The sequence below is a fragment of the Molothrus ater genome, chromosome 6 (assembly GCF_012460135.2).
Source record: "Molothrus ater isolate BHLD 08-10-18 breed brown headed cowbird chromosome 6, BPBGC_Mater_1.1, whole genome shotgun sequence".
In the NCBI taxonomy this organism is placed as follows: domain Eukaryota; kingdom Metazoa; phylum Chordata; class Aves; order Passeriformes; family Icteridae; genus Molothrus; species Molothrus ater.
This window is the reverse complement of record NC_050483.2, coordinates 40,498,516-40,569,336: the sequence shown is the minus strand read 5'-3', so window position 1 is coordinate 40,569,336 and position 70,821 is coordinate 40,498,516. Positions and strand designations below refer to the sequence as shown.

Sequence of the window (70,821 nt, the reverse complement as noted above, 5' to 3'; positions counted from 1 at the left end):
CTTTCTGCCAGGAATTAAAGTATATGTTTTATATTCAATTATGCCTTTAAGTATGTAGTCTGGGCTGTGAGGAGGAGGAGGGGACCATGGTTATGATCATTAGTTTGGTTCTGATTTGCAGCATTAACTGATTATCTTTGGAGTCTGACCTTTCTTCTTAACATCTCGACTTGTAGGAAAGAGCCTGGCAGCAGCTACTGAGCATAGAGGAATCGGCACCCGGGGACAGCAAGGGCTGGTGGCCCCCTGGGGATGGGGGTAGAGAGCTTCAGGGAAAGCCACAGGGCAGCAGGGCAGAGCCTGCCAGCCCAGGCTCACCCCACTACCCCAGCCAAGGGCACCAAGGCAGTCCCAGCCCTGGGCATTGGGCACCTCCCTGGGAATGGGGGCAGGCCTAGGCTGGGCTGCCATGTCAGCTCCCCCATGGAAGCTGGAGACCAGTGTCCTGTGATGTTGCTGGTTAGGGTCTGAAATGGGATCCTGGGCTGTGGGCAGGGTGAGGGGAGACCCAGGTGAGGGTATTCCAGCCCTGGCACTCAGGATTGAAACACTGTGAACTGTTTAAAAACAGCATCAGAAATTCCATACCATGTTTCTAGTGTGGGGTCACCAAGTGGCTGAGGCTGGATCTGAACTCCATGAGCATGTTTCCACTCTTTCTTTAGCCTTAGTGAGCTTGGTCTGAGTTAGTTATGTATAATTAAATCTTTTATGCACCATTTTTGTGTGACTTCATTGTCAATCCAAAATGAATAGGGCCTCTTCTTAGTGATTTCCTATTGTAAATAAAATGTGCTCCTGGCACATTTTCTACTGGAAAGTAGAAAGTGCCTGTATAGCACGAAGCAGTATCATACAGAGGTGCCCAAAATTAGTAAGAGACCTAATTTGGGTCAGGAAATAAGTGTATCTATGTGCAGTGCATACATTTAAAATAGAGGCTAAGGAGCCCAGCTGGGCTATGTTAACATGACTTGCATTGCTTTGGGTACTAGGGTTGACTTGGACCTCTCTTAATGACACCATGTGATGGACACCCCACAGACACTCCAGTTTATATTTCTAGCTGCCTGCATCTCTCTGGTGGTTTAAAGTGCTCTTGATGCAGAAGAAAGATTCCCTACTGAGTCACCCCTTTCTCCTTCATGTTTTCACAGCTCTGGTCCTGTGTGAAGACACCAGGGGCTGACAGAGGTTCTTTAGCAGCAGCACCCCAGGGAAACACTGCTATGGAAACAGCCAGGAATTCTGTGGATGACATCTGGGGAGCTTCCAAAGAGGTATCTCAAACTATATTCAGCCCAGGCCATGCACATATCTGTAAGGTTTCCACTATCTTCTGCTCAAGGTGCCATGTATGTGAAATTGTTCAGACTCCTGTTTTGATGAGAGAAGGCCTAACCAGTTGCAAACTAATAATAGCCAAAATTTAACTGTCAGCATTAAAATATATATGTACACATAAAAAAAAAATTAACTGCTAGTAAAAGAATGTAAAAAATGGAGCGTGTCAGTAAAATATTTTGGCATTTCATTGGTATAAATACCCAGACTCCCTAAGCACTTTCAATGCATAATCCAGATTTACTGCCTTTTCGTGATGGCTGAAGTGGTAGATTCTTTAAAGCTTGCAATGACTGACCATAAGAACGAATTGTACAAATCCAGAGTTACAGTTTTATGGTCTGCATGAACACTTTTCACCATGTGCTTTAGAGATTTACTGAGGTCCTCAATGTTTGAAATGTTTTTGTGAAGAAAATTAAAATGTCAGTTTAAAATGTGAAAATGGACAATAAATTCTCATTGGTTTTTGGAGGTCAGAGGAAAAAAATCTGTTGGTTTGCATCTAAAATAAAAACCCTCCCTCAAAGGAAAATCATTTTTCATCTTCTCTTCTATCTTTATAGTTGATTTAACTTGATGAGGGTTACCAGGCCAAGAACTTTAAACATGGGAGATGAAAAATATCAAAGCTTCATTCAGCCAGGAAAATGGAAGTAGTGACAGGACAAACTTCCCCTGTGTGCTCTTCCCCAGCAAACACTTTGGTGCTTTCATTCACACAATTCTCAGCTTCCTAGACTACTGCATAAAATTACCTGGTAATTGGATGGAAACCCTCTACCTCAATTCAAGAGAGCACAACAGCTTTCACAGAGCATAACAGTCATCACCTTTCAGTACCAAGAAGACCTGAACTGGTGACTTACACAGAAACCACATCTATATCCTTCTAGTGCAAGGAACCATATTTCAGACTTGACTCAGCTCATCACCTCCCACCCTCATAGCCTCAGATTCATGCTGAGACTGACTGCAGAATGATGAAAATAGCAAGACAAGGCATTTCATGTTCTATTTCTGATCTGTAAAGAAAAGCAAAGAATGAGAAATGTCAGGAGTAAAGCCAGCCTTGGGAGATAACCTCTTTCCAGACAAAAGAGATTTGAAAGCACAACCATCTTTATTTTAATGCCTTTCTGAATAAAACCTCAGAATCTCTTGATGCATAGGCCACCACTAATGTGATCAAATCATACTCAGACTGTCTGTGGGTTTCTAAAGTACCTATCACTGCCACAGCTAGGTGACAGATTACAAGAATTAGAAGAGACATCGCTGCAGTTCCATTTATACCGTATTCTCTGTCCCCCCTAAGGCATTTTAAGATGGATTCTCTGCTCTCTGCTAAATTTGCTTTGCACTGGTTATAGAGCATAGAGAGAACTCAAACAGGCAGGAGATTCCCACAGGAAAACTCCCTCAGTACAAGAGGTCTGTGCCAGTTGTATAGCTGTGTCTTCTCCACTGCCTGTCCGTCTACTCTCAGCAGGAGCAGGATGAAACAAAATGCTATATTGCAACAGATCTTTCTCTGGTATAAGGTCCATTATCTTGTTTGCACTGGTGGTGTAAACTGGAGTATGTGATTTATTGTTATAGCTTCCAGTTGGATAAGACAGCTAAGATTTGGACATCTGCCTCTCCAGCATGCATTAGTCAAGGGTCAAGGTCTCTCATATTCTCTTTTGCAGGAAAGCAATGGGGAAAGACACCCACTGTCTGTTTGGCAAATGACTTCACAGAAATGGATTACTGCATGCAGACCATTTATTGGTCTCAGCCTGAGGTCAGGCTGAGCTGTTACTTCACTGGAGAACATGACAAGATGTTCTCGTGGCTTAAGGTTTTCTGGCTCAGGAGATCTTTTTGCCTTTGAGGATGGTAAAATAAAATTTAAGGGCTTCCCTACCTCAACTGCTCACAGGAAAACCAATCATTATTATTTTTCTTCTTTTCTCTCGCCTAGGTTTTCACACAAACAAATCACAGATACTTTTTCCTGCCTGTTGTTCGTAATCTCCTCCTGTCCCCGTAAACTTCTCTAAACCAAGCCAGCCAGCCTACTCATTGGAGAGGGGTTAGTTTCAGTTTTCAGTGTTACCTGGATTTATAATCTGCCTGCTTCATAGAATCATCATGGAATCATAGAATTGGTTTGGGTTGGAAGGCACCTTAAAAATCATCTAATTCCAATCCCCCTTTATTAACTAATAAATTTATTAATTTATTTTGCTTTTCACCGCTATGGGCAGTGATGCCTTCCACTAGACCAGGTTGTTCCAACCTGTCCTTGAACTCTGCCAGGGACTGGGCATCCACATCTTCTCTGGGCACCTGTTCCCTTGCCTCACTACTCTCTTTGTAAAAAGTTTCTTCCTTATAGGCAATCTAAACCTACCCTCTTGCACTTTAAAACTGTTGCCGCTTGTCCTGTCACTACATTACTTTGTAAAAAGTCCCCCTCCATTTCTATTGGAGGCCCTTTCAGGGACTGGAAGGCAGTATGAATGCAGTTGAACTTTTTCAGGTTTTATTAGTCTTCTAATAGTTTTTTCCCACCTTGCTCCTACTGGGCCCTGCAGCTGGTTAACCAGAACTCATCCTGTACTTACTGCAGCCCAAAATGCCTCAGGATGTTCCTTCTGGGTTTCCCAAGTCCAGCTCCTTTCCTTGCATAGCCAGCCACTTTGTACAATCAGCTGACGAAATGTGTTTAGCTGCTTCTTAAAACCAGCTTGACTTTTGGCCTTACTAAACCCTTTAATTGGCCTTCACAGAGCATCAATGTGTTCAGCATTAGAAACCTGACAATCCCAGCCTAAATGGCTACTTCATACCCATTTGTTCTTGTGCCAGCATTGTCCTTTATCTTTAAATAGTTTTTTTCTCCTCCCCATGTGTTCATCCCCTCAAGTATTTATTTATAGATTGCAATTATATACCCCTTCACTAGGCTAAACAAGCCAGGCTCCTTAGTTAATTAAGATCTAGTGAATGATGCAAGGCCAAGCATCATGGATGCCCAAAATCTGCCTCGTCAGGGCTACATTAAGATTGTCGGGAACCAAAAAGGACACACCTAATTTTTACCAGAGTTGGTTCTAGCTGCCCTCCTACTTAATGGCAAGTTTCTTACTTCAAACTGTGACCAAGTCTTCAATAGTCAGTCCTCCATTTTATCTGTAAGGTAAGGCAGATGTGAGCTACCTTTGATGAACCCTGTTCCATTCTTCTTGACACGTCCAAGTGGCTGGGTAATCCACACTACCTTAATCACATTGGGGGTTATTTTTAAAGTAGAATTAAGAAGTGAAAAATAAATGAACCTCAGTTGCTTGCTTGTTCTAAACATGTCCAGACAAACACAGGAAGTGTGTGAGAGGCAACAGTACTGCATCAGCTCTGGGAGATGGGCTGGAGGAGTTAACAGGGCTTTTCCATTTCTGTACTGCAGGACTGTTGTAATTCATCATTTCTATAGCCCCATAAATTATATGGCACTTTGCAAGCACAGAGGCAGTTCTTGCTTCCCTGAAGTGGCATGACTCTCAGGACAGGGTGCCTGGCTGAAGTGTGCTCTTCCCCAGAAAGGCTTCCACTATGAATACCATGCCTACAGGACTATGGGACAACACTGCCCCATTGTCCCATCAGGAGTGGGAGTAAAAAAGCTGGGGAAGGCAGAGAGCTTTTTTCCTAACTCCCCCGTATCACAGCTGGATTTCTCGTCTCTCCATGGCCTGTTTTAGCATTGCCCGGATGGAGAATAGGCTTCTTGGGGCTTTGATGCAGTCTGGCTGTCCTCCAGCAATATCCACAGTACTCCCTCCCCTCCCATATGCTCTCCATTAACATCCTCCTGTCTGCTGAATAAGGAAAGAATAACTCTCCCAGCCCCAGCCAGAGCCCCTGAGCCAGGGGAGTTCATCAGTCAGACTGGTTTCTCCTGAACCCAGAATAGGCCTCGTTAATGGGCCAGGAGGGGATTTTTTTTTTGCCTTTCAGCTTGTGGCTGCCCTGAGCCAGAAGTAGAGTCAAGTTACTGTGTCCGGGAATCTCAGCTATTCCAAGAGTAGGAGCAAGTGAGCTGCTGACTCAGGAGGTTTCCTAGTGTTTTCAAGCAGGGCTCAGTCCTGTCAAAGCAAACTGAACTGTTGGCCTTCCCTTCTTCTAGCCCCAGGACAGGCATTAACAAAAGTCACAGTTGACTGGAACAGGCTGGGGAATTGATCTGGAGCTGAGGATCATACTTTTTCCTGGCATGAACACAGGTCCTTGCAAAGACTCATATTAGTCCTTTACCCTTTTTTACCCCTCTCCTTGGGGGCTGTTTAGTATAGTGCAGATATCCACAAGCTATGAGGCGGTTTTGCATTATTTGCATCATTTTCTAAAAGAGAAGATAAAATCAGAGGGAGAAACAGACTTATGAGCCAAAATGTTTAATTGCAAATCAGTGTTAAAGGGTCAAGAATCCCTGCCACCCTGAGCCATGCTGTCACCCAGAGACCACCTTGCTTCTGTGTTATGCAAGGATTCAGGAGGATCCCTCCTGTGTGGCTAAATTGTCCTTTGGTCTTCCCAGAGCCTGGAATGGAGTCACAGGCTGTGTCTGGAACAAGCAATTAGAAGTCATGCTGAGTTCAGGATTCCTGTCCTCATTTCAAGTCTGCCTATGTGCTCTTATCTCTTCTAAAGGAACCAATTTCTAGAGGTTAGCAGAGAAGCTAAGTCTACTACAGCAGTCCCCTGCATTCACCCCTCATGAAGCTGTGCACACTCCTTTGCACAGGCTGAAGTAATTGAAGAGCATATGCTCCCAAGTTTGCACCCCTCTATCTCTCAGCACTTCTGTGACTCCAGCCAGCCTGTTATAACCTGTCCCCTCTCAAGCCCTGCAAAGTTCTGTCAGCAGAGTCTCACTGTTTTCTTTGAGGTCATGTTAGTCTTTACTTCACTGCCTCTGACTCTGGGCTGCATTTTCTTACTGTCCTATTCCCTTCTTCAAGCTCACTTCACCAATGAAAAACCAGCCTAGTATGTAAAAGACAGTTGGGTGGAAGCTGGTATTTATAAAACAGAAGGTTTCTTCTGCCTGCAGCTATTGGCATGTCTATCCCAGACACATGCCCTAAGACTAGGATCTGATACAGGGACAAAGAAAGATAAGAGCTTCTCTTACTTGCCTTCAGTCTTGGTCCCCAGTTTGAACAGCTAAGGAGCTCTTGGCTTATGGCTTAAATGCCACCTGTTTCTGCAGTACAGCCAGATGGGTGGGATGCCTCTCTTGGCTAGCATCTGACAGAGATTTCCCCATGTAAGGAGAATTTTCAGCTACCCTTTTGAAGGACTTACTATCCTTTTAGAGGTGCCCAACACCCCAACAGTGACAAGCTGCAGACTAAGGCTCTGGCCCACTTACCTTTGGCATGCTGTTTGTTTTAGGGCAGGAGCTCTGGCAGAGGTTCACAGATGGTGCCTGGGACTTGTGATGGGTACAGGGAAGCAACCAGGGAGGAAAAGCATGCTCCAGGACATTTTGTTTTCTAGAAAAATGACAAGTGCTGATTTTTCTCCTTAATTTAACACACCATTTGGATTAGGATAGGAGTCCTATCTACAGAATTTGTCCACTAAATAATGACCAAAAGAAATCTAGGCGTCTTCCTCCAAAATTTTTGCATCTTAGGGGAATGAATTGTTTCATGTCAGCTAACCAGGGTATGGTCAGGTATGTAGGACTGGAATACAGTAAAAATGAACTGCAGAAAGCAATACCTGTAAGGACAGATTTCATTTCACCTGCTTGCTACCTATGAGACAGTGATCCCTGTAACAAAAGGCAGGACAAACCTGCTCTGATAAATATGACCAGCTGAAATAACTTATTTCATAGTCTGTCATCTAGTTCAGTGAGTCACATGTGGTATCTCTAGAAAGTTGGTAACACCCTAGAAATCTGTAACTTAATACATATTTAACTGAGGTCTTGTTTCATATTTAATAGCAACTCCAACTGGGCTTGCATAACAATCTAGAGAAGGGTGGGGACCGCCAACATAGGCTTGAATAGAGTACTAATAACCCTTTAGTATCCACGATGCCTAAGAAAAAATCAGCAGAGCATTTGTGTTTGTAGCCAAGGCTTATTTGCAAAGTGATAGAAATGTGATTACCAAGACACTCAGCTACAGTTGTATTGCTAAAAAGCTGGAATGTGGGCTGAGAGCAAAGGATGGACACAAAGTGGTGGTAGGGATACCCTGAGCACTATGGCTTCCATGTGAGGGCAACATTCAGAAGAATCTGTGAGCTCCAAATGACCAGCTCAGAGACAAAGACTGTCTTGAGGGTTTCAGGACAAACACAGCTAAGCTATGAGGATGCTTTATTTTCTCAGAGGGAGAGAGAGAGAGCCCAAATGCTGCAGTGTTTCAGGCAGCCAGAGCAGCATTTGCTGTGTAATGTGAAGTATTTAAGCACACATGGGCTTCATGGTGTTTCCTGCCAATCTGCACAGTATCAGTGTGGTGTCTTGTAGTGCCAGGAGCTGGACTAAGGAGAGGAGTTCCCCAGTGGGCATAACCTAATTGCTGTCCTACCTGGGGCACATGGCTGAAAGGCTATGGGGAAACCCTGAAATGTCACACTGTCCCTTCCAATAAAATAAATGTATCTGCCCCTTCTCTGTCTTTTAGAGAGTACTATACCTTCTTCTCTGGCTATACACCTGAGGAACACATAAATACTCTCCAAGGTTCCCAGCTGGCCTCAGGTCTGCAGACCAGGGGCTGTTGCAGAGTAGTACAGCAAGTAAGGACTGTATCCTGTGGACATGGGCTGCCCTTCCCTCTGGATGGCTTCTCTCCCATGTACAGAGGTGACTCATGGTGAGGCACTCATCCAGCTGCTTCAGGTGATATCCGTGTGCCCACTTGAGTCTCCCCTGGAAAATCACATGCCTTCTTCAGGGTTGTTCACATCCATCCGTATACATACACATGTAAACAGCATGATAGCACATTAACACAGTTATGACCTATGATAATGGCAGGGAAACATGAAAGCTTCTTTCCTCATCCTTGTTTTTCTGGTTTGAAAGATCAGGGTGTGACTCCCTGAGTGGAGGAAAGAGGGGTAGGTGCTTCTGTCAGTTTAGCGGCCCTGCTTCAGCAGTGGCAAGGCAGCTGCACTGCAACTGCTTGTATGCAACTCCAGAACTTCAGGTCACTTCTGACTCGAGGAGGCATTTATTGTCACTGGTAATTGTTACTTCCTTACACAAAGCAAACAAAAATACCTGCTGCACCAGCACAATCACCTGCTGTGGTTTGCCCAGGGGGAAAGGGGTGGGCAGTACGGCCCAGCTGATGCAAGAGAGTGCTCTGTGCTACTCCATGCTGCTTTGTGCCTTTTGGGTGGTTAGGGACATGCAAAATATTTCAGACAGTATCTTAGCCAGTTTTCCTCTGTCGTATGTGTATACCCCACGCTAATCACGGGTACTAACTGAGATAAACTGAAGTGCTTATAGGTATGTGACCTGAAGTGCACACGAGAGGGACATACTTGTGTCCCTTCCCTCCCAGGCCAGCTGGGAAGGTGGATGCAAGGGGCTGGGCAAGTGGTGAGGGGGAATGACAGACTGAAGATGACGGGGATCCAGTGCCCCAAGCGTTTTGCAAATGGCTTCCTTTCGTCTGAGCACAATGAGCTGGTGAAGCGAAAGGAGACAAATGCCGTTTGCAGAAGAGCAGGCATTTTTTTCTCCTTATTGCAGGCAGGACCAGCTGCGTTCCAAACCCGTGACTGCAGCAGCCACGACCCCTCCGAAAGGAAATCTGAGCCCGCGAGCAGTTGTGCCTGGGGAGGGCCGGGCTCTCACGTTTCTCTGTTTTGTTTTGGAGCCTCGGATAAGTAGTGGGCTTGCTTTTTCCCTTCGTTTCTTTTCTTACTTTCTTTTTCTTTTTCTTTTTTATTTTTTTTTTCTCTGAATGTATTTCCACAGCCTCAAGGAAGGAATTTAAAAAAGAAAAAGGAAAAAACAAAAAAAAAAGAAAGAAAGAAAAAATGTTCTGGCATGGGAACAAGTATGTTTCAAATTACAGAAAGGATGTGAAAGGTTCAAGAATTTGAGCCCTGACTCCGCCTGTGTCTGTCTCCACCCCCACCTCCCACCCCCATTCCCCCCGGGGGCAGCTCGCGTTGTGGCTCCTGCGCTGCGCCGCACAATGCGGAGGGCGCGGGTGTGTCCTGCTGGGCGGTGCGGACACCGGGCACGGGCTGCCCTCGGCGGCGCAGCGCCCGCACGTCCCGCACCCTGCCCGCCTCGCCGGCTGCTGCCTGCCTGCCGTCCCGAGGCTTTCAACCGCCCTTTCCCAGCTCGCAGTTTTGAGCTCGGGTTTTTTGTCTCCTAGGGTGTGCATGTGTGCGTGTGGTTTAGCTACATCCCAGGAATGTGCCGAGGTCCCACTTCTGAGGGCGGAGCGCCCTCTGCTCGCTGGGGAGGGGGGAAAGCAGGCAAAGGTGCAGCTCTAGGGCGGAGCAGCAAGTTTCCTGCTGCTGCCGAGGCGCAGCCACTTGCCCGCGGGAGCCTGTGCAGGCACACGTCCGTGCCCCCGCGGTGACTCGAGGGAGGGCCGGTGGCGGCGCTCAGCGCTCTGCAACGCCCTGGACTCGAACTGCGCTCGCTGCTCCAGTCCTCAGCGACCGTAGCCCGTATACTGGCTCCCACTGCAGAGCCACAAAACGATGGGGTGGGGAGAAACCACTGGCAAAGAAGACGGTTGAAATGGCTTGATCTTCCCTTGCAGGGGAAGATCATAGCTAGATCTAGTCTCAATCCCTTATGGAGGATCATATCCTGAAGACCTTCTCCGTTATATGACCACTTTATCCTGTGTCCCCAGATGGAAACACAGACCACCATGAATGCACATACTCTGTTTCCTAAAAGGGCAATCCTGTGAATAAGGTTACATGGCAGAACATTATTTTCTTGTCCTCCTGTAACATGATCAGGTATCCCCTTCCCATAAGGCTGTGAAAGCTGGCATATTTGTCCCTTGAGAGTTGCACAGCTAATTGCATGTCAGTGAGGTAATAACTAAGGTCTTCACAAAACGTCTGGAAGAGAGAGGGCTACCAGAGCAATCTGTCAGGTCTGTAGCATGTATCTGGCTGCCATCTCAGCAGCCTACAAGAAAGAGGGTGGCAAGGCATGAACTATGACTTGATTGAATTTTCTGTTGTGCTAAATTCAGAATGAAATCTTTTTGGTTGAGCTTTCTGGATTAAGAAACTATGGAAGAGCATCAGTATTGTTGACAGATAAGGACTCACCCTCTTAAGAAGAACAACTATAACATAAATCTTCAGGAGCTGAAATGTCTATTATGATCTTGACCTTTACCAGTGTCTTGTAAAAACCATTAGCACCAGTCAATTAACTTGAATCCGCTGCTTCATGCAGAAAAATTAAATTTTGCCCTTGCAAATTTTCACTCCATCATCTCTTCAGATTCTGTGACTTTGCTGTAACAGGTGAGGGGCCTGAAGTATCATAGTTGCACCGACCAGTACCTTGTACATGGCATGCTCCCAGTCCTATGATGCTTGATTTTGTGCATGGCTGCAAGACACCCTTTTGAACAGGGCACATGTCCACTGATGCACACTGAACACTCCCTGTGTGGATGGGAGGCTACTGGAACAAAGAACTATTGATCTAAGTTTAAAAGAGGAAGACTGGGATCAGTGTACCCACTTCGGCCGCCTGTGAGTTTTCTCCTTTGCAACTAAAAGCCAAAAACCCTTAGGCCAGTTCAGCTAGACAGATCAAAGGTCTTCACTGTGAACAAGCTGAGATAGTTTGTCATAAAAGATTAGTCTTTATACTTACTCTGAGATTTCCAAAGATTCTAATTAGTGATGTTGTCCTAAGCATTGTGATGGTGCCTAGGAAATTAGTCTGAATTGGATCTCTTTCTGCTGGATGGGATTCATTACAAAAAGATTGTTTTCCTTGCAAGATAGCCAAAGGTTCATCTAAACTAGCTAACACATTAAATACCCTGGTGTGCACATTGTGTTTTCAAAACATATTACTTAAACAGTGTTATTTTCTTTCTGATATTGAAGAGCTCTGACAATGTCACTTGGCTGTGTCACTCTCAGAAGCTATGGAAGATATGTAGAGTTCAGCCAGCTTTTTACACTGTCTAATTCTGTGCTGGCAGGCTGAATTCCTGAGGTATGTTAGATGAGTCTCAGAGCTGCCTTAATTTATGCTAGCAAACCATTTCCTTGTGCGCCATTTCACAGGTGCAGGATCAGCAGAGCAATTCATGTTCCATTCCCTGACTGCCCCTGCTCAGTGTCTTACCTGAATTCCCAGCAAGGGGACAAATGCTGCCACCAAGCTTAAAAAAGCTTTATTGATCTGAGAATGCTCAGAGATCTGCACAATACAAACTGCAACTACATCCCTCTACCACACTGCTTGCATGTGACCAAAATCTTCACTCTCAATTTTAGTTGCATCAGGCCACATAGTAGGACAGAAGGTTGCATCTCGTTCCTTCCCAGAGGTTCAATCTCTTGATTTTGTGTTTAGCAAAATAAATAATTTTTATTTATCAAGCTCTTCTGGAATGAAAATGTGGTCTCAAACTCTTCAGCTGAAAGAAATCATCCAATCTCCCTGCAGATTTTTCCTGCTATAAAGGTACAATCTAGCTGCCACATTGTTGTTGCTCTGGAGTTTAAGTGCCACTCAGATAAATAAAAGTGACACCTGCCGCAGGCCAGTTCCCATCTCTATTTGATTATGTTGTTTTCTTACAGAAGATTTTTGATGGCTGTAGCTAATCTAGAAACTTAAGTGTGATAATTGAACAAATCAGTTTAGTTGGGCATCTGATTCTGTGCAAACCTAAGTGGAATAGTAATGTGTGACTAATACACAACAGCTCTTTGCATAAGATAAAGATCCAAGTGTAACATATGCAAGCCCAAGACACTGTGGGAAGAAAACACCAAAGATATTGAACAGAGGATGTATGTGCTACTCCTCTACTCCAGAGTTCACCCTTTTCCTATACAACAAACAGTACTGTAAGGACAGTGAAGCAGGACCTTCACTCTCTGACATCAGGTACCATGAGATCCCATTGTTCTCTCTTCCATGTTTTCCACTCTGGAAGCACATGAGAAACTTCTCACTCCTGATCCAGATTAAATGACCTTAGATCATCTGCCTGCTGATAAGCCAGGAGGCTCATTTCAAAGGAAAATCTGGGATGCTGCAAATCTTGTTTTCTGTTATGTAACAATAATTGTGTGTCATGCAAAAAAAAAAAAAAACCAACCAAACCCAAAACACTCTTTTTTTTTTTTTGGTGCAAATATAAAATCATTAGATGTTCACAACTCTCTGGCTTTAATTCTGAGTCTGCATATGTTGGTATTTCATTTTATGCCTCTTAGGCTGGAAAAAAAGATTTAAAAAAGGATTTCTTGGAACTGAGGGGGAGAGAGGTACAGATATTTTTCACCAGCATAGCCAGGGAATGGTGAACAGTTGGTCAACAGACTTGGAGCCACTGAAGAACATCCTCGGACATGACCTGTTTTAAACAATAGCCCCAGAAAGGCAAAGTATCTACACTCAGGTCTGTGAATCAGCTGCAGTAACTTCAGTGGGTCCAAGAGACACTAAGACTGTCTTGCAGCAGTGACACATCACACATGTGGGCCAGCAAGCAATGGCAGAGTTGTCACACTGGTATGGACCAGTTGTCAGGTATCTTTAGTCCCTCAACCACAGCCCCACTGAGTCCAGCACAAAATGAGCCACAGCCACTGCTGACCCACCAGCCTCTGGAGCAGGGTGCTGGAGGAACATGGAACAACAGCCACAGTGATACTCCTGCTGGCAGCTCTTCACAGCACAGCAGCACTGAGGTACTTGGGGGAAGAATGGCTCTGGTGAGACCCCACCTGCATCCAGATTTGGGCTCCACAGCACAGGAAGATCACAGACCTGTTGGAGTGAGTCCAAACGAAGGCCACCAAGTTAATTAGTGGGATGGAGCACCTTTCCTTTGAGAAAAGGCTAAAAGAATTGGGACTGCTCAGCTTGGAAAAGAGGGGGCATTAGGGTGACCCAGTTGTGGCCTTCCATTACCTGAAGGGAACCTACTGGAGAGAGACATCTTGTAAGATTATGTAGTGATGGGACAAGGGGAAATGATGTCAAACAGAGAGAGAATAGGTTCAGATTAGAAATCAGTAAAAAATTCTTTGCTCTGAGGGTGGCGAGACACTGGAATAGGTTGCCCAGAGCAGTTGTGCATGCCCCATCCATGGAAGTGTTTAAGGCCAGGTTGAATGCAGCTCTAAGCAACGTGATCTAGTGGAAGATGTGCCTTTCAGCGACGGGGGAATGGAAGTAGATGATGTTTCAGCTCGTTTCCCACCCAGGCCATTCCATGATTCCATGAGAACGGGCTCTGGGCGAGGCCTCCGTGCCGCGCTGCGCCGGGCCCGCCGGCGGCACGGCCGGGGCTGTGCTGACACCTGGCGGCCGGCGCGGGCATTGCACAGCCCGGGGCCCGAGCGCGGCGCGCCGGGGCCTGCTGGGGGCTGAGGGCTCGGACGGCCCCGGGACGGGCACCGACCGCTCCCGCCCTCCCCGAGCCCCAGTGCAGGGTTGGTGTGCGCTTCTGTGTTCCTTAGGCGTGGGATAGAGTTAATTTTCTTCCAAGGGGCTGTTCTTTGGATTTGTGCTGGATGTAGGGTTGATAATAGAGAGATGTTTTTGTTATTGCTGGGCAGGGCTTGCACAGAGCCAAGGCCTTTTCTGCTTTCCGTACTGCTAAGCTGGTGAGGAAGCTGGGAGGAGACTCAGCAGGGACAGATGACACCAACTGATCAAAGGGATATTCCAGACCACGTGGCATCATGCTCAGCATAGAGAGTGGAGGGAAGCGGGAGGAGGGGAGGGATGTTTGGAGTGATGGAGTTTGTCTTCCCAAGTCACTGTTACATGTGATGGGGCCCTGCTGTCCTGGAGACGCTGAACACCTGCCTGCCATGGGAAGCAGTGAATCTATTCCTTGGTTTGCTTTGCTTACATGTGTGGCATTTGGTTTCCCTATTAAACTGTCTTTATTTCAACCCCCAAGCTTTCTAGCTTTTTACCCTTCTAGTTCTCTCCCTGACTGCACTAGTGGGGGAGTGAGCATGTTGCTGCTTGGGGCTTGATTGCTGGCTGGGGTCCATGCCAACCCTAACCACAACAGCTTCTATGAAAATGTACCTCAGTGTTTAGCAGTGGTCAAGAATCCATAATGACTTTTCAGGAATGATTAGGAAAAGAACAGAAAACCCCCTAATCATATACCCCTGCATGTGCAAACTGGCCAGCATTTCAAATGCTGCTCTGATTCTTCATCAGCTTTATTTTTACATTCATTAACTTAGACTATCACAGATCCTCAGTGTTGGGCCTCCCCAAGCCCAGAGCCACTCTGAGCTTTCTTTCAGTGGTTCTCATACAATCTTGCATTGTCTGACCTGCTTCCTTGCTTCATTTTTATGTCTCTTCCCTTTCTTCCTCCTCTATTTCCCCTGCCACAGGCTTCTGTGCTGCCTCCTGGTCTTTTAAGTGACTGATTGAAAAGAAGTGAATGAGTATTGTATTATTCTAGTAAAGTGAACCTTCTCTGTCAGATATCTTCAAGCTGCTGAGAGGATCTTGAGGAGATGCAAGGTGAATATTACAATTTCACACATGCTACAGTGCTAAAATGCATCCAGAAGCTAGATAAGGGGTATATATACCTATATCCATATCTATTTTCCCCCTTATGTCAACTCTGCCATGTTAAGGACACCAGATGAAGTCTTTTCTGGCCACTGGGTTTCAACATTTTTATCTGCTTAACCACAGTTCTGTAAGTTGTGCCTGAAGTGCTGGGAATCCTATGTAACCTCTGACTGAAGGTTAACCAGGCTAAAGCACATCTAGCATCTGAACATGGATGCTTTTAGTGTGGTACTGCTATTTGTGAAGGAATAAAGACTGGACCCAACAAATTAGTTTGCTTCTCTTTGAAAACATTAGGAGGCTAAGAGTAAAACTGACCCATTGCTTCTAGCTTTAAAACTAGACTACAGCATATATGTGCTGAGGGATGGGAATATTTGGGCATGACCAACAGGGCTTTCAGCTGATGAGTCACGTGTCAGAGCTGACTGAAAATCTAGGGGGGCTTTGGGTCCAATGACAAGTGGTTTAGCCTGCAGCAGCTGACAACCTCATAGGAGTTTGCTGCTGAATGCTCAGCTCTCAGAACTTGGACATGATTGCTACAGGCACTAAAGAAGAGGCACTTTCAAGAGAATGAAAAGTTCTGTAGTGTGAAGGTGGATTTCCAGGGAAAAGTAGGTCTCCTAAGAAGAGAAATCAGAGAGAAGGAAAAAAACCAAGAGTCCCTGAGGATGGAAGAAAAGTTCTGACAGCACAGATATGCTGTCTTTGCAAATCTTACTTTGGCTGCAGGGGGGATAGTGTTGAGCTGATGCTTCTCATCATAGGTTTAGGATGAATGAAAATGCCATTCTGCCCTGAGATTCCTGCAAGATTCTCATGGCAAGTTTATCAAATTGGAAAATAAGACTTGTAGTTTGAGTCAACAGAACTAAGCATACAAGGTGTTTTTTCATTTACCTTTTATTTGCATAAGTAGTGGAGTGGCCAAAAACATAGGTCCCTTCACATCCTCAGATGAATAAGGTTATGTTTATTTGGTGTCAAGCTGAATGAAAGAAAAAAAGACAAACCAGGAGTCATTCACCTGTAATGCACAACTACTGTCTGATTCCAGTCTAGATTGTGCACTAGTTCACCAGTTTGGACTCAGTTCAGTGGGATGCTTTGTTGGTAAGAGGGGAAGTGCTAGGAAACCTGGATAATTTTAAGCAGAACAATTCTCCATATCAGAGTGGGGCCTGGCTGTCTTCTAATAGGTGAGCAGATAGCCTGGTGCATGGAAGAAGAGAGACAGAAAAAATGCAGAATGGTGGCGGGGAGGCAATTTAAGCATTTTGAAAAATCTTTTTTTAAAAATTATTATTATTACTATTGTTGTTGTTGCTGTTGTTGTTGTTTTTGCTAAAGATCATCATGTCTGGCTGACCATTGCTACTGATCCCAAGCACCACAGTGGTTTTGGCAGGAAGACAACTGTCTATTCCAATGTACAGCTGAGGGTTTAGATGCCTATTTTTCACTTGCCTGTAGCAGTAAGACATAAGAATCTATCAATATCCTGTATATCCTATACAAACAGTGGCTGTATGTGATATTCTAAAGTTGGTCTATTATCATTGATGCTATCTACACCATTTATTGGGTGTCATGGCATTTCTGTTGGTGTCATTCTAGGCTCAACATTTGCTATGAGTGAATTTTGCCTTTTAGCCTTAACAATCACAGAATAGTCTGAGTTGGAAGGGACCCAGAAGTGTCCTGATGTCACCAGCAAAGCTGGCTGGTGGCTGTGCTGCAGCAGAGAGGTTTCCCTAGAGCAGTACCCTACCAGAAGAGCATTCTGGCCATGCTTTCAGAAGCACACTTGCATCATGGCTTTCCAGAAGGCTGCCACAGGAATCTTTATATTTCCATCCTTATCAATATTCCCAAAGAAGTTCTCAGAGTTGTAGGTTGTGCTCTTTCAAAGAGTTCTATTGGAAGCAGAGATAAAACATGGGCATGACCATGAAACAGCCACTGATACCTGCCTCCAGCTCTCCTCTTATTCTTCCATCACCCTGCTTTTATTCAGCCCATCACTGAGAGATATGAGTTCTCAACTTCTTGTGCAGTCAGACTTTTGTCAGAACAAAGGACTTTTGTTCAGGTTAATTCCATTCTTCTCAGTTATATCTCCTTCTCCCCCTACCTTGAAACAAGACTCAGTAGTAAACCTGGCTTTTTTTCCTTATAATTGCAAATGCTTATTTGGTCCTCATCCCAGCAGCCCACTGCTTGGCTAGGCTATCTAATCAAGACAGTTCTGTCCCCCAGATCTTTGATCACTTTAGTTACTCTTCTCTGAATTCTGCTTCCGTTTGAATGAGGATACCTGAATACCTGAATGGCTATTAAAAACTGCAAAGCATAGTAGTGCAAGTGTCACTAGCTGTGAAGCACAGCAGCTTTGTTTGATGTGAGCTAACAGCCCAAGCCTTTGCTTAAGTTCATCTGAAGCCTTATCCAGAGCTAATTCTCACCCAATTAGCTGAAAATCTGCACAGCAGTTAAGAAACACAGTGAAGCTGGTAGTGCAAAAGTGTTATTTAGCTCAGCAAGCATCAATTGCTTGTGTTGGCTTCCAGAAAGGAGGACAGCACCATCTCCTGCTATCCATGGAAACTGCAGACCTTGAAAAGCTGAGCAATATCTGTTTCAGATGGAAAATACCTTGTTCTTGTAATGCCATATCCTACTTTTATGAAGCACATTAATTTTGATGCTAAAGCAAAACTGTCAGAGAAGTGTTTTATGAAAGTCAGCTACTGGGATAGGCTTGTAATGAGGATGGACACTCATTTGGATCATACCTGAAATCAATCCATTTGTTTTACACAGCGAGCAGATATCTATTCACGTTCCTTTTTTTCCCCTCAGTGCTCTAAGATCCCGAGGAAATACCTTCTCCAGAAGATCAAAGGCTTTGCTTAGTCAGTCTGTGTGTTCTGAGATGTGTGAACATTGTGATTCTCTTTGTGCATTTACTTTTCTGAAGGAATTTGGCTGAATTTCTCACTTGAAGGAAAACTTACCCCTTTGAACCTCCATCCCTCCAAGTGTCCACAGCGTGTGTACTGTGTACAGGGAGCTAAGAACACAATTCACTAGCTTGCCTGAATCACTTCCATGGGATTTGGATGCTGTTGGGGATCTTGGTGATACAGCCTTTGATCTTACTGTAGATGACAGCTAGTTCAGGATGCATTTGACACATCAAATCCTGCAATTTGATGAAAGTTTCATTCATCAAGTCATTGTGCTACACAGGGCAAGGAAAGTGAAGTCAGTGTGGACACCCAGAGAACAACAAAGCCTATCTTGTGTTCATAAATACATTAGCCAGACTCTCCTAAGGATGGTGCCTTCTGCTATCTCTGCTCTTCACTTTCAGGAAACCCCTGGAGATCCAACCGTAAATAAGTGTTCATCATTCTCTTTTTCCATGGTTGAGACAGAAAAGGATCTACTAATTTGTGTAGAAATTAGCTTAGTGCAAGGTAGGTGTTCATTAGTAAATGTCTTCACCAAAGACGTCTTATTTTTGGCCATTCAAGTGATTCATGTTCATCCCTGAGACAGTCCTAGACAGGTCTCCTCTTCATTGTATTAAGACACAGACTGCAAGTTGAACAGTTTATGGCCACAATGTGCTATAGAGTTCTGAAAAATAAAAATCAGAATCACCCAAGACCTTAAAGGATTAGTATCTCCAGCAATGGAGCTTTATAGCCCACAAGAAAGATGATCCTCTCTGGGAAGGGGCTGGGTGTCTCCAGATGATCAGAACTTTTGGGAAAGCTCTTTGCTTCATTGTGTAATCCTAAGAAGTTCCAGTCAGCAGAAGAAGGCCTGACATTTGTTTTTTCCTAAGAATTTCAAACAGGATAGTGACAGCTCAGCATTTCAGAGTTGATGTTGCAAGTTTTATGCTTTAACATATACTGAATGGGCAGTAGCACAGTGTCCTGATTCAGGGGTTTGGAATGTTAGAAAGTAACCTGTCAATGCAAATATTATTGATGCCACTGTAAATTATTCCTCTAAATTTTACTTTGCATTGATTGAGCTCTTAAAGACATGACTATGATTTTGTTCATACCCATGATGACAGGGGAATTGTTCACGTATTATGTTAGTTATATACATAATTGTTGAAAGTGTCAAGGCAGCTCAGGAAATTTATGAAAGCTTTTGTTTCTGTCGTTGTGAAAGGTTAAAGCACTGTATTTTCCCCTAAAGTTTATTTATAGTTTGCCAATGCATTCTTACAGCTTCTTTTTGGAAACTTAAGACCCACTGTTCTGCAGATCCATCTACAAGCTAATCATCTATTGCGCAATAAGCTCTTGACTGTTACTACTCAAATCCAGTCTTGAACCAGTCAGGGTGCAGCTGGGTTTATTAGCTTTCATTCAGCATGAAGGGTTTGATGGATGTGGGGTGGCTCTCTGATGAAGCCATTCACACATCCTTGCACTATGGACAGCAGCAGAGTGACCTACTCCTGGGAATGCAGTGCAGGAAAGCTCGAGCTGCTTTTAAGGCTGCTGGCTCTCTCTAGGGCTGACAACCCATTTTGAAGCCATTTGGCATGGCTTAAGCCCATGCCAAAGCTGGTGAACTGCCAGTGCAGCCTCAGGAGCAGCACAGCCAAAGCACCATGTCTGGCCTAACAAACAGTGCTGGGGTCAGGCAGCACCTGGAGGGAGCCAGCTTGGGCATTTCTGCATGCTTGACACAGTCAGTCCCGTCCAGAAAAACAACACACAGGCAGCTGAAAGGCACCAGTAGTTTCCAGTGTACTGTGGTGCTGAAGATGAGCATGTGCTGGCTACTTTGATTAATGGTTCCTGAAAATGTTTGATTGTCAGTATCTGCAAGTTGGAAGCCTATAAAGAGTAGATTATAGAAAGAATGTAGGGAACAGTCATGCTTAGAAATCTTGTCAAAAGGACTTAACTGTTGTTAAAAATGTGCCTTTCTATTGCTGCACCATTGCTAGTACCCTCAAATCCATGCAAAGGTTTCTAGATGTCCTTATTCCAAATTCCTCTTATTGACACACTAATTATTCATTCTTTAGAAGTCAAGATAAGCATGCATCACTGAGAAAAGGGGCAGAAAAGGCTTTTATTTATGTCTTCCCTTAAGTTTCCTGTAAAGGATGAACACCTTTACTAATTTCTCAAAGATTTAAGACAATGCAAGGTCTTTGGCACTGTATATTTACAATTACTCAGAATTGAAACGCAAGACTCCCTCCCTACAGTATCCCCCCCACATCACAGGTGGAATGAAATCTGTCAGATAGATTAGATGTTTACCGACAAGCATTTGACTGGGATACTGAAATGTCATTGTAAATTTATGCCATTGACTATTTCTCTTGTGAAATGCCAGGTAATTTAGATTTTTGCAAGAGTGAGGTGAAGAGAACAACTGTTAACCCTAAAAAGCAGATTCATAATGAGATGTAGGTTGAAGATTAATTCCTTGCCTCAAAGTTTCTGAAGTGTTTCCTTTTAAATAAATGCATTTCAATAATCTCTTTTAATTTCTTGGAATTTAGCGAAAATTTATTATTATTTCCAATTTTATTAATTGTTTAGGTTATTAGTAATAAAACTAGCAGGAGCATGTCTATTGCAATGCAGTCCTTTACACCCATACAGCCTGTTTTAGTTTTCCTTTGCAGAATGAGGCCTGATTTCTTGCAGACTTGGAAAATAATTCTCTTTGATCTTAATTTATGCAGGAAAAAATCTTTACCCTAGAGGAATGCTTGTTCTTCAGATTATCTCTGCTGAAAGCTCTTGATACTCTCTGGAATGATTATGGATTAATATTACTTATTCTGCTTATTTTTTAAGTTTCTTTCATTAACATAGTAACAAAGGAACACATGCAAATATAACTTAGGTACAACCCATTACATGAGTGCCCATCAGTTTTATTTTTTGCTTGTTTCAAGTGTTTACATTCCAAGTCCCAAATATTTATGTTCCAAGTCCCAAATCTAGTTTTTGTGAAAACTCTCCTTTAATCATGATGCTCCCAAATGTGGATGGAGGGCCCTGAGGCCCCTGACACCTTCTGTAACTACTGCCATGAAGAACCAGTGGATGGATGGGAAGGCCAGGACTGGACTAATATATACCCAGTATATATCTACGGTATCTACCCCGTGCTGGTCTGCAATATAACCTCTGCTCTCACTCAGGAACTTAGGAGCATTTCTCAGTCTCCTATTTTAGAATCAATAGAGGCAGCACATGAAGTTACAACAATATGTGTCACGCTCCCACCTTCCTACAGAGTATACTAAGATTTGGTGTCTTTGGTTTCTTTTTCCTTCCTACCAGGCTTTTAATGTTTTATTTGCATTTTTAAAAATAGGACTGCTTTGCTTTCAATGCCTTGAAGCATCCATCTTCTATTCCCCAGACATAGTGATGGAGTATCAAAGTACTTCACAGTATCTAGCATCTTAGGCTGCCCTGGAGAAAGACAGCTCAGGGGATGAACAGAATTCATCCTCCAGTGGTATTTCACTCTTTGTTCTAGTTCTGCTGTTAGAAAATGGAAGTGAGTGAAATATGGTAAAACTACAAGCACCTCTCCAGAGCTAGACTAAATCCAGATTCTGCATGGCTTCTGGAAGAGTTGTCAAATACTAGCCTTTTTTCATTAATGACTGTGCATAAATGAAAGATACAGCAAGTGGCAAAACAGTCTCCGAAAGGGGCAGTTCTGTGATCCACCCACTTCCTAAAAATGCATAGTGTATGGTCCTGGAGTCTTGAATTTAGAGGGAGATCTGTTCTTTCTGATGGTTGTGACTAGTGCAGTGGCATCTTCTGTGATCAGGGGATTACTGACCATCTGTAAAAGAAGAGACATAGATCTAGACATGGTAAGAATGAGGATATCATGTCTAGCAGAAGGCATGCTGTAACCTCAAGGATGACCCTTTCTTCCCATTCTTCAGCAGCCATGTGGAAAACTGTAGTCCTTTGAATGGGTTTTTCTATTATCTCATCATATCTTGTCTCTGTCCCACAAAACTCTGCAAGCTTCCAAGTCAAGTGGAGTTACCTTCTTATTTTCTTTCTGTCTCCTAGTGTGAAATTCCATGCATCAGGTCCATATATCTATCTGTCATGTAGAGGGATGTGATGTGCATCATATTCAGTCATGGGATGGGGGAAGGCTGAGGCAATGGGCTGCCTTTGAATGGGTACTTGCTATAGGGCCCCTCTGGATGGGATTGTGCCCCTTGGGACATTTCCCATTCACTTGGCTCCTCTTGGTAGCACAGCAGATCAGAGCTCAGTCTGGTTGTCTGCCTGCTACAAGGTCTGGCTATCTGGCATTACATTGCTGTGTGCCTCTCTGAGTGCATGAACAGCATCTCTCCCCCACCTTGGACCTCATGTGCAGTCCCATTCCTGCAATTAGAAAGAAAAGTTTCTTTGTTAATGTTGGCCAGAAGAAGACACGTTCTTGTTTAGGTCCTTTGTGCTATCAGCTCCTAAGACAATCTGAATGGCTACAGAGAGAGAGGGGAATGCCTCTGGGTGAGCTAGTGACTTTACCTCAAGCCAGGTTAAGAGCAAGGCACACAGACACGTTTTTTTACGTAATCTGAAACAGCAGGCCCAAAGACTGGGGTGGGTGCAGTGATTTACAAAGACAGGGTGTCCAGAGACAGGCGTCCATTACCAGCTTTAATGATGCCTCTCAACCACCATAGTGTCATTTGTGGGCTCTCGGGATGGTGATGCTAGATCTAGCTGAGAATGCAGCTTGTAAGCATTCTGTAAGCAAGCTGGCTTTTCTGAGCTGAATTCCTAGAGTCTCATCTTGGATTGAGAAGGTGTGTTAGCTCTCAATTCTCACCTCTGGAGAAATCTTAGCTGGTTATTCAGTTTTGCCTTTTCAGGGATTATTGACCCCTGTCTTACTAGAAGACAGTTTTGGCTTTCGTTTGCCAGGGCTTGGTAATACTCCTCTATTTTAGGTAGTGCCGTGGCATTGCCCTGCGTGGCAAAGACAGCTTATCCGGTGCTTGAATAAATTCTTAGCAAATCATTTACATTGTGAAGGAGAAAGCTAGAGAGAGGGAGGATTTCTTATATTAATAGACACTGCCTGGGTTTTGTGAAAAATGTCGAGATTCTCCTTGCAACATCTAAAATATCAAGACTCACTCTACTTATATTTGATTATCAGAGGAGAGGAATTCAGCTTCACATGATAGCTGTGCCCAGCTGTACAAGTGCCAGTGCCAATTCACATGCATCACACACCTCAAGGTGTAAGTTCTACTTAGAGCAGGGTATGTGTGAATTCATTTATGTCTGCTGTGACACTGGGAGGGATAGGACTTGCTGCCAACACTTGCTTCGCATTCTCAGGGGGAATTTCTCATCCAAATTTTCCATGTATGGAAGGTTGGATGGAGACAGATGGTGAATTTAGCTGACTTAAAAATATTCCTTTTAGAAACAAAACAGAAAGAAACAGATTCTGCAGTAATCTCTGCTGCTCCTGCTTCAAGTGAGCTGAAGGAGAGAAGAGATGTAAAACCTTGAATTTTGGAGAGGCATTTTTCTGGACTAGGAAGGTCAAAAGTTTTAGTACTGATCTCTGTGTTGCCTGCAGGCTTTTTCAAGGCAGGAGCACATTGCCTTGCCCTCGCTTCAGTTGTAATTGTACCATATTTTAAATATACGGGCTTTTATTAGAAAGAGATAACATATCAGTGGAAATACTGAACCAGGAGAAGGAAGGCGTTCATGAAACAGAAGGCATTGCATTATTGAGATGCTCAGGGAACACTGGATGCTTGTGGCCATCATGGTAGCAGGTGTGTGGAACATACTGAGGGAAGAAGGGCATTCAGATTTTCATGCAAGTCTTTCACAGTGTAGTAACAGCATCTGAGATTACTGAAATACTAATTGGTTTTTTGCTTTTCCTCTGAAGGACTACTAGCACACTCAGCTTCTCTCTCTGAACAGACAGATTAGGCAGCTTTATTTTATTCCTTTCTAGTCTGTGTCTCTTGCTGCTTACTGTGCAATGGCTAAAACCATTATGTTTGGGCTACTTATGAAAAACTGAAGTAGCTCCTGAACTTTGCAATCAAAACAAACAATGGCTCAAATCCTCTGGGATTTTAGTAATTTTCTGCTTTATAAGCTCTGAAAGACTTCTCTTTTAGCTCCTTCCTCTCTGACAGACTGCTCTGTTACTGTGGTTTCTCACGCTGCATGTGTGTTCCCATACACAACTCATAGTTGCTAGAGTCACCTGTGGGGATGAGGGTGAGCCTGTGAGCCAGCTAGAAAGCTCTGGATCTGGATGCCCTGTGTTTTGTACTATCCACCAGGTATTTATGAACACAACTTTAAGAAGTTGTGTTCTCTTACACAACTGAAGGTTCTGAAGATTTGTTTTTCAGCTGTTCTGAAAAAATGTTGATGCAGTTCATCCAACACTGTGTCCTCTCAGCCTCTCTTATTTCTGTACTAAGCACTTAGCAGAATTATGCCAGGAAATCATGTGGGCATTGCCAAGTGAAATCATGCCAAGTGAGGGCTGCAGATGACCTTGGATTTCAGGTAATTCACTATTCATACCTCAGCAAAGTATGGTGCAGTCTCCTCTCCAAAGTTGTTTCTTGGGGAAGAAAAGTATGTTAATAATGCACTGATCTCTCCTGTGGTGCTGTGCTGGGGTCTGCAGAAAGATGTGCTTTTAGGTAAAACCTCCAGTCCATCACAGTCCATATCTGGCTGTAAGAAGTTGTGGTGGGTTGACCTTGGCTGTACATCAGGTGCTCACCAAGCCTGTCACTCCCCTCCTTTGCAGAACGGGGGAGAAAATAAGATAGAAAAAGCCATTTTGAATCAAGATAAAGGCAGTTTAATTAGGCAAAAGAAAAGGTCACACACTAAAGCAAAGGAAAATAAAATATTTATTCTCTATTTCCCATCACTTCCCAGAAAGTCAGGCTTTAGTACATATGGTGTTATATAGTGGTGCATACACATAGTGGTCCAGGAGACAAACATTATAATAACAAATGTGCTGCAGATTCCCATCCTCCGTTCCCTTTACCCCCTGACTTTCTCTTAGCTTTTATTGCTGAGGAGATGTCATATGGTATGGAATATCCCTTTGGTGAGATTGGATCAGCTGTCTTAGCTATGTTCCCTCCTAAGGTCTTGCTTACCACCAGCCAAGTGGTGAAGAGGGGGGATGTTTGAGAGACACTGATTGATGCTTTGGGAGCCAAAATTTTCCTATGTTTATCAACACCTTTCTAGCGACCAATGTAAATCACAGAATATGAGGGCTGCTATGGGGATAATTAACTCTACCTCAGCCAAACCTGATAGGGAAGTTTGTCACTTTACTACTTTGCTCTGTGGAGTGGAATTGCCCAAAGATGTGGGAGATGCTCCAGAAATTAACTAAGTTCCTCTTTAGGGACTGGTTTTCAGAGATGCTGGAAATTGAGCAGGTCAAATATTTAATCATTTAAGTCTAGCTTTCCACTATTAATCTGGGTTCCCATCAGAGACATAGCTGAGAGATTGATTTTGCCCATAGTCTGAGTAGTATTTTCAGGGTGAGAGACTGGAATGAAACACATGTTACTTCACTTCTACTGCCATCAGTGTTTGTGTGCACACAGCCCCCAAGAGCTGAAAAACATTGAGGTAGGACAAATTAACCAAAAGCAAACTGGCAATGGCTTTATCTCCTGATGTGTCTAGGTTCTTATTAGAGATGTTCTGGAAGAAAAGAAGGGAGTATAAGAAGGATGGGTCCAAAGACTGTATTGGTTTTACTGTCTTCTTAGTGCCCAGGATACCAAGGGAATAATATAAGATGAGCAACATAAGAAATGTTAGCCAGACAGTAATTATAATGTGTAGGTTATAGGTGTATTTAACCCTGTATCCTTCCTAACACAAATAAAGCCCTAGAGTCATCAGTTTCACATAGATCTTTGTCTTCAGTGAGCCAAGAGGCATTTTGCCAAGACTCTTTTCTTTCAGTGTAACACAGATCCCATGGCCTAACAAAATGCATTTTGTATATCCCAGTTTCAAACTGAAGGAACATTTCCACCAGTTCATATCTGAACATTTAGCATTATTCCCTTAATCTATTTAGAAAAGTTTCTCCGTGTCATGTTGGAGAATGAAATTTTCTAACAAAAACATGTTTTCTGTTGGCCAAGCATAAACTACAATGACTTAGTTATGGTAATTACTATCACATCTGCTAATGAAGATAACAGTTCCAGACTCACCAGACTGCCACTACATGCATACTTCTGCTTTTCAGAAGCTTGTACATTATAAAAGTATTGCAGCAGAAAATATAATGACTTTCAGGATTCGAATGTTTTTGCCTGGGAAGAACAGTTGTTTGGTTAAAATTTGTTTTCTTTCAGAAGATTGAATTTGATGAGCAATAATTTTGACTACAAAATATGTCAGATCAGGTACAAGTCTTGAAGGGATGAATTCTCTCACAACATCTCTCCTATGCATACAGCTCCTTCTACCAAAATGCAGCTGTCTTCAAACTCTAATTGTGTAATGGTTGTGTTGGACTGGGAAGACAGAAAGATAAACAAAGACATACAGGAGTCCCTCCAGCCCTATCTGTGGCCCTGTAGGGGTTAGAAGCACTGAGGGCTTGTGTTCCATGGAAGAGCATCAGTTGATTTTGGAGGTAACTCCATTAAAGGACATCAGTTGCCACACAAAACTTTCATGTGCAGAGGATGAGAAACATTAGGGATGCCCTGGATTCCTATGTTTTTTTACTCCCACACTGTGTACTCATTGATGACTTCCAGGCCTGAGAGAGGCCTAAAATTCCTATTGTTCTTGAGAACACTGGCCCCACCATTACTGGCTACTCACCACCACTAACAATGTCTTTGACACCTTTAGGTCCTAGACCATGGTGGTTCAGATTTATGTAAGGCTTAGCCAAATTTTGAATCAAGTGTGAGGCAGGCACCACTTCCATCAGCTTGTGTGCTTCCAAGTATATGGGCTCTGTGCCTATAATATTAGCAAAGGCCTTCTCAGGATCTACAGAGAAAAAGCATATTGATGAGTGGTGCATTGTGTCCCCCATCTCTATTAAATAAATTAAACTACTTAATAAAATTAAGTAACACTATGCAACAACAGCACAGTTTTACTCCTTATGCATTATCATCCCCTGGTTCTCCCCATGCCTTTATCCCAGACTTTCAGGAGTAAATGTATCTTTGATTCTTATCCACTTGTCATCCTGTGACTTGCTGCAGCTTCTCACCAGTCTGCAACATGACTGATTTTTTTTTTTTTTTTTGTGTAACTGAGAACTTTTGACATCAGGTAAAAACTTTTTTTCCCCCTTAATTTAAACATGCAGCTGATATTGCCAGCAGAGGTAGGGCAGCTCAGAACGTTCTGGCTTACAACCAGCAGAAAGAATGCCAGCATTTTCATCTTGGTGTTGTTGACACAGCTGCAGTGAGACATATCAGTGCAGCTGGAGGCTGTATTTCCACAAAAACCTCTCATTTGGAATTCCTTCATCAAACCCCATACTTGGAGATCATATTTCTCCATGCTGCTATATGCATTCAGCAGTCTAACCTCAAGACAAATTTCCCTCTCAACAAAGTCATTTTCCAGTTCAGTCTGTAGCCTTCAACAAGATAGTCTTTGTTCTTGTGTTATTATGTTTTTTGACTTTCCTTCCATTTATAACAAGTTAGAAAGTTCTCTTCCTAAATCATGGATAAATCTTACTGTAACAAAAATGATCGCAAGACTTGTTTTATCAGATGACTGATTTCACAAGGCAGAAAATAGAGGAGAGCCACCAGAAAAGACTAGAAGGCTTGTGGCAAACCCATGGTGTGCAGACCGCAAGTGCTAGCTACAGTGTTTCATCAGGAGTGCACAAACAGGGATGCAGTCCCATTCCTGGTTTCAGCTAGCTCCTCCTGCTGCTCTATTAACAACTAGAGGAGACAATAGAGAACAAATAAATAGCCCTGGTGTGTAGAAAGTAGTTGAAGAAAGATGTTTAATGTCAAAGGGAGAGCTCTTAAATGGAAATTCCCATTCTCCCCCTCTCCCCTCCTGCCTTTCTCAATAGCCAGATTACATGTGGCTGTTAGAATTTTGGCAGGATCATGTCCTTGGCTCCTTTTTGGATACATACCAGTTGGTAGGTACAATTCTGACAGTAAGGAAAGGCTAGTGAGTGCAGATGGTCAGAAACCATTCAGTTTCAACTCCTAGGTCAGTGTCAGGAGCTTGCATTGCCTTCTCTGCTGAGGCACCAGCCAGCAAGACAGACTCCTGAGGCTCACTCATTTTGGACATTTCATTCTGGTCTGTCATGAAGCAGATTCAGTTTGTCAATGCAAGCCTAGCAGAGATGTGACTCCCTGGATGTGACAGATCTTCCATTTGTTGTACTGAAGCCCCTCTTCAACATGCTGGAGATGTACTCCTGCAACCCTGCTTTGTGCCTAGCACTCCCTGTGCACTACATGCATGTGGTGCTGGCTCCAGTGTGGGGAAGGGCTAACTCTGGGGCTAAGCTTTCCTCAAGTTCTTCAGGCCATGTGCAGGGAACTCACAGTTCTCCCACATTAGGTTCTTATTCCTTCACAAGCTACCTTTCTCCCCTTTCTCAATTTCTGAGCCCACCAGGCAAAGCAATTTTTTATCTTCATCCCATTTCCCCACAAACATGCAAACCAAAACCATACCAGCTGCTCCTACCTCTCTTGAACTGACTGACAGCTCCCCAGGCACAGGGGCTGACTCTGTGATCAGACTCTGGGAATGCTTTGTAGTATACTTGTCCTGCATGGCAGAAGAAAAAGCATTTGAATGCCATTGTATATTGGGATTGAGTGTAAGCAGACTCACTGGAAGTGATACAGCTTCTCTTGTCCACAATTCATAGTTTATTTTATAGTTATAGAGAAAGAGAATTTGGAAAATTCCCTTTTAAGGGGACTAAATGCATGAAAAAATTATGAAGTGTTATTCTGCCAAAATAATTTCTGGCTAATAGTTTAATACATTTTTTTTTTCTACCATGAATCTTCCTTTTCAGTCCCTGTCACTGCTTTTACTACCTTTTCCCCTTACTCTCTATTGCCCTTTAGAGCTCCAGGTTATTAACCTGTAATTTTGTACCCTTCCTGGGTGTCACCTAGCACTGATGTGGAATGTGGAGCAGTTCAGCTATTCATTCAGATCTATAAGGGGAAAAGACTGGCCAGCTGGCACCCACATCACCGCACTTCAACCAGCTCTGCAGCTGCATCTCCTTTATTAAGACCCTTTCCTTCTGCCAGATTTTATTTGTCAAATGATGGGTTTACTTACATTACTGTAGTGTGAGAAAGACAAAAGAAAGGGTAAAAATAGGCTTAAATCCCATGTAAAAAAGTCATGAGACAAGTCATGTGCCCAGTACATTAGTCAGTCCCACGGAGTGTGGATTGAGCCTTCTGAGGTACATTTAGAAATCATTTTGGCACTTCATAAATTGCATTATGAGCTATTTAAATATAGAAAAAACAAGTCTAGAAGAGTGGTCCCCCATGCCTTACAGTAATTGCATTAAGAAACAATTGCATACATAGCAACAAAGGAAAATAAGAAATTAACATGTAATGACTAAATGACAGGCCAAAGGAGGTTTAGAACTTTGAGGGGAACTGTAATGCTAAATTAGGAAGTCAGGCCAAAGAGCTGTGAGCAGCCCTGGCACCTGACTCTGCTGTGTACAAGCAGAGCCTGAGAGCAGCAGGTTCAGAAAACCCTGCTGCCCCCATGCCCTGCCTGTCCTTCTGGACAATGAAGAGCTCAGACAAGATCTGGTCTCAAAAGATGCTGAGCTCTGACATCTCTTAGAGGCAGTAGGGGCAGCTCGGTGGAGTGTCCTGGAAGCTGGTACTGCCAAGTCCTCTAATGATTCATTTTGCTTTTTTCAAGTGCTCCCAGATGGCAGCTCCCACCTCTGGTCACTGGTACTCTGGATCCCTGTTCGCCACCCTTCTTCTCATTGCTGCCTGGCCTCAGGAGAGAAGCCTTCCCAACTGGTGATCAGCCTGGTGCAACCACAGTCCCTCTTAGCTGCTGCTGATTTTTCTTTGGCAATTTCTGAGAATTTCTGGAGTGAGTTTGCTAGTAAGTAAGCCCTGCACCTGCATCCTTCTCAGACTCATTCTCAGTGTCACCACTAGTGAGTCACAGGTTCATTTGCTTTTTCTCTTCTGTAAATAAAGAGTTCACAGCCACCTCCTAGGTCCTGTATGTTTCTCACACCTACACAGTTAAAGCACAGCTGCTTGGTGTTAAAACATCTCCAGGAGGAATGGTGCCACTTGTAAGACCTGAGTTCTTGATTTATGCTGCTTATAAACAGGAGAATCCTATGTGCTGTTTGCAGGGGCTTTCCCGATGTTGTGAGAAAGCCCTGAAGAGCCTGTGGTTGCTCTGTGCTGCCATATCACCCTTATGTAACCTTGCCTGCACCTTCTGACTCCTAAGGGTGACATTCAGTGCCAGAAACCCCATCATTCTGGGATCTAGTCAGCTCACAATAACTGCGAATAGCTATGGTTTTGGCTGTGGACCTTCCCCGTTTCCTCCCAAATGTATCAAAAAGTCACGTGAGGCCATTGCTAAATGTTCTTGTCTCCTTTAAGTTCGTGTTCCAGTTTGTACAATTTCATGATAAAGTCAGACTGTGGCAGTTATAGTGTTAAATGAGATGAAGATAGGAATGCATTCACCTTTTTAGTCTGGAACAGATTCAGACTTCCCTACTGCCAAATTCCCAGTATGTTCAGTAATAAAGTGTGGCTTGTAAACATGTCAGCAGTTAATGGGGCCTTGAATCAAGTACTCACTCATTCCACCAACTACTGTTGGTGCCAAAAGTGGTTCAGTGCTTATTATTTTACATCTTTTTTACCGAGGACTTTGTGACTTTTCCTAAGGTGATAAAACTAAAACTGTAACAGAAGAGGCTTTCTGATAAAGGTTGAGCAGAAATAATTTATAGACTTAAAAATATTTTTATTTCCCAAATAATAGGACAAATTTTGTGGCTTTATTCCCTTGGGTTCTAGACCTCTCAAACTGTCCAGTCATTAGAGACTGTGGAAGGATTACATTTGGATAAAAACCAAAATACCACAAAGTCCAGTGGAAGGCTTGACCCTGAAGCAGGTGACCATTGTCAGCTTTGTTTGTATTGCCAAAATTTGAAAATATTTTTCTAGTGTAGGCCAAACAACTGTGGCTATTTGGCCATAGCTGCTTGCTTGTTTGTAGCATCAGCTAACATTCTTCTCTGATTTCAGTCTGAGTATTCTGATGTGGGTTGGGTCTGAAGATCTTTTCTTAGATCTTTCCTTTCAAGGAACAAGCTGGTATTAAATGACCCAATCACGAGCTCCTAATGTTGCAGATCCTTCCTCTGGAGAACATCCTACATTCTCTGACTAGAAACCAATGATGGATTGGTTACCGCAACAGGAGATGGGAGACCACAGTCCAGTGCTTTCCCAGAGACATCTGTGGGATTTGAGACAAGTCCCTTCTTTGATGGTCTGTGGTGTTCTGTAAATGGGGATTTGAAAAAGAGTGGTAGGATTATTATTTATATACATTATAACATAATCTCAGATCCTAGCTGTGGACACTCATTGTGCTAATTACTAATGGGAGAAATGGGTCTCAATGTCTTCACAAACAACTCCAGCTGAAAGAACCAATCAAGTTCTGGAAGAATGGCTGTGGGGATTTTACAAGAAACGGGTGTTAATGTCTTAGAAATGGTCCATAATGTCTTAATGAATATTAAGCTGCATTTTTTGAAGAAGCTAGATAATTTGAGTTTCTAAACTTTAAGGCAATATGTAGTACGTGGTTCGGGAAGTCTGTACCTTCCTAGTGCCTCAGCTAATGGGGAAAGGAAGAGGGCAACCTGCAGCCATGAGTTTAGGAGAAAAGGAGGCTGTATCCTCCAAAAATTTGAGAGACCCCATTGGAGTATGGCCAAGTGGACTCCATCCCTTTACTCAAAGTTGCAAGATTCCTCTGTCTCTTTTGTGGACACTGGCTTTTCACAGCGTGATTTTCTGCACATCAGTAAGTGTTTCATTTAATTATGACCCATGAGATGGCAGCTGGTCACCATGAAGGGGGCATTTTGGCAGCACTCATCAGTGCAAAAGGCAGGGATAGTATGAATCTTGACTTCATCGCAGGTACTCAGAGTTTAGAAGAAGGCTACTGAGATTTCAAGTCAGAAATGTGTATTTGGTGTTAAAAAGCTGTAGTGTGCTCAGCTCAATCTGTTTGCCTTCAGATGTTGAAAACATGTGATTGTGGAGTGAAGCAAACATTGAAATTCTGGACTTCAACCAGGACTTCGCTTTTCATATACAACTGCCTGGTTTCAGCACATGATGGATCTCAACTTGCAAATGCCAGAGTACTCATAGCCAGGTGAGGACTGATTTTGCCAGCCTCTGATGACCTCTCAGCAGCACCAAGTGAGGGCACACTCCTGCTCTGCTGTCTCCCCCACCCCATCGCCACTGCCGCATAGAGGTTGTGCTTTGCAAAACCTTAGCAATTATCAGTGCTGTTCTAAAAGCCTGTGCAACATCTGGAGCAAAGGGTGTTTTCCCTGGGGACAAAAAATCATGGAAATTTTCCTGTTTGTATTTCTGGAAACAGGGGGTGAAAATTTTTGTTTGAAACCACAAATTTCAGGGTGGCGGAGCCATAAAGCAACCTTCACTCAGCCCAGGGTCACAGCTTCTGACCCCTCAGGCACAGCACGGCTGCCGGGCCCCTCCGCAGGCTGCGCTCCTGCCCTACAGCGGGGCAGGCAGGGCCCCACCCCGGCCGGGGCCGTCCCACCACGGGCCGCGGCCTCCCGGGAGCGGGCGGCCCTGGAGCGGCGCCCGGGGAGGGCCAGGCCCGAGCCGCTGCGAGCCCCGGGGGCCCGAGGCGGTGAGTGCCTGGGCACGCCAGGCGCCGGCGAGCCCGCGCCGTGAGGCCGTAGCTGAGGCGGGGCCGGCGCGGCGGCGGGGCCGGGCTGGGGGCGGTGGAGGCCGGGCCGGGCGGCATGATCGGCACTGTGCTCTGCTACGTGCTGCTGCCGGCGGCGCGGCTCCTCCAGGCCCTCCGAGGTAACCCGGCCCCGGGCGGGCGGCGGCGGGGGCACGGGGAGCTGCCGGGGGTGGCCCGGAGGGGCGGGGATGTCCCTCGCCGTCCCCCGCCCTGGCCTGAGGGGGGTGCGGCCCGGCGGCTGGGGTCGGTGCAGCTGCCCCGGAGCTCCCAAGGCTCCGGCTCTAGGCAGATGGGGCGTGGGGCTGCTGGGCCGGGCCGCAGCGGGGAGCTGCGTGTGTGGAGGGAACAGCTGCCGGCTGTTGTGCTGCAGAGGCAGAGTGCACTTTGCGCCGGGGCTCCAGCTCCTGCCGCCAACCTGCTCTCTAGGCTTGGGGAGATGCTTGGAGATAGGCAGCTCAGAGATCTGTGATCCCCCAAGGACCTGCGGGTGACTTCGTGGATGGACTTATGTTTTGTGTGCATCGCTATTTCACTTAGTTTCCCTAGATCCTGCTGCTACTTCACAGTCTGTGATTACTGAGCTCATGTACAGCCACCTTCCAGCCTGAACCTGTCCCTGGGCCTGTAGCAACTACTGGGCTGGCACCCTGTCTTTTTTCATAGTGAGCAGCGAGCTGACTCCTCTCAAATTCAGCTCCTATTGTGTATTAACAGGCTTTTGCAGGCACTCATCGTGCCTGCTCAGGGGCATGTGGAAACATTACCTTGGTGTGTTGGTGTTTCTGACATTAATGAACTTAATTACAAACTGACAGAGAGGAGTATGGTTCTTAAAGCTCCATTTCTGACACATACAGAAAACTTTGACACAAAAGATATAGTAAAACTATACATGAATGTTACTGACTCCTTTATGTTACTGCTCTGGCTGACTGACAGGGATGCAGAGAAAAAAGTGATTTGTAATCAACAGTAATTGCTAGTTAACAGTAGGGACAAGTGTCTGTGCAGAATTCATAGTGAAGCGTAAATGCCATCTCTTGTATAGATGCAAGTGAAAAGAATCTCTGTCTTTTTCTACTTTACTGCACAAATATTACCGTATTCAATGTTACATTAAAACAGTTTAAAGTGGGTTTTTTGCCACATGTCAGTCATCAGGTAATCTGGAATTATCAGGATTTCTTCTGTGCATATACTCTCTCTAATGAGGCATATGTTGGTCCCCATGTGTCTTCATTTTTCATCTCTTAGTAACAGAATGGTTTTTCTTCTACAATGCATTCTTGTGATGTATTTTACTCTCTTAGCTGACTGCTATTTCTTGCTCAGTCCCTGGAATGAAACTTGCTCCAAAAGATGTTCTCTTAGCTTCTTAGCCCATGCACGATCAACTAACTTTTAGAGACTGCCTTTACATATGTTTCTGAGAGCTGATATTTCCACAAGGCCTTTCAGCTTGGCTGACTCTCTGTGCTGCTGCATGAGTTAGAATTGCATTCTCTAGATTTGATAAAGCCATTGCTATTGTGTGCAGTTTCAGTGGCTTGGACTAATATGACTGGATTTGGACTGTGGCTTAGCATTCTGGAGGAGGCAGGGGAAGTTATTTAGACTGTAACTTTTTTCCCTCAGAGAAATAATTTGTTTGGGTTACTATACTGAATGGTTGTATTGCACAGAGTTGCAGCAAATGTGTTGGAATAAGAAAATAATGAGTAAGAAAGCATTTCTGGCTGTTTGATTTTGATTTTGTTTTTAAATGACAGATGCTTTCTTTACCTATCGAAAGAATGTGCTTCTGGCGAAGAGCCCGTCCACCCAGATAGAAGGTGTCTTTGCTGCAACCAGAGGAAGATCAGTTCCAGAAGAGCAAGAAGCCCTTCTCCAGCAGTGGCTGGAGGAAGGAGCAGGGAATTTGCCAGCCAGTGAGAGTGTTCCAACAGTGAGGAAAGTATCAGTTACACTCACTAGTGACTGGTTAGAAGGTTCAGAACTATTGATGTCCAGCCTCAGTGACCTGAATACGTCTCCGGAACTCACCCAGTGTACTGATCAGCAGCACTTGGAGCTAAATGCCTTGGCTTCTTCAGACCTGCAGGATCATGCAGTGGCTGAACTGGCCAGATTACCATCCGAGGAAACAGTGACTGTAGCAGGCAGTGCTCCTTGGGCAGCTGTGGTCCCACAGACAGATCACCAGACATCTGGCTGTGCTGGTATCAATGTGGAGGTGCTGAATGATGACCCAGCTGTGCTGGCCTGGAGTTTAGCATGTGATGCAGAGGCAGTGCCACCAGTGCTCCCAGCCCAGCCCATTCAGGAAGCGGTGCCATTTTATCCTGTCTCATCGGAGGTGCCCTACCATGGTCAGTGATGGCTCTTAATCTAATGTTTAGTTTGGGATTGGCATTTGTAGTGAATGTGGTCAGGTTACTGTGTTTGGGCTTGCTGTCAGCAAGACATTGGTAGCCCCTGCAGAGTTGACAGGATCTGCTAGTGAAAGCTGTAAAGTGAGTTTTTGCTGAGGAGGGCTGGTCGCAGCTAGTGGTTTCTGTGCTGTGAGACTGTCTGATCTGAATATCAATATATGTTCCTTACTGTTCTCAAATGCTGGCTTTGTACTCTAGGAAGCACTGAAAAGTGGATCTGGTGTTTCAGTATGCTTGACTCTGATCATGTGTTATGCCATCCCTACAGACAACTATCCATAGATATCCAGAAAGAGCACCTGAAAACCAGAGTGGGTGTGGGTTTGTTCAGAGGCTAGAGTGCCCTAGCTTGGGGAATGAGAATGGCTGTTCTCTGGGTCCCAGGGGAACCAAAGTATCAGCAAGGTACCCAGTGCAGCTGTAACTTTGCTTTTTGTCTCTTGCATATAGAGATCTTATGGAGAGACTGGGAGGATCTTTCTGTCCAGCCCTGTGTCTTAGAGCAGGTCTCAAAAAACACTCCCCTCTTTGAATTTCGAGTCATGTCTTACAACATCCTTGCCCAGGACCTGGTGGAGCAGGGCCTTGATCTCTATGTACACTGTCATCCAGACATCCTGAACTGGAACTACCGCCTTCCAAACCTTTTGCAGGAGATCCAGCATTGGGATCCTGATGTAAGTATGACTAAGCCCTCTCTACATCAGTGTCACCAGAATTTGAATTCCTTGTTTGATCTAACAGTATTAAGAAAAGAAAAAGATGGGGGCAAGTCCTAGGAAGATACTGCCTGCTTGGTAACTGGACACTGATTGGTCTGAGAATGTGGACTTTCACAGACCGTGTTTTTGGTGTATGTCTTGCTTTGATTGTAGAAACTTCGAAGTCATACTTCGATAGCAGGGCTTAACTTTTATAACCAGCAGAAGTAGAGGAAGAAGGACCTGTCTTCTAAGGCAGTACAGGAGGGAAGCCTGCATAGAAGAGGACTCCATGAATTTCTTATTCTTTGAGTCCTCTCTATGGGATGAAGGATCTTTTATCTCATTGCTGAAAAACTGAATGATATGCTACTGTGACCCAGAAAGTTAGTGCTTTTCATCTGGAAAGTACAGATGAAGTGATGACATTTCTGTTTGGAGGGTTGGTGTGTGAATGCACTTTTCCACTTTCTTCCTTCCACAAAACAAGGTAACTAGCAAATACTTGTGGAGCAAGTGAGGTCTCTGCCTTCCTTCCAGGTTCTGTGTCTCCAGGAGGTGCAAGAGAACCATTACTGGGAGCAACTGGAACCAACATTCAAGGAGATGGGTATGTCCTGCTTTTGTGGGTCTGTACATCCAGCTCATGGAACTGGCCAAGCAGTGCTTCCTGCTTAACATCTTCTATGCACTCAGTTTCAAGAGACCTCTTCCTGTTTGCCAGGTGGCTGCTGGCCCTACTTCTGAGCTATCTGCCTAGACCTTTGTCCTTTCTTTTGTAATTGATGTCTCTGAGTTGAAAAATCAGAGTAACAAAACAGAGGGCCCTAGAAGGTCAAGGAGAGAGAAAATACCCCCAATAATTAATAATAAAGGGTGGTTATTGGAAAAGAATTGGGTATATTGCTGTACCCAAAGTAGTAGGAACCTTTTCTATACAGACTTGCTGAGCCTGAGGTAGTGAGTGGATAAACCATTTAATAGGTGATGGTTTCTTTTCAGGCTTTGCTTGCTTCTATAAACGGAGAACCGGGACGAAGACAGATGGATGTGCAGTGTGCTATAAGCACAGCAGGTTCCAGCTGATCAGTCTCAGCCCCATAGAATACTTCCGGCCTGGCCTGGACATCCTCAACCGGGATAATGTGGGCTTGGTGCTGCTGCTGCAGCCTGTGCTCCCAGAAGGTCTAGGTCTGAATGCAGTCAGTCCTTTGTGTGTGGCCAACACTCATGTGTTGTTCAATCCCCGTCGAGGAGATATCAAACTGGCCCAGGTGGCATTGCTGCTAGCAGAGATTGACAAAATTGCAAGAACTACTGAAGGCAGCTACTATCCTGTCATCTTGTGTGGAGACCTGAACTCTGTACCTGATTCTCCACTCTACAAATTCATCCGGAATGGTGAACTTTCCTACCATGGGATGCCAGCCTGGAAGGTAGTTGCCAGCCAGAATTGGGATTGGATAGCTCTTTATTGTCTGCTGCTAGAGAAATGCATGGCTGCATTCTTCCTCTTGTGAGGAAATAGTCTTAATACTGAATTGAATTATTCAGCAGTCTTCCCCAGTGTCTCCAGCGCTGCAGGGGAAAGAAACGGACAAGTGCGTGCATGTTGTTTCCATCACTGCTTTTCTGGTTTCTCTTGAGGGCACACTTGTGATAATAGATCACTTAATATCAAGTCTTTTTTTTTTTCTTTTCCTGTGGAATTTTTGTTCCTGTGTGTCTGGAAGTGTAGGGAAATGCAACTCCACCAAGACTTACTAAAATTTTTTGTTCTAAAAAAGTTCGAAGTGGGTCTCTTGTGGTTGTCTTACTGTGTGTCTGTGATCAAATATATGGTTATCATTCAAGTTAAATCATCACTTCAATAAGATACCTGTAAAGTATCTTGTCAGGTGACTTTTAGCTAGTTATATCTGTCCCCTACAGCTGAAGGTTTACTATATCTTTACCATACTCTGAATAGCTTAGCTCATGCCTTTCTAAGAGAGCATTCTCCTGTCTTGCTCCTGGCAAGTGTATATATGTACATTGTCTATAGCTTGCACATCTGCTCTCTGTCACTGATGGTTGCTCTCCTTTCCTGGCCTTCTTGCAGGTGTCTGGTCAGGAAGACTTTTCCCAGCAATTGTATTCACGAAAGCTGCTGGCCCCACTGTGGCCAAGCTCACTGGGTGTAACAGACAAGTGCCAGTATGTCACCCTGTGCCAGCCAAAGAAACCTGGTGAGCTCCAGTATTCACTGACAATATGAGTTTGCTGAAGATGGGCAGTTTGTGGGCCTTGCTGTCTCTCTGAGTAGCTTGGGCATGTGCTGCATGAGGAACTTGACAAAGATTCTCTTCTTCTACTTTGTATATGAGTTAAATACATTTTTTTCCAGAACCTATTGGATTTCTGCCATTTTCTTTCCCTAGAATGTTCCTCTACCAGTAACACTTGCTCTATGTCTCTTTCATATTCCCAGACTTACACTTTTGTGCAGTTGTAAACTATGTTCAGCAGGCATTGCTTTAATCTCTGGGTGTTTGGGGTGTAGTTTTGAATAGTATTTGCAAACCACTGTAAAGAAATCATTCCTAAGATCCAGTTACAATCATGTCTGTTCTCTGCATCCATTGAGAGGATTAAAAAAATGGAGCCCACACAAAATAGCTTTTGTTGAAATTGTGAATGTAGAACTTGTATTCAGCCTGATCTCCAGAAATGTTTTTCTCAGCAGACATTTCCTGGAGTTGCACACTTAACTGATCTGCTTGAAAGTCCCTTGAACTTTTGGTGTCTCAGAGAGGACATTCTTACTTTGTGCTGACAATAACTGTTGCATCTGAGGGATAGGAATAGCTGTGCTCTGTTTTTCTACTTTTACACATCTGTTCTACATGTAGGTTATCAGGTGATTTCTAGTCTCATGGTATCAGAGTGCTTGGGAACAAAAGCCTCTCTCAAACGAAAGAGCTCTAAGAGGCCCAAAGGTCTGAAATATAGGTAGGTGTTCCCTGGAGGTATGACTTTGCTGCAGTTACTTTCTTCTTTTAATTTGTGCTTTTCTCTGCAGGGAGACGCGAATACAGCCGGGACTTCCTGCTGCAGTTCCGCTTTTGCGATGCTGCCTGTGAACGACCACCGGAGCTGGTCCTCCTGGAAGGTGTGACAGATGCTAAACCAGGTATTAACGGGAGACTTTGCAACTTGTCACTCTCCCCACTCAGTGGAGCCTTTCTTCTGAGGACAGACTGAGAGAGTTTGGACTGGAGAAGAGAAGGCTCCACTGAGGCCTCATTGTGGCCTTCTAGTACTAAAAGTGGGCTAATAAAAAAACGAGGGAGAGTGACTATTTACACAAGCATATAGTGATGGGACAAGGGGAATGGTTTTAAACTTCCTAAAATTCTCTACATAGAGGGTAGTAAGGCACTGGGCCAGGTTGCCCTGAGAAGTTGTGGATGCCACACTCCTGGAAAATGCTCAAGGCCAGGTTGTATGGGGCCCTGGGCAGCCTGATATAGTGGGTGACATATTTACCCATGGGATGGAGGGATGGAACTAGATGATCTTTAAGACTTCTTCCAGCCCAGGCCATTCTGTAACTGTATGATTCTATGATTTCAAGGAAAACATGAGGTGGAGGTAATGCCTGGTGAGAAAAGGGAAAGGCAGAAGGGTGCCTTCTGTGACCATGATTAGATTTCATGAGAGCTCAGAGAAGTACGCTTTCCTCCCTCATACACACTGACTGTGTTCCTTGAGATGCACTGATATTCAGCTTCTTGAAGCTCTTTCTTCTAAACTTTTAAGCTGAAACAGATACGTATATTTCTTTTCTCTGCTTCAAGACTTCGGTGGCAGAGAACAACCTGAAGACTGTAATGATACACGATGGTCCCAAAATAGATGTCTCTGGAAGCTGGTACCCAGTAGACATTCCTGCACCTCTGGGCCTTGTGGCATGGCTAGTTCTGCTTTCTCCATTTCTGTTCTGCCTTTCTAGACACCCTTTGAGTAAGCTGTAGGCTAAGACAAGCAAACTTTCTTTTGAGGGCAAATGTTGAAATACCCTGGACTTCGGTAATATTGAATGCTTTAAGGACATGTACTCAGCAGGACAGAATATGAGTTCTCAGTTGTTTGCACTGATCTGCTCTAGAGATGTTCCTGTTAGTCTTACAGCTTGTGTTTTCTCTGGATATTTTCCTTTATGATATTCATGACTCCAAGCTATCTGCTCTTCTTGGGCAAAAAGATTCATATGGTTTCGGGAGAAGCTTCTCAGACTTGGGATGAGCAGCCTGTTCTGGGATCTGTGTAGGTCTGGCTGGAATCTCTTTGCTCCTTTGCAGACCGCCCTGCACACTGGCCCAAGCCTGCTGCCACGGTGAAAGACCCAGATCCTCAGCCATTCGTCCCAAGGTAACTTGGTGCACCTTCAATGACCACAGTCTTCAAACTCAGCCTTGTTTTCCTGAAAATCTGCCTGAAGGAAAGGCTGAAGTAAATGTGAGAGTGAAAGAGGGTAAGGAGGGCTATCTGGAAGAGCTAGGTCCACCCAGGATTGTCCCAGCATCAGGATGCTGTTCTGTCAGCTTTATGTTGGTGAGATTGAGAATGAAGGGCATAGGCATATACAGGACTGGGTATTGAAGGCAAAGGAAATTCAGAGTCTGTCTTGCTTTGGTGTAAGTGGAGCGAATAGTTCTGAAAGATTTTATGTGCTCATAAAATAGGAATAGTTCAGACAGTTGCATCAGCAAGGGAACATTCAGCTGTGACTGCAGTACCAAAAAGGCATAATTCTCTTTCCTTTCTTGGTGACTGTTTGTGTGCAGGTGTTCAGGTGTTATCCAGCATGGCCTCAACCTGACCTCTGTCTACAGCCACTTCTTGCCACAGAGGGGACGCCCAGAGGTCACAACAATGCCCATGGGGCTTGGAGCCACTGTTGATTACATTTTCTACTCAGCAGAGCCTGTGGAGAACAAGGCGGGTGAGTGTGGCAGTGCAGGGCTTATCCCTGTGACATTGGAAGAGGACTGTGAGACAGGCCAGATGGGCAGTGCATTTCATTAGCTGGTGGATCTACAGGATCTGTCTTTGAAATAATACACAAGGTGGAAGTAACATTTGCTCATGTACCATGAGAAGACACTGTTTTATCTTTGCTGTGAAAAAAATGAGGCTGCTTATGTTCGTGTAGACTTTTGAGGAAGCTAGAACAGAATAGATTCTTTTCTTCTGTATAAATATCTTACTTGTGCTCCTGATAACAGGCAGTGCTGGGTCCTGAGTTCAAGGCTTGGAGTTCTGGTCAGTCTGAGACGACATGCTTGCTGTTCTTGGAAGGAGGTGACTTTGGTTCTTTTACAGTGGCACCTTCTCTCTGCTGCCTGAAACAGCAGTTTTGTTCATGAACGACTGCATGTAAATGCATCCAGGAACTCTCTTGGAGCTGATTTGGGTCATGTCAGAATCAAGTTTGGGGAACCAGTTAGGAATGAAGAGATTAATTCCTCCTCAGGGGAGAATCTGAAGCTATTGCTAGGCCACAGTTCAAGAAAGGAACTTTTCATGTAAGCAACTACCTGGTGAATTTAGTGTATTCTTGCTTCCTATGCCTGCAAGTATATGAAACCATGAACAGCAGTATTGTAGGGTACTCTCTGCTTTCACATCTAGGCTCAAGGGTGCATGTAGTGTTTGTGCAGGCAGTCTTCATTTATCAGGGAAAGAACAGGAGAGGATTGACAAGCATCCCTCTGTGAGTGTGTAGAGTTAATCTGTGGTGCCAGTCTCTGGTTGATGTTTCTTCCCATTTTCTTTGTCAGGTCGCAGGCTGTACAAGGATGGAGCCCTGAAGCTGCTTGGCCGTCTTTCTCTTCTCTCTGAAGATGTCCTCTTGATGGCAAATGGCTTACCAAATCCTTTTTGTTCATCTGATCATCTCTGCCTGCTGGCTAGCTTTGGATTGGAGATCTCCAGCCTCAGAGAGAGTTAGTGTTGGTTCCCTTTCCCTAAAGAAAAGTTGTTCTGAATACAGCAGTTGAGACTCTGGATTGCACAACCTGCTTGCAAGAAAACCCTTTTCTTGTCATGCCCTAAAAGTCCTTTTATCCCCTCACACCCTCACTAAATGCAGGGATGGGAGAGTTGGAGCACTTTTTGCATTGGTATCTTCTGCATCTCTGCAAACCTGAGCTGTGTTCCCAGTGGGCTCATAGGTGTATTCAGGCATTAGCATCTCTTAAAGAGATCCTTGTTCCACTGCCTTGGTTAGCAGGTGTTTTTGTGCTGCAGGAACCAACATAACACCCATGGTTATTTGTCCCTGTGTAAGATTTTCAAGGAGCTGGAAAAGAGAGGGGCAATGCTATCTGCTTTTGGTTAGTTTAATTGCTACCAAGGAGCATGGAATGTGTATGCTAATACTCTTTTACACCAAAACAAATTCTTTTCGTTCTTTTAATTTCTCAGTAATAGTTCAGTACTTTCAGGGCTAGTTGTTGTGTTGCCTTTTAGATTGGATCTGCTAACTGCTTAGAAATGTCTTTTACTTAATAATCTGTAAGGGCTGACTTGCTGACAGAAGGGTTTGTGTGGTGTAACAGTTTCTACCTGAAACTGCTTGCTGTGACTAATGGACCAGGGAATGGGATTGCCAGGAATGGAACCAGTGGTTCTACAGAGCCACTCACAGCAGCTCTTTCAGCTGCAGCAAAAGCCTAGAAGCCTTGGGGAAGGCTTCCTTCCTTTCTAGCAGTCTCAGAATGGTACCTAATATGTCATTTTTAGCAAAAATATTTAGGACCCTCACAGTGAATATCCTGTGGAAAAAATTACCCTGTAAGGCATGATAACCCCAGAAGGCTATAACTCTGGTTGTCCCAAAAGAGAGATGAAGATGGAAGGCATGTGAGAGTCAGCAGAGCCATCAGATGGAAGAGCTGGTCTTGTCACTTGCCCTGTTCTTTGTGCACTCCCTATTGCAGTCAGCCTGCCAGGGGTCAATAGCCAACCTGTAGTATCCATCTCCTGCGCCAGACTGAAGTCCATGCTGCATCCTTCTGCACCCAGCCATGTTTAGGTGTAGATAGAACCCTTAGGATCAACTCCTGACTCTTGACATGCATTGGGAGGACGGGGAGGGCTGTGTAACTTGGAGCCAGACTGCAGTCGCTTGGATCCCAGTGTACCTTTGGTGTCCTGCTTTTTGTCCAGTACAAAAGCAGTTGAGCTGTACCTGTTCCTAGAGTAAATTCCCCAGTTCAACCTGACATTTGGTGCTCAGTTTTTCCCTAAGAGATGAAACCAGTCTTGGCAGAAACCAATATTGGCAGAAACATTATGAATCCTCTGTTCACAAACAAGGCAGGAAATCCAGTCCCACCTGAGGTTTTTGCAGGAAGGTGCAGGAGACTTGAAACATTGTTTGTTCTTCATGCTCTATATTGAGGGACTTTGATATTTTAAATGTTACTTTCCTTAATGAAAAATAAAATACTGTAATCTAAGAAAATACCACAAAGTAACTGTGGCACCTCGTATTTCTGGCTGCTGAACCTCTGAAGACTTTCTGGACAAGGTTTTGCTGGCTGCACGGTGAAAGAGGGCAAATTGACTACACAAGAAAGTAATGAAGGTTGAAGAGAGGGAAGAAATGAGGCAAGACATCCCTAAATCCCAGAGGTGGCTTCTTTGGCATTGGGCTCGCCTTGCTCCCTCCATCCCCTACCTCCCACCCCGCCCCCAGCCCCCCCGAAAGATTTGCATTCAGGAACCCTTGCCCTCCTCCCTAAGAAAGGAATACTGCTGATCTTTTACAGCTCACTTCTGTAAACTACAAAAATAAGGTGTGTGGGGGGGTAGGGAGTTATGTTCTGTGCCCTTGTGAGCATGTAGGGACTGCATATTCCCCTCTTGCCCTGCCAGATGGTGTGGTATTTGTCTGGTGATGTTTGGATGGCTTTTGCTACCATTTGTGAGTTTCTGTAAGTGAACAGCAGTCTTGGGGGAGTGTGAATAATTTTGCCCTTAGGTAATAGATCTGGCATGGCACTGGTACATGGGGGGATGGATGGATGCAGAGATGTGCATTTATATGACCATGTTTATTTCACAGTTTGAATGATTTCTGGCAAGTACTCTGACTTTGTAAGTAGTTGTATTTATAAAGGGAGGGAAGAAAAGGGTGAACTGAGAGCTTTGTTTTCTATCTGGCTCAAAAGGTTGCCAGAAGGCAGCCTGGTTGCACACGACTCCCTCCTGCTGTTAACATTGTAATAGGAACCTTAGAAGACACTAAAGGTTTAACAGCAACCAACCAAAAGCACCACAAAAAATTTTGTGACACATAGTGTTGGCACTTAGAACTTTAGCTATCCTGAGTCTGAGGTCAGCTGGTGAGGAGGGGTGTGTGTGTGTGTGTATGTATGAAAGCTGCCCATAAGAGAGCCAGACTCAGCTCCAGCTCTCTTGAGACCCATAAGGCGTGCACCATACACCAGCAGATGAACTGGTTGCGCCTGCACTGCCTGAAGCACCCTGCCAGTCCTGTGATACAACTCAGGTGGAGGACCTGTGTTCCAGTATCACAAGTGCTCTTTCCATTTTATATAAACCAAAACCTTGGCTTGTGGGCAAATTGCATGGAAGCATCTCAGGGAGCTTTTAAGGTTCCAGCTATATGTTGCTGGAAAATCTAATGTTGCACAGGTCAAACTAATGCTTTCTCTTTCCATGCATGAAATAATGTGGTATGCACTTGGAATTGTTAAGTTTTTGAACACTGAAGATCGAGTCACGTGCAGAGAAACACCAGGACAATGCCTACTAGTCCCCTTATTCTTCTTTTTGGAGGTTATAGTGTTCCCAGGGTGACTTGCAGCTCTCAAAGCCCTGGCTTACTCATGATTTGTTGGGCACTCATAGCTGAAACTGTGGCAGAAATGCAGGACCATGGCTAGTGACTGTATAGAGACACAAAGGCAGAGTTGAAAACTTCATCTCTGTGTTTATTTTGACCACTGTCAAGGACCTCTGGTATGGACTCTTATGGAGGTGGTCTGTTTTGGGAAAATAAAAACCCCTGTGTTCTAGAGCAATTTGGAGTTAATATTAAATGGATCTGGGGACCTGTGAGTGCCTCTTGACTGTGTGGGATTATAGGAGAGGTTTGGAGGTGGGGTTGGTAGAAAGTTCCGAACTGTAAAATTGCAACCAGCATATAGTTGTTGGGAGAAAAATAATGTGTTTTGTGATGCTTTAAGGATAGCACCCACACATACATCAGAGCCTGTGGTAATGAGCATTGTAATGGGATGCAGAACTGAGATTCCAGATGTAGCTCTTAAAACTGTTTCTGGACCTAAATGCATGATGAGTTTTCATTAACACAACTTTCTGATGAATTACAGAAGGATCTGTAAATGGTTATGAAAGTAGAACAGCAGTATCTGCAATGCTCAGAAAGGGAAGGTGTCACAGAGGTAATTACCAGCTACGTGACCTTAGTAGTGACGTAGAGTTCAGGGAGACCGGTGCTTAGGGGAAGTGATGCCAGAGACTGCTGGCAGTGTGTGTACATTCCCTCTTAGCAGCCTCCTAAGCTGCAGGAGCATGCAGCTGTTGAGACAATCAAGTATTTCACTAAGTATCTTTACTAAAAAACAGTTTAATTTGCGCCACAGCTGCTAGGCTGTATTTAGTTATTCTATTTAGATAGAAGTTGGACTTCCTTCATTTTCTCAGTTTTAAGTTCAGTGCTTCAGGAGGTTGCCCTTCATAACCAGTTTTCCCAATTACATGGGATGGGAGGAGTGGTAAACAATATAATTGCTCTATCATCTTTCCTCTTCGTAATAAATGAAACTTGGCTGCTGTTTGAGGTCTTCTTTCTCCATGCCTTTTTCTTATGAGCTATCTCTCCAGCAGCTGTTTTCCCATGACTACTCTATCCAGTTATCTTTCTGAGTTACTGATGTTTATTTTTTCTGCAGCTGTATTTCTTCAGTTAAAAGTCATGGGTTCAATTCTCTAGGGCTAAGTGTTATTATAAATGCAACATATAAATGGTGTCAAGATGTAAGATAGTGGGTTTCCTCAGCCCTGAAAAATTACGTGGGAGGATTGGGAGCTCTGGAACCAACACATAGGTGGGAGTAATGCTTGTTATATAAAACAACAAAACTGGAGTTTCAGATTTATTGTTAGTGCTCTGTACGCCACCTGCTTTGTGAAGGCAGAGCTCTGAAATATACTTGACCTTAGTTTGTCTGCTCTGAGGAGTCTCCAAGAGGTCGTAAGAAGTTCCGCATCTCAGCGGATCAAGGTATGAGTCCTGCTCTTGACGATGTGCTGATGATGGTGTTGGCAAACAGTCTGCAAAGCAGGGTGTTGCTGCAGTCCAATAACTGCTCCCAATGCCACCACCTCAGTATTGAAGATTTATTGGATATACTGTTTAGATATTTGCAGACATATCCATGGGTCATCCAAATGAACCCTTTTGTTGCTTACCTCAAGGGGGAGCACACAAGCCTTAGTGGGATACCATCTCCTTTCAGGCTTCCTGTTGTGCAGACTAATTGAATTGCTGGCTGTGACCTGCTTCTTACCAGACTGTAGCTGCCTGGCCTGTAGTGCTTCCCATAGCACTGTCATGCTGAAATGCACAAGCTGAATTGAATATTCTGCGTTGTGTTTCTAACCATGATACTGAGTTTCTGAAGGGAACTCACCTGTTACAATGATAACCAGGATGACAGATTAAACAGCTGGCATGCCTGTAACTCCTTTTGTCAGCTGTAAATGTTTGGCATCCCCTGTCAAGACAAGTTGTCCTCCTGCTTCCACTGAAAATGTCATTCTAGTCTTGAAGCTATTTTTCTATTTATTTATTTTAAAATTTATTTATTTTCTTTCAGATTTAGACTGTACATTCTGTGCTCTTGTATAATAGCTGGAAAATTTTTTTGTAACTTTGATAAGACAAACACAGCAGCTTTCAAGGTCCAAGTCTGGCAAATGGGAGGACTAAGCTAGACACTGGCTTATGCTACAACAAAAGAGGTATTTGTTCCATCCAGTCTTTAATTTCTATACACCAGAAAAAGAACAAAAAAAACCCCCCCCCAAACCGAAGACCAAAAAACCACCAAAAAACAAAACCCAAAAAAACCCTTGGCTTCAGACCTTAGCAATTTTATTCAGTTTTTTGTTATTTTCTTTCTGGATGCAAAGCCCTATATTTATTCTATATATTTAGTTATTGGCCAGTGCCTGGAGCTGCTCTTGAACTGGGAGTAGATGAATGCAGTAGTTATTGTTATTTCTCTCCTCCTTTCCTCCCTTAAAATGAGGTTAGAGATAAGATAGCACTCCCTCTTTGCCAAAATAAAAATATAATCCAGGAAAACAAACCTGGTTGAGTTAACTTAATTCTGTAATGGCCTGCTATCCACAGCATGTCATATGCCTTTGCCTGCCATAGTCCTGCAGTTGCTGCATGAATGGTGCTCTTAAGGCTCAGTGGATGAATTTCTGTGTGCTTTTAGACATGTGAGAACCTTAAGTCTTGGGCCTCTCAGTGTAAAAACTGACAGGGTGTGGTTTTTTTGTTTCTTGGGGTTTATAATTTATTTTCTGCTTCAACATATTGTTTACCCTTCCCACAAGAAAGATTTTCCACTTAAGGTCCAAGCAGCATAATCTCTGACTGACTTGAAAACTAAAACTGCAGGAACAACCAGTCACAGGGGAAAAGCCTGATGTAAGAGGGAGCAGAAAGTCTGTGGCTGCCTCACTGTTTTGCTGTTCTCACTCCACCCTGATCTACACATCCATAGGTGATATAGGAGTTACCTGATTTAAAGCAAAATCTATTAAGGCATGGAGCAGAGGGTGTTTTCAAGCAAGCATCTGAAGTAGATGCTTAGAACTGTGCAATTGCTTTCCCTCAGGGCAGAAGCAGTTCATGTAATTAACTTGGCTAAGATGGACTATTGCATGCGCCTTTCTCTTTGGAATAACAGGTCAGAGAATGTTTATTCCTTTCCTATACACACTGTAGGCTTGCCTACATACTGGCCTTGGTCCCAGCTATTACTCATTTCCCTAGAGAGAAGGGGTATGTTATGCATGAAAGATGATAGCCTGAATAAAGTTGGATCCCCTTGCTGGGGATCCTTGCACTGAATCTTGCAGCTGACTGTCCTTTATTAACCCAGCATTTGTCTTGAGAAGTCCTGGTGAGGTCATTAGTCTGGAAGGTCACTAAGCAGACTTTGAGGAGAATTGCTTTCCAGGCCAGGAAGGGAGACTGAATTGTACATTGACAAGTTGAGCAGTGCAAGAAGAGGTTTGTATTAACCCTTACGGCATTGTTTGGTACAGTATTGTAAGAGTGAAATTTTTGATGCTGCCTGCGCTGATTTTTTTTTCCCATCCAGCCTGACTGATGGCAGTTCAAGAGGGAAAACTTGAATTCCTTTGCTAAACAGCCACATACGTACTTACTCTGGCAACTGCCTCTGTGTGCACAGACATACTCACCTATTCAGATGATTAAAGGAGGATGAGGGTTCTTCCATGTCCACTAGTGTAGCAAGTAAAGGACATCTTCACATAATTTGCCTGATACCATCACTCAAGGCTGTCCCTTTGACTTCCTGCTGACATGTAATGGGAAGGTTTAAAGCAAAAAGAAGGACAGTACGGACAACTTGTTTTCTCTGCACAAGCTGAGAGCAGTACAGAGGCAATTTTATTGTCTAAGTGTCAAAGGAAGATGGAAGAAGTATCAACATGAAGGCCATGGGAAGTGCAGTAAAAACCTAAATCTAAATAAAAATTCTGTGTTGGCTACATAAGAACACAGAACCACACTGATTAATTACAAAAAGACACACATGATCCTGTTCTTAAAGAAACAAACTTTCAATTTCTTAGTTCTGAGCTGTACCAGTGATAAAGATGTAAATGGTTTTGCAGCACCTATCAGTGCTGGAGTAGAATACCGGTGTGCATGGAAGGGGACCGCTCTGGTCCCACTAGCACCATCTCAACCCTGACCTGGAGGGAAACCTCTGCTCTGCAGAGATTATGGGGGATTCAGGAACCTTCTGAGCCTAAACTGAGTTGCTCTGGAGCAGAAAGGACCAGGGCACCACTGAAGGAGAGTGGCTGTGATACAAGTAAACACCTGCTCAGAAGACACACAAAAATACTAAATTCCCTAAGGAGTTCAGCTTGGCTGTAGAGGGGCCATCTCCACCTTGCTCTGGGAGAGCAAACATCAAGCCAGAATAGCACTTGCTTTGTTAAGTAAAGTTATAAATCCATAATGCAGGTCTAAATGTTGTCAGGACAACAGTGCAAGGCCACTGGGATGTGTGGTGTTATTTCAGCCAGACTTGCACACACAATACACCTGGGACACCCTCTGCCTATACCTACAGTTTGATCATCAGGACCACTTGAAATGCTTCACTCAGAAGAAGCAGGTAGCTAAAGCAACCACCTGAAGTGACTAGCCAGAGCCACTGGAGCAAGGTCAAGCCAGTCTAATCCAGACTCTTGCCCTTTGGCTAACAGGAGCTTTCTTCTGGTCATTATGGTTTCTTAAACTCTGAAATTTTAAGGACAGTCATATTCCAGTCTATACCACACCACACATGAGTCTGCCTTAGGGGGCAGGCACCTCATTAAGGCTTTCACCTGAAATACTTAAAAGAAAATTAATCCTGTTAAGCAGATTTGAAAACAGCAATACAACTACTATGTGAACAGAAACTATGTTTCGACTACAGTTCTGGATTCATTTATTCTGATAGATCCAAGGAAACAGTACTGACCCATACCCTGGCCCACAAATAAAATAGTAACTGAAAAAAAGCACTCCACTCCCACCTAAAACACTTGCTAACACACACCAATTTCCTAAAGACTCCTTTAGCTTCTACCAGTAAAAAAAAAAAAGGTTAGTATGTCACAGACTGATGGACACCCAACCCTGCTCTTTAATGTACAAAGTTTGTATCAGAGTGATGCTGTAGCAGAAAGTTCTGCTCAATTAATGAATCTGTCCATTAAAAAAATTGCAGTTGGCCAGGTATCAAGGGACTTGTCTACATAAAAGTATAAAGAGGGGCTCTTATTTCAAGGTTTGCATTACATTTAGAATAGTTTTGCTAGTAATAGGTCAGCATTTGTTGAAGTCTTTCAAAGCTCACCTCAGCTTCACATACAAAGCAGGCAGTGTCTATCCATTCCTAGTGTACAAACACAGTTCCTTTCCACAGAGCTCACAGGGCTTGTACTGCAGAACAGATATCATGTGAGACTACTGAACAGTGAAATTTAGATCACAGAGCTACATGAGCGACCCTATTAATATTTAACATTAAAAAATTAATAGGACTCCTTGAGATCCATCTTCCTTGTTCTGCAGGCACTAAAGGAGTATGACTTACATTATCTTTCCTTCTGTGTAGCTCTAAAGCCTGCAGAAGTGAAAAAGACTCTCATCACCAGCCTTTTTTCCTTATGGTTAAAGGCAGGCAGACCAGAAACCAGACCAAGTAGGTGGGGGAGGAAAGAAGTCGAAGTGCTAAACTTTGTCTTGCACTGTACCCTCAGCTTTCTTACAGCATAAAGCTAGATTGCATTAATCCTCTCTGTCATGGAAGGATATGGTTTTGTTTGTTAGGAAGGAAGCAAAGCTTTGTATTGAAGTGATTCATCCATTACAAAGATGGGGGGAGAGCAAGAGCAAGAAGGGGAGAACTCTATGGTCCTTTTCCAGTTTCTTGTACCATCTCCTGTAGTGGAGATACAGAAACAGTAAGGAGCGCGAATTCTACACAGAAACACGGTAGAAGGCTTGAAATGGTAACCCTGTCTCTGCCTGTATCCATCTTGAGAAGTTAATCAACATTAGATACAAGCAAAGAATTAAATACTTCCTAACATATATAATTGTGCAACTAGATCTTGAAAGAGGATGTTCTTGTCTAGCTGCAGCTGAGGATTAAGAGACATTGAACTCTACCTGTCATTCATATCTTAAACATCCATTTCCTTTGCTTTTTCTAAGCTAATAGCTTTTTCTAAGCTATTGGCCTCAGTTACATCCTGCAGGAAAGCTCTTAATTACAAAGTCAAACAAAGCACTTTGTTTGAAGCCATTCTGCCCTGGTGATCTAACACTGCTGAACACCCCTGTTGCCCTGCGCCCAAGAAAGCATCATTAACTTGCCGCTGACCCCTCACTTGTTTCATCTGTTGTAAAGTCTTCTTCCCACCCCCACATTTCCCCTTTCCATCTAAAATAGCTCAAGTCTGTCCAGTTATTTAATATTCTCTGTATTAAACTACTAATTATTCTCAAGAGCTCTCCAGTTACTCTGAATTAACTAACCAATTGAATAAACAAAGTCATAGTTAAGATGTATTCTAGGCATCTTTTATAATTTTCTTTAAATTCTGGATTTCATCCACTTTAAAATAAAACCTGACAGTCAGTTTCCCCTTGCTGACTGCTGCTTATATTTATCATATGATTCACAGTGGCATCTGAACTTTTAGTCTGCTGCATAGTAAACATTATGCAAAGGCAGTTTGCGGTTTCCAAGTGGCCCATATTATTTACAGGTATCTTTTGACATATTTAGTGTCTGGATGCTAACAATGATGTAGCCTTTACAGCTAACATCATTGTTAGCATCCAGACACTAAATATGTTAATTTACAGCCACACAAAAATGACCAGAGGACATGTTCAAATGGGTGCTTGGGTCACTGCTGCTGTTAACTTCAGTTGTTGCATGTAGCTGTAATATAAGGGAGGGGACAGATGTTGCTCTGTACTGTGGAAACTGGCATCCTCTTCTGGATTAACCTTCTCTTGGCTCAGCAGCAAGTTCTGCCACCTTCTTACAGATTTCCTCTTGGTTGTACAGCACAGCAGAAAAGTACAGACTACAAAGGGAGATTGGAAGGACTGACTGCAGTGGTATGGATACATCTTGCAAGTTACATCACAGTTAAGGATGTACAATTAGGAACCTGTAAGGTCTGAGTTAAATCGCTTGTGGGTGGTGCTTCGAGGATTAACTGCTTTAACTAGGCAGAAGAGCTGATTTGTTTGGGGTTAAGAACCCATTCTCTGCCACCAAAATAGCTCTACCTATTATGAGGATGTGGCACAGGAATACTGTAACAAAAAAACTAGTAGAGCTAAGCTCCATCATGTTTCTAACAAAGAAAAAAAGGAAAGAATAATCTCAGTTCTAACAAAATTAAATATGTGGTATTTCAGAAAGTGTAGCTCCTTGTCAGTGCTGTGATAAAACAAGACTGTTTCTCTCCAGGATACTCCCACTCCCAAGCTCAGTTTATTCATCCCCCAGATCCATGCATCCAAATCACTTTAAGACCATGCTGTTCTGACTTCTGGAAATCCCACTGTTCCCATAGCCTAGGCCTCAAACAGAGATCCTGACAATACTCCAGATTTCTGACAAGCATTACACTGCTGAATCAGTAGTACAACACTCCCCCAAAAGAAGCATAGGAAGTAAAGGCCACAAGTGGCAGAAAGGCCCAGCCCAGCCCTTTGGGAAAGGTTAGTATAAATGGTGCTATTACATACTGCAGCTATCCAAAGAGCCAGAAAACAAGCACAGCTCTGTCACTGAGGTGGGAAACTGCTTTCAGGAGGTTCCAAAATGAGCTGTCAGGAAAGCAGCTGCAATTTCCTTGAGCAGAGCTTCTCACAAACAGGTGTATGCAACTCTGGCACTAACACAATAGGGAGGAAGGAGCAAGAGCCTTGTGGAAAGGAAAAAATGCTTGTAAAACCTGTTCACATTATTACATTCTTCTTTAACTTTTTACTCTTAAAACTTGTACCTCAGTGACTGAAGTGCCTGCCACAAGCTTTCTGAGTAGCAGCCATCAGAAGTTAGTAGAGAAGGCTGATGAACAGATGATGTGAAGTTCAGCTTCTCCACCAGCCCCCACCCACCCCATCTCCATTACTAGAAAAATTGAGCTCTCTATGCCTGTTTTTATGTAGCAGTGGTATAGGCATATCCTGATCCACTCAACCACCAAAGGGCCTACAGCAACAGTTCACTAGCATTCCACTGTCTACCCCCTCAGAGACAATGAAATACTTTGAAATAGGCAGGACTAAACATACAAGATGTGTTTTTTCTGGATAAGAAGACTTTGTATGGTCAATAAATCAGGCTGAGCAAATTGAGACCTACTCTCACAAGAGCAATGATAAACAAAGTGTTCATAATGACAAAACCAGGAGTTTTTGTACAAGATTCAGGGGCCATCCCGTTCCAGCATCACTTCTCCCTCAGCCCTGCAGGCCTTGCAGGGGTTGAAAACTGTGCACACAGGGAAGAAGTACTGTTGACAAGATGCTCCATCTACTTGCTGTCAAGGCAAAGATAGCAAGTCCACTGACCCCACTCACTTAATATTCTTCCTGAAGTGAACTCCCACTAATGTACTTATTTTTTTCTTTTTTTCCTTTTTTTTTTAAAAATACTTAAATGAATTAAGATGGTCACCTCTCCCAGAAACAGGCAGGCGAATCCTCTGGGACCCATGGGATCCAGCTCTGGGACTGGCCCACTAGTAAGCACCTGGGAAAATCAGCACTCTCTTTTGCTCCCACTCCCCTGTTCCATTTGTCAGAATCACTGCAGGTGGATCCAGGTCCCAACTGTGGCCAGCAAGAAGTCCGTGGAGCCAGGCACACAAGGCACAGCTCTCTTCATACCCGGATCTGGTACCCATTAAGGTCTGGCATGGCTTTGGAATCGGCAGGCTTCTTCTCACCAGATGGCCTGTGAGCAAAGAAGGTAACAGCTCTTCAGAAACTGTTTTCTGTCAGGTGATGCTGCAGATAGAGATGGCAGCACAGGAAAAGGTACACAGAGCTTCATACTGATCCTGCACTACTGAGGACAGGATTATTCTGCAGCCTCCAGTAATTCTCCCAATGATCTCAACAGAACAGAATGCAAGTTAGGAAGTAGGAGGTCCACTCTGGAACCCTAGGTTATTATCAGGAAAACAACCTTGTTGACAGCAGAATAATTTTTGGAATCTCTTTGAGGCACAGGTCTGTGAGACACTGGAGCTCAGACCCATGCATAAAGTTAAAAGTCAGCTACCAACATCACTGTCTGTTTGAGCTACCTCCTCCTCCCTGTCAAAACAAGCAAGCAAAACACCCCAGCTGTCCCCTCAAATCCCTATGCAATGATAAACTCACAATGGTACTGACTAGGGAAGAATGCTACTGCAGGGCAGAGAAATATCCACTGTTCTAAAGAAACCCAGTAGGACATCAGAAGGATCCAAAACCAAATGGCAAGGTGGAGTCTGAGTAAAACAGATAGTCTAGATAGGTCTCCTGCCCAGCAGCCTCACTCACCGTCGGTCCCCACGGCTGTTTCGCCGATGGGGGCTGGCCTGACCTCTTTGTGGGGAGGAGACATCTTTCTTTCTGTCCTTGGTGGGAGATGGCGGTCCAGTTCCTTTCCCAATCTGCCAGAAAAATAAAATTAAGAGCTGTATGAGCAGAAAGTCAATGTGAGTAACAAAGCCTACAAAACCTAACAATTATTTATTATATGCAGAAAAAAAAGACAAAAAGGCAAGGCAAGTGCATCAAAAATGCAAAAGCCAGAAAAAACAAGTTACAGTGACAACTATGGCTCCAAGGACTGTATACAGTCCAACCTAATCACAACTGCAGCACTGCACAAGGATCCATTAGGGGACCAGCCTGTATAAAGTGGCTGGTATTCAGTAAGAAAGAGGTCCCAGCCTCCAATTCACTTTCCACTCCACACATCTAGAAGTAGAAAGTTTTCAGTCACTGCATTCCCCCAGTACACCAAGCAGCCAGGCAAGGCAGTGGATGTAGCAGTGAGTTACTCCATCCTTGCTGCTTACCTTCAGCCTCATATCACGGGCATGTCTCTCGAGCTCTTTGCGAAAGTCTTCCCGTGTTAGCTTGTCTAGATCCAGGATGGAGTGCTTCCACTCAATCTGCTCCACACTGTGTGGGTCATGGGACACACAGTGGCCCAGCTTCACCTTTTTCAGAGTGTGCCAGCAGCGGCGATAGGCCTCCTCGAAGTCAAAGATGAGTTCGCTCAGTGTGCGGAAGACAGGTGCTTTGTACATCAGCTCCTCGCGGCGGCTGATGCCCAGTGCCCCATAGCGGCCGCCAAAGTTCACCCCCAGCACGATGTGTCGGAAGTAGTTCCCTGAGAAGTGGGTTTTGAAGCTGATGGGGAAACGGTCCAGTGTGGTCATGTTGTTGGTGAGGTAACTGACAGCAGCCATTATTCAGGAAATAACTGGTGGTAACAGTTTCCTGACAAGACACATCCTACCTGCTCCAGACCCTCCCAGCCTGCTTAGCAGATTTCCCATTGATTCAGGCATCACATAGACAGGGTTTGTTCTCCAGGTCAAGAGCCCAGCTCATTGCAAGCTGCCCTACTTTCATCTGGGTTACGGAGAAAACAGACTTGGCCTCTTCAAGGAGACAGTCAACAAAGAGAAGTTAATTTTGATGCAGAAGTTGCAATGCTAGCACCTTAAGTGTACTGTATTCCATAGCTCCCAAACTGTTAACACTGCAGCATTATTCCTTGGTGTGTTTTAATCTGTTTCACTAGCTACTGTTTCATACACCTTCAGGATAAAAACTCACCAACCTCTACTTTTGAACCATTCTCTCACCATCTCTGCCCCTCCAGGTGCATGAAGAACCTACAGCCCAAGTACCACAAACTAAATCTGGAAGATAGCTAGGAAAGATGTGTACTTAAAGATAACACACATCTAGATCTAATAAAGGTATTGCCTAAGCTAGTAAGTGACATACACCATAATTAGAAGTTGGGGAGGATCCATAAGTTATTTTAATGCAGAACACATAGAGGCAGTAAGGGAACAATGCTATCCACAAAGGATATCCTGACTTAACTCTAGCTAGTGTTTTTGCTCCTCTTTAGATGCTCTTTTGTCCTTTATAATCTTATATGGCTGACCAGAGCAGCACCACCCTTCTTGCTGAAGGAGGAGCAACTGCAATTCTCTGATACTTTAGAGAATTGCTTGGATTTGGATTTCATTGGTGGTCTTTTGTGGGAGAACTGGGGAGGAAAAAAAAAGGAATGAGGGGCTTGGTGACAATAGTATCACCACCCTCAAAGCATCACAAGCAAGAGAGCAGAGGCAAAAACACAAGGATGGGCAGACATGCACAACTCCAAGAGGAAAGGATACATTCCCAGGATCACAGCTTCCAGGCATTTTATTGGCAGGGCCTCTTTGGTCATTTCTTTGGCCAGGTCCATCAGCCTGCAGAGTAGGACAAGGGAAAGATGAGGACAGTTAGAGGGCTTGTGCTATGTACTGTGACCAGTTCAGCCCTTTTGTACTATAGGTAGGTTTCCAGGAGAGAGGGTGGCCCACAGAGGATAGGGAACAGAACAAATATCTTTAAGAAGATATTAAATCCAAACCAGGTCTCTGCCACATGCTGTTGTTACTTCCAAGGAATTCACTTCAGTGAGTTGCAGCAAAACTACTTACTGGCCAACCTGGGTTCTCAGGGAGACCACAGAACCAACATCTCCACAAGTAAAACCCTCAAAGTGTTTGCCACACGAGGCTCAAGGACAATAAGGCCTTTTTCTTGAGCATTAACCCTAGTCTCTATTCAGTGAGTACCATGGAGGAGACATTGCATTGATTACTAGGACTTTAGACCCACATAAATCTATGGACTAGACCAATAGTAAGTCAGTCTTGGGAGATTCTCCATATGCTCTTCAAGAGAGTCAATGAACATCAGGTGCTTATTGCCAGGAACTTCTGGGGCAAAGCAGTTCCCAAAATCTTCAACGAGGAGAATACCCTTTCTCATTCCAAGTATGAGTCACCAAAAGCTTAGTGAGCCTAGATTCTGCAAAAGCATTCACAGGAGCTATGAAATCAGACCTGTAAAGATAGTTGGCTTTAACAAAGTTTTTGTAGAGTAGGACCTAATTTCAGAATCCCTCAGAAGTTCATATAGTTACATTTCAATTAGAAGCAGGCAGAATATGCACATTTTTGCAATATATTATTTTGGGTCCACTCGATTTACTGATTCATGACAAAAATACTCTACTCTTGAGAAAGACCAGACACAGCTATGCCCCAGGCAACAGACAATAAAGTTACCCTAAGCAGGATGCAGCTGCAGTAATGAAAGCCCTAAGTGCCACTAGACCTTGGGCAGGGCATGGAGAAAAAGCAGTGTGTATAGCAGGGCTCCAACAACAAGGAAAGGATTAAATGTTGTAGAGGCTGCCAGCACTTACCCAGTCAGAGGTCTGCTCTTCTTAATCTCAAAGAATTGTGTCCCAGTGTGATTGTACCTGGCAGCAAGAAGTTAAGGGCTTGGCAGCTTGGAAAGTAGAGTTTGAAGAAAACTTGTCTGAAAGATGTTCATGTTATTTACTATTCTCACAGCAGAGTCATGATCCCACAAATGTGGCAGCAACACAAGAAAATCCCTACCTCACTTTCCTGCATTTCCCCCACTTACATGTCCTCCTTATTTCCGCTGTATTTCCTTGTCAATTCTTCTCTTCCTCATACCCACACACGGGTTTCCACTCCAATTCCCAAAGGTTTATGCTGACAGCACATGCTCTGCTCAGCTTTCCAGTTACCAGGGCAGAACAGTTTGATAAACCTCTTCCTGCTCCAATCTGCACATAATACATGGAGCAATGAAACATTCAATCTTATTCTAAGATTGACTGGGATCCAATCCAGAGCACAACCACCCTGGATGGGTGAGAGGTGCCAAAAGGTCAGCCTTCTTACCTTGAATTAGGGCTGAAGCCAGAGATAGATCTATATCTCATCAGTGAGATTAGACTGTGTTTGCATGGCATATACCTGCTCTTCAGCACAACAGGGATGGAGAAATCTCATTCCCAGAACACAGCCACACAGGCAGCTCTGCATATAAAGGGGCAGCATATCACAGATGCATAAAAGCAGGGTGGCTGAGTGTTGTTTAGACAGAGAAGAGTGATTGAGGAGGATGACCTGAGAAGGTTTGCCCATCACAACTCACCCACACCTTAACAATGAGGTGATGCAGTTTGCAGTACATCTGACACTTGGCTGTCAGGATCTCAGATATGTGTGTTTTTAATGAAATACCACTGTAAAGCCACTGACCTAGAAGAGTGGGTTGTGGGGAAAGGCCTTTGACAACATGCTCATTTGTTACATGCAGTGAACAGAACCAGAAGGTAACTTGGGCAAAAAAAGAAAAGAAATGGAGCAGCAAAACAAAACATTATCCCAAGTCCAGCTTCCTGTTTTCAGGGAACAAGTTTCAGTTCTCCTCCAGCTACAACAGGATGAGCTTTTCTGTTTGTCACAGGGAAAGAAAGTCCTCTTGCTCTTTCTTCTGGGTTATCACACCAGTGAGTAAGGTAACAGCAAAGGATACTGAAGCTCCCTGATGTAGCGCTGCACAGCTTCCAGGCGCTCAGGGATGGGGGTGGACGGCTGGAACACAGGCACACTTGGTATGGGAATCTGAAATGAGGAGCAGAACATAAATCACTTCTTCCAAACCTTTCCAGCTTCTTGCTGAACTCAGTGGCACATAGCTACAGGGAGCATGTTCCTCTGAAACCAGACCCTTTTTGCTGCCCAAAGTGACAACAGAAGAAACATTCCTCTATTTCCACAATGGAAATTGGGAAGGGATTCAGAATGAGTTATCACCACAGAGCTGCAAGAGAAACTATGTGAAAAGGTCTTGCATTTATGCAATGTTACATCAGACAAAATAGATAGAATTAACTGACAAGGCAAGATACAAGACAGGAAAGCAATCATCTGAGGGAGCGTGGCCTCATCTGAGTATTGAAACTGAAAGGCACAAAACAAAAATAAAAGAAAGAGGCAAAAACGGACAATGAGTTTTCCAATATCACCAGAAGGTGGAACAGTCCTGCAAGCAAGGGTAGAAAGGTCCTTCACTGCTTCCTGGCATTTCAGATGAGTTGGCACTGACTAGGACACCGGCTTGACAGCATGACTCCCTGCCCTGCAGTGTCTGGTGTTTTGAATTACATGATCAGAGAACGACTTCTGGATGTTCACCTTTCAGACTGCTGTCCCATTCAGAGACCTCAGCCTTATGGGTCCAGTCAGATTTTCCTCACCATTTTCACCATTTGCTCTGCACGGGATAACCATAGTCTTGTCAGCAGCTGAGAAAATCTCATTCCCAGAACACAGCCTTTCTAAGGAAAGAGAAGGGACCTGTTCCACAGGACAAATAAAAAAAAGACACAAGTTTGGGATGACTGATAGGCTTGGAGAAACAGCCCACTATTTTCTCTCTGAAAGGTAGCTCATACCTTGTATGCACCTTGCTAATATCAGACTGCATCTTTTCTCAGTTGTTTGGCTTTTAACATTTCAGTTCCTCCTCAGACTTCCCCCAGAGCTGGCCTATCCACAGCTATGAAAGAGTGAGTCAGAGCTAGTTCTTCCTTTGAGCCTTCCACTCTGCTGTGCACAACTGCCTCTGCTGGACATGGTTTCATAGCCAGTGGTACTGCTTAGTGCACCCTTCACGTGTATTTCTGTGGCCACTCATTTCCATACACCTCCTTCTTCTCTCCTGTGTGTTGGTACAAGTGACTGGTGAACCAGGTCAAGCACCTGGAGCAGCTGAAAGCTGAGCCAGCAAGCATGGGTAGTTTTCAGCCAGATCAGTTCCCTTTCCTGGCTGGCCACATGGTTGCACTCTGCTTGTGCTCCCACACGGTACAAGGACCAGAGACCTCTTAACCTTGAGATGCTGCCTCTCACATCATGCAGAGGCACCGGCTGCCTCACTCGCAGGGGGCAGCACAGGCACGGTGGGAGCAGATGTGAAACTGGGTTTGTTCAGCTGCAGCAGGAGCAGGGAAGGCTCCAGAGAGTGGGACAGGAATGGAGCCATCTCTGGTAGTGCATGAGCTGAGTCAGTTTGGATGCTGTGAGCTGACACACTGAGTCATAGGAAATAATTTCCAGGCAGAAACAACGAAAGAGGTAACAATCAGGGCAGGCTGACTATTTAATTTTGGCTTTTTTCTTCAGCATGGAGACTTTAATGCTTCTCAGCGGAGACAGACATTAAGTGCATGTTGACAGCAGAGACTAATGATTCTGGGTAGTTCCTCCTCCCTTTACTAGTACAGACCCCTGATCTCTTTTTCCTCAAAGGACTGCGCAACACTGAGACAGCATAATGGCAATCAGTTCAGCAGGGGACTAGTTAATGTGGAAGAGCCTCCTGCACCTCAAGTAATTAAACTGATGAAAGTACACTGTGCACTCTCTCAGATCTGGGCCTGCAGCCCAGACTGGGCTACAGTTTCTTTTTGCATCAGGTCTATAGCATTTTAATAGGACAATAGAAGCAGAAGTAGAGGAATAAGTTCTCCATCCCTCAATTCCACATTGACAGGAAGAGATCCTTATACGTTTTTCTTCCCCAGCATCATCTAGGGCATATCTCCAAAGAGCTATAAATATTAGTTAGCTTTCACAGTCCTTCAGAAAGCAGAGAGAATTTATTTATAACAGAAAAAATAGGCAATCAGATCTATTTTGACTTCCCTTTAGCTATTATGAAAGCTGAAGAGAGCCCAGATTTTCCAAAGTATATAACCTCTGCCAGGCTTAGCAGACCAAATGAACACACCCTTGATCCCTCATCACTTGTGTGGAGTAGCTGCATCACCCCACTCCTAGATTCCTGCACCCTGGCAGGCTGTCTATATGCACGGGATTGCCACTCTGCTTTTAGAAAGGGGATTCTAAGAACACCTAAGATTTTCATGTACAAGTGTGCCATGCTGTATATGAGGAAAGGCAGATGGGAGCGAGGCACAGGCAAAGCTCCACCCTTATCGGGATCACAGAGGTGCTCCTCTGGCCAGCCTAGTTTAGCAACAGTTTCTTTTATGGTACTCATGTGTATCCAAGCTCCTCCCTACTCTTCCTTCTGCAAATAACACAGGAGCAGTATCAGCCTTGGTTGAGAGCCTGACTGAAAAAAAACAGATTATTTTTTTGGCTCTCTTGTTCTGAATCCATTAGATGCAACTCTTCCTGTCTTTGCCCTCATAACCATCTCATTTAAAATCCATGATTTCTTTATGAGCCAAGCACACATCACTTTGTACTTCCAGCTTGGACCCATTTGATGATTCCAGCAGCCTGAAGCAAGGCAATACCCCACCCTGTTGCTGGAAAGAACACAACCTACAGGAGAGTGGCAGTCATCCCAAGTCTACTGGAAGGAAATAGAGACTAGAGGAGCCCTCTGAGCTCTGACCCCAGTGAGAGACACAGCCCCTGAAGCTGATCTGTAAACATGCGTCTAATTACAGCCTCCTCCGGTCATCATTTTATAGTATTTTAGTTTATTGACAACTTTTTTGAGAGCTGTTTCCCCCAACAACCAATGCTGGCTATGGTCCATGGCCAAAATTTTGGAGTAGGTAAGTCACTGTGCCATTCCCAACACTTAAAAAGGACTATTCACCCTCCAGCATGGAGAGAACCTGGCTACCTGGCTTTTCAAAGGAGCTAGCCTTGCAGAGTACACTTACTACTCTGATTCTCATCTGTTGCACCAGCCTTTCAAAGAAAATTGATGGCACAGAGACAAGTAGTGATAAGCACCCCTCAAAGAAAAAAACACATCCCTACAGGGGAGAAGGAGCTAAGGAAACAGAGCTCATCCATCTTTGTGGTTTCCTGAATTCCAGTATCCTCCCAACTATATATGCCGAGTGAGCTTGGGAATGGCATCTCAGACGGCAGAGTGCTGAATACAGTTGTCAGATCTATTTCCCAGGGGTGCTAGCAGATGCAAAAAACCTCTCAACAACCCAAAACCCAACAATCCTCAAAACAAAACAGCCCAAATTTGCCTCTTACCACAAGACCTCAGACCACTGGTGTCCCCTAACCTGTAACCCTCTTGGATGAAGACTCTAAAGTGAGAACAGGGGAACTTCTTCACATAAGACCAAAACAAGGGACTGAACACTGTATTTCCCCACCCATCATTCACTGGAGTCTTGTTTGTCACCTTCTTTCTTCCATTTCCTTCACCATTTTTGACCAAATCAATCCTTATGGTTAGGAAATTAGGTAGTGTGTGTTCTGACTGGTCTGAAACATGTTTTCAGCCTTCACCTAGGCTCAGGACAAAGTCACAGGAAAGGAAGGAAATCTGAAAAGGAAGGAAAAGTCTAATGGAGTTAGAATAGGGACTGTAATCAGGACTCAGGATTTGTTCCAGCTGCTGCCACTGATGCCTCTGACTCTACTGCACAAAGGATGTTGTATTACATGCTTCTCCAGAATTCCTCATGGAAAGCAGTATGGATTATCTGTGTAGTATATAATAGCATGTTCTTCCATACTTCAAATTACCTTCCCAAGGAGGTAAGTCCTTGCTAAAAAAGCCTGAAATGAAAAAGCATCATCTTTTTGTATCTGAATTTCCCCTATTAGAGTGATGGGAATACTCTTATAACCCACCAATGGGGTGACACACCAAATGTTTGCAGTGTCTTTTGTTCACAGTATGCCAATAAAAGGGAGAGATTTTTCTCCAGCTAAGATGCAATACAGATAGCAACAATCACAAGAATTCACGCTGAAATGTTTCAGTATGGTACAAGGCTCAGTGAAATGGTCAGTGGTTCCTCTTTTCATAGAGTTCTCTGCAACAAGGCCAGGAACATGCCTGGAAATCACACCTGACCCTATACCAGCAATAAGCTCTGCAAGCACTTGCTAACTCCTCTTAAAAGGCTGGGCATCAAAAGTCTTTTCTGACAGACACAGTTCTGTTCCAGAATGCCTTTTGGTGTGGGAAACTGTACCCAAACCAAATTTCTTCAGGTGCGAAGTCTCACCTCTGTCTGTCTCAATCCCCCGCCTCCAGTATTTGGGCTCTTCTAAATTTAACTCTCTTCATCTTTTCCTCATTTATCCAGTCTTTCCCTTTAGCCACTGCCCATTCCCCCCCTTTACCCTGCAGGCTGCTCACACATTAGCTACCTGAAGTCCGTTTTCCAGCAAGGCCGCAGAAGAAGAGGGTGCTGCTGGCGCACCAGACAGGGCAGAGCCCCACAGATGCCCTCTAGCACTCCAAGTTAAAGTGTGGCTTTGCTTCCAGCAAGTGCAGTCCCGGGGCCCGTTTTTCCCAGGGATCGCTCCCGAGCCGGGGAGACCGGCCTCCTAAGGGCACAGGCGGGCACCTCCTCCCAGCGGGATGCCGCCGTTTCCCCCTTCCCTTCGTCCGCCCGGCGGGGGACGGTCCGCTCCGGGCGCTTCCGCTGGGACCCCGCGCCGCACCAGCCCCGGGGTGGGGTGGGGGGGGTCTCACCTTGGGCAGGTCGGCGGCGCCCCGGATCCTCTGCGCCACCCGCTCCCCCTCGGGGTGGATCCTGCCCACATGCCGCCACATCCGCTCCCAGGTGGGCTCATCCACGGGCAGCCCGCCGCGGTTGACGAAGAAGGGGACGCCGCCGTCGCGAAGATCCTCCTCGCCCTCCTCCTCCTGCTGCTCCTCGTCCCGCGGTGCCGCCGCCTCGCCGGACGGGGGCTGCCTGGCCGCCGCGGCCCCGTCGCCCCCCGGCATCGGCATCGCCGCGCCCGCACTCAGCGCCTGCCGCCCGCCGCCGGGCCGCCGGGGGCCGCGCCCCGCATGGCCGGCGCTCCGGGCACGGGGCGTCACCGCCCCCGCCTCGCCCCCGGAGATATCAGAGCGGAGGGTTCGCCGCGAGAAGGGGAGAAAAAGCCGGGCGGGGCGGTGCCGGGTGCCGCATCAGGCCGCCGCCGCGGCGGGGGAGGCGCCGGCGGCCCAAGCGCCCGCGGCAGTGACGGCGGGCACCGCGCGGGGCGGGCCTGCCGCCGGGGCGCCCCCGCCGCGCCGCCTCCCGGGCGCTCCGCGGGGCGGGCGGGCACGGCCGCCTCCCGGGCGGGGGCTGCATGCGGGGGAACAAAGCCCCGCGCAGGGTGGGGCGGGGCGGGGCTGGGCCGGGCGGGGCCGGGCGCCGCTCCCCTCCGCCCTGCTCCGCCCTGGGCCGGCTCTCAGCGTGCACCCACCGCCGTAGCGGGGCCGGGCTGCCGCTGGCGGGGCGCGGCCGGGCGAGCAGCGGTGTCGCTGCCCGCGGGCGATAAGGCAGATAGGGACGATAAGGGAGGCGGCTGCGGCCGGGCGATAAGGAGGCGGGGCGGAGGGCGGGAGCGGGCCCGGGGGGGCTGGGGCGGGGCCGTGAAGCGGCTGCTGAGGGGTCGCGGTGGGGGGCAGCGGCGGCCATGCCGGGGTCTGTGCTCGGGCCTGCGGGGGCGTGAGGGACCGGCGGGGCCGGGCCGGGCCGGGCCGGGCCGGGCCTGGGCTGGGCTGGGCGGCCCCGCAGGCCATAAAACACTGCTGGGAGGCAGGGGCAGGTGTCCGTGTTGACATAGCTTTGAGGAACGGAAGAGCTGGGATAAGCTTTCCAGGTAGGGAGCAGTGGGGGATGGAGGCCGTATTCTGATGCTCCTGTAGCACAAAGCAATGGTGAAGGATGGGCTCTTGTGGAACCGCCCGCTAATCCAGGGATGTGCTATACATAGCCAGTCCCCCTCAAGGGAGGCGCCCACCAGGACTCTTCTGCCTGGCGAGAGGCAAAATACACCGTATCTAAGGTCTGGAGATGCACCACAAGTAGAAGACTGAGTGTTTTGCTCTGCTTCATCATCTGGTTTTGTTTCAGCTCTCTTGTACTGAGAAGTGTGAACTCTCATGGGAGGTTCTCCACATGCTGCAGGAGATTTTTGAGCATGTTCTCCACTGTGTACCTGCTGCAATGGTTGTGTCCTCATCTATAAGAGCCAGGTTGTGTCTCTATCGCTGGCTGTGTTTTCTCACCACCCTGCGGTATTAATCCATGTTGAAAGCTCTAACATATAAGCATTCTGTAATTTAAGCACCAAGTACAAGAAATGTGTACAAATTACCGGGTCAGCTGCTGAGGTACCCTCTGAAGGGCATCTCAAAATACTTGCATTTAGCACTCCAAACAAAAGGCTGTGGTTCAGCATCAGTGTGGGTAAATACATGCTGGTTGCCATGGAATTTGTTGTGCCCTGAGAACAGGCTATAGCATTTACAGAGCTGGGTAGAGGATTTCAGAGAGAAATTCTACTTCTTCTGTGGTGCTCTGTAGGCTGTTGCTCACATGAGATAATTTCTGAAGGCACAATACTTGAACACAGTTTTTTGTTGAACTCAACATTGCCCAAAATGCTGAAAGGTTGATTTTTGTTTTAAAGGAAAATTAGGCTAAATGTGTATCCCTGCTTCTGCCTTCCAAACAAATCACCAGCATCACTTCATAGAGCCTACATTAACTTCTGTAATACTTAAACATATACGTCACTGAATAAGGATTTCTTTTGAATGGGGACCTTAAGCATTGCAGATTTATCACCTCTGTAAAGTTTTTATCGTTTTTATTGCCTTTGCCTTTTACTTGTGAGCAGTTGGTGGTTGGTTGAATTTGCCCCCTTATATCTAAAGAGGCAGCAAAGCCTGTGACAGGAATCACTCCACAGCCCCTGAATGGACACAAGAACAGTTCATAACTTCCCATGTCCTCAGTCCCTCTAGAGACATGGGATTGGGAGTGTGCCAGTCCTGAAATGGCAGAGGCCCATTGGGGGCATAATCTGCATTTTGCTTGAGGGGCAGGTGTATTTCCAGTAACAGCACAGAGGAAAGGACAGGGAGAAGAAGTTTAAATGCTTCTTTTAGAGCTGTATTGCCTCCCCTGGCTGAAATTAGGCACAGCTGTCCATAGAGGCAAGGATGCTTGTTTTGATTCTGAGCTCCAGCACTAATTCAGGGCTGGTAGTTCATATGGCTTTCTGTACCTCAGCTTTTCCACCTGTTAGAGGGAAATGCTAATAACCCTGACTTGCAGCCAGAGATTTTGTAAAGATTAGTTTGCATTTTTGGCACATTAACAACTATTCTTTCTTAAACATAAAAATAGTTGTAGTAGAAGTGAAATACAATTCTTGTATGTTTCATGTCTTAAAATAAATTCTCAAATCTCAGCTGGAGGAAATGTAGCTGATAAGTATCAACAGACCTCAAAATAAGCTTATCAAGGGATTTTTGTTTCTATTGGATAGTTATAAGGCAGCATCCCTCCATTCTGACCATCACTTAAATAATCGGTCTATAGCAGGAGGTCTGTATTTTAAGTTAGTACCATGGCACTAAGCTTTGCCTAGCTGAAAAAGGATAGAGCAGAGCCATGCCAAGAGAGCCAGTCCCTGCAGTGGGAACTGGACACAACTGAGGTGACAGCAGAGGACAGAGATTCACTTCCCCTTCTGCACAGCTTGTGCTTCCGTGCTATGGGGGGCTGCTGCCTGCAGTGCAGGGTGTGTAATGTGCATTAAACACTGCCTTTCACTTCTGGCAGCACACTGGCTAGGATGATGAGGGACCAGAAGGCATGCAATTTCTGTTTAATAACAACATGAATTGTTCATTTACCTGTGCTCTGTAGAGGAAGACTGTGCAAGTGCTCTGAGAATGGTTTAAATGGGTGAAACTTTGTTAAGACAGACTTAAGTTTTGCTGTCAGTGAAAAAATAAAAAACATTGATAAAGGATTGAAATAAAGGCAGAAATTATTAGACTATATAAGTTATTTTTTAAGATATAAAATATTTGATAAAAGTATGCAAGTGGCATACAAACCATTTGAGAACTAAATTCTTTGCTCTGTTCTCTGAGGTGGGAATTTTGTCTCTATTAGAGAGGATCTGATATTAGTTTCTGGGAACATGGACTATATGGATAGTGAATTATATTGTTCCCTTTCTTTTATAATGTCTTCTAGACTTTGTTAACATTGAATTATTTTTACTTCTGACAATCATTTGTTCTTATGGTGTAGTTTTCGGTTGTTTGTTTTTGTTTTTGTTTGTTTGTTTTTTTTGTTTTTTTTTGTCTTCAAATACAGTGTCTTTGTGATCTTGCATAAGACCATTTAAAACACTTAGCAGAGATTTCTTCTTAATGGCAGTTTTAGGCCACTGTTTAGTTACATTTTCTTAGTGTGAACTGGAACATTGCAATGATCTTAAAGGTTTTTCCCAAAGTACATGATTCAGGGTAACACTGAATGTTGCTTAGAGCATCATTCATAGAGTAGGGATTGTGCTGTCTTTACCCAACTTGGCCTAACTTTTTGTCATCTAAGGTTCTCTGTGGCACTAACTTCCTTCTTCTGTAATTGTTTTGGACTGGGTTCCCTTTTCTGTATTCCTGAAAGAGCTCTGTGAAAAACCTCATGTGACAAATCAGCATATTTCTGAATTTATTTCCCAGAGTACTTAGCTTTGAGACCCCTTCCTTCCCCTCCTTCCCCTTCCGCCCCTCCCTTTTTTTAACTTTTCAGTTGAAGATAGAGGTTTGAAACTCATTGTCTAAATGGTGTTTATTGATGTATTTTCTTTCCCTGTGTTTAGTTTTCTCCAACTCACAGTACTCCCTTTAGCCTATTCACACAAATGTCTTTATGAAGAGTGAAATTCTCTGCTGTGCAGAAGCCCCTGCTGAGATCACTGTGCTGCTGAGCCGTTTGCATGTGCTGCAGTAGACCTTTGCTCTGAGCAGGAATTCTACCTTTGCCCCTAAAGTTGTTCTTGCCTTGGCTCTAATCAGGACTACCTATGCAGAAAACAGCAAAGCTTTTGTTTTTTGATTACAGCACATGTAATATTTAGTCTGTCTGGGAGATCAACCGGCAGAGCAGTGCCAGAATAGCCCTGTTTTGTTGGCAGCTAGGAATGACTTCAACAGAGACTGATATAGTGACTCCACACATTTTTTTCTTCATTCAGGTGCAGTCATTCTGATTTCTTTTCATGTGTAGATCACACCTAAGAGGAGACTTAGATCCAGTCAACCTTTAAAATGCCAGCAAATATTTATGAGACTTCTGTATTTGTCATAGAATCATAGAGTGGTTTGGGTTGGAAGGGACCATAAAGATAATTTAGTTCAATTCCCCTGCCATGGACAGGGGCACCTTCCACTAGATCAGGTTGTTCAGAGACCCATCCAGCCTGGTCTTGAACACGGATGGGGCGTCCACGACTTCTCTGGGCAATCTATTTCAGTGCCTCACCACTCTCACAGTAAAGAATTTTTCCCTAATATCTGATCTAAACCTACCCCCTATCAGTTTGAAACCATTCCCCTTATCCTGTCACTACAAGCATTTGTAAAAAAGTCTTCTCCAGATCTCTTGTAGTCACCCCAGCTTTGCATACTGAAAGTGGGTCTACAGGAAAGACCACAGACCGATATGATTGCACATTAAACTTTACTGAAATGAATATAGCTATAAATATACCAGGTATAAAGTACTGTACTTAGCTGGGAAGGAAAAGGGCTTTTTTTCTGAAGGGACTGTGGAATTGCAAAAAATTGTACCTGTTTTAAAGTTCATTAACTTCTCCAGTGAGCTTTTGAATAAAGGTAGAATTTTATAATCAAATTCCTAATTTCCTTTTTGTCTGCCTGATATTATTTTCTAGAGATGGAGAGGAAATGGGCTCCTATCCCATAAAACATTTTTCCTGCTCTACACTGATACAGAACAGACACTTCTGAAAGATTTAACTGGAAACAGAATGATGAATACACCAACAAACAGGGTATTTATTTTTTTATTTTTGAAAGAACTGCTTTCAAATCCCAACAATGCTTTGTGTGAAATAGAAATCTAAATGTAACATTTCTCAGCTCCAAACTAATGTGCTGAGCTTGGTCTAGCATGTGAGCCTTTCTTACAGGGGTTACAGTGACCATTCAGTTGCACATGAAAAAGACACCACTTCTGTACTAGCTAGGTCAGGAACTTATGTGGAGCCATAGGTTTAATTCCCCATGCCAAGTCTCGTGTATGCAGTTTGAACTTCTGTCTAATCATTAATGCTGCAGATTGTCAGTACATTGTAGAATTGGTGCTGACATTTTTTATCATTTTCCAAGTCAAATTGATACTGATCAGTTTTCTCTCCACAGCTTGGTCCTTAGTGTCTCTGGTTCTAACTTTCTCATTTAGTAGTAATAGATTTTTAATTTTTTCCCCCCCTGATACCTAAGATAAAATCATTGCAGGAAAGCAACTTTCAAGTGCTGCATGGGTTTTAGAGTTCTGTATGCATTCCCTCCTCTCTGGTACTCAGTTCTGTCTGCACTTCCCTAGTTTTCTTGTTTGTATGCCTGCAGCATATTTGCAAAACATGGAAGTGCTACTCTTCTCACTCTTCAAATGGAGAAAAGAGATAAAGAACCAGCAAGTGCTTTTATTGTTGGTGAAAAGACACCTGAGCAGGATGTGTGATCACTGATGTCACGAGCCAGGCAACCACCTCCATGCAATGACACCTTAATGTACCAGTACTGACTGGTTCATACAGGTTCAGCAGTGCTGTGTCATGTGTGTTTCCTGGCTTGGGAATCTGCAGCTCAGAGCACTCTGCATTGTTCTCTGCTGTGAACTGTAAACATGTCCTGAATGGCTTGTCCATGATCCTGCAGGAAGACAGTGGCAGACCAGGGACATAATGTGAGTTTTCTCCTAAGCAGCAAGCCAACCTTCTTTATTTTGGTTTCTAGGCTACATAGATTGTAAGTGAATGAAAATTCTGTGCATGTGGAAAGACTTCAATATTTTTTGGAAGTAGGTTAATTCCTATAGCATGGTAGGTTTGAGGGTCTGGAGAGGACTGATTACCAAAGGATTAGCTATGCTAAAGAAATAGTTTATTGTCACTTTTGGAAATGCTTTATTGATGTTAGAGTAGAAATGCATAGATCAGTAGAACTATACTGGTCTGCTCTGTTATGTCATAAACTGAAAAGAAGATAGCAATTTGTTAATATTATAATACATTGAGGAATGTATTAGAAGAGTATGAATAAAAAGTTTCATGAAAAAAAAGTATCTGCCACTATTAACAAATGGCACATTGTTTTCATCAGTGTTAATCTCCTGGCTCTTGATTTCCCCTCCTTCCCTCTTCCTGTTTCATAGTCTTCTCATATGTTCCCTAGTTTGCCAAAACTTGCTAATCTAATAATTACACTTTCACATTCAGTTTTGCATTACATTTTTTTAGGCATCATATGAAATGTTCTTAATGCCCCACAGTGACAT

The 70,821-nt window shown here is 44.5% G+C and overlaps 2 protein-coding genes across 3 annotated transcripts; one reads left to right on the top strand and one right to left on the bottom strand.

Moving 5' to 3' along the window:
* The first annotated feature begins 33,171 nt into the window (after positions 1-33,171).
* Positions 33,172-48,638, top strand: ANGEL1 (angel homolog 1). 2 transcript variants are annotated; one of them, XM_036384823.2, is made up of 10 exons: positions 33,172-33,255; positions 35,085-35,684; positions 36,198-36,424; positions 36,989-37,058; positions 37,451-37,884; positions 38,550-38,676; positions 39,510-39,620; positions 40,792-40,861; positions 41,278-41,435; positions 42,274-48,638. In XM_036384823.2, exons 2-10 carry the CDS (start codon positions 35,318-35,320, stop codon positions 42,441-42,443), a joined length of 1,734 nt encoding a protein of 577 aa, XP_036240716.1. In that variant the 5' UTR covers positions 33,172-33,255; positions 35,085-35,317; the 3' UTR covers positions 42,444-48,638. The 2 variants fall into 2 exon arrangements, with proteins under 2 accessions (XP_036240716.1, XP_036240715.1); XM_036384822.2 differs by lacking the exon at positions 33,172-33,255 and adding an exon at positions 33,333-33,434.
* A 526-nt stretch (positions 48,639-49,164) lies between these two features.
* Positions 49,165-64,452, bottom strand: VASH1 (vasohibin 1). The gene is made up of 7 exons (XM_036384824.2): positions 63,972-64,452; positions 59,007-59,095; positions 57,856-57,912; positions 56,774-56,848; positions 55,427-55,808; positions 54,903-55,015; positions 49,165-54,309 (listed from the first exon to the last, which is right to left on the bottom strand). Exons 1-7 carry the CDS (start codon positions 64,230-64,232, stop codon positions 54,237-54,239), a joined length of 1,050 nt encoding a protein of 349 aa, XP_036240717.1. The 5' UTR covers positions 64,233-64,452; the 3' UTR covers positions 49,165-54,236.
* Positions 64,453-70,821: the final 6,369 nt, after the last annotated feature.

What these genes read in the sequence shown, in the direction of transcription:
- ANGEL1 (XM_036384822.2), top strand. Translation starts at nt 33,371, where the DNA reads ATGATCGGCACTGTGCTCTGCTACGTGCTGCTGCCGGCGGCGCGGCTC. An exon ending in GTGCCAGCCAAAGAAACCTG is followed by an intron (nt 38,677 to 39,509) that starts GTGAGCTCCAGT and finishes TTTTCTCTGCAG; the next exon opens with GGAGACGCGAATACAGCCGG. An exon ending in CCTCAGCCATTCGTCCCAAG is followed by an intron (nt 40,862 to 41,277) that starts GTAACTTGGTGC and finishes GTTTGTGTGCAG; the next exon opens with GTGTTCAGGTGTTATCCAGC.
- VASH1 (XM_036384824.2), bottom strand. Translation starts at nt 64,232, where the DNA reads ATGCCGATGCCGGGGGGCGACGGGGCCGCGGCGGCCAGGCAGCCCCCG. An exon ending in GCGCCGCCGACCTGCCCAAG is followed by an intron (nt 59,096 to 63,971) that starts GTGAGACCCCCC and finishes TCCTCATTTCAG; the next exon opens with ATTCCCATACCAAGTGTGCC. An exon ending in CGCTACATCAGGGAGCTTCA is followed by an intron (nt 57,913 to 59,006) that starts GTATCCTTTGCT and finishes TCTTGCTGCCAG; the next exon opens with GTACAATCACACTGGGACAC.